This window comes from Pan paniscus, chromosome 12, assembly GCF_029289425.2.
Source record: "Pan paniscus chromosome 12, NHGRI_mPanPan1-v2.0_pri, whole genome shotgun sequence".
Taxonomy (NCBI): domain Eukaryota; kingdom Metazoa; phylum Chordata; class Mammalia; order Primates; family Hominidae; genus Pan; species Pan paniscus.
The window spans coordinates 85,648,625-85,720,713 of NC_073261.2; positions in this window are offsets into that span (position 1 = coordinate 85,648,625).

Sequence of the window (72,089 nt, forward strand, 5' to 3'; positions counted from 1 at the left end):
ATTACATTGTTTCTCTTCTTCTTTGTTTGTTTTTCCAAAATAATAGACTGAATACTTTCCATGGTTTTCCCTAAAGGTATTCCCCAATCTTGTTTCAAATTCTGCTCCTTAGTACTTTGATTCTAGCTGGGACATGAGACATTTAACATTATTGAGTGTATCAGACAAGATAAGGCATTTGAAAGTAATTTGAGAACTAATTGCCACTGTAAGTCATTTCAATTTGTAAAGATATTGGTAATAGTCTAGTCTGGAAAAGCATTTTATCCATTCTCAATATAAACACACACACAGACACAGACACATGCACGAGAAAACAAGAGGGCAAGAAAGGGAGCAAGAAAAGGCGATAGAATAAAAAGCACCCTTTATAATTAGTTCTATTTTATTTTATTTTATTTTATTATACTTTAAGTTTTAGGGTACATGTGCACAATGTGCAGGTTAGTTACATATGTATACATGTGCCATGCTGGTGTGCTGCACTCATTAACTCGTCATTTAGCATTAGGTATATCTCCTAAAGCTATCCCTCCCCCCTCCCCCCACCCCACAACAGTCCCCAGAGTGTGATGTTCCCCTTCCTGTGTCCATGTGATCTCATTGTTCAATTCCCACCTATGAGTGAGAATATGCGGTGTTTGCTTTTTTGTTCTTGTGATAGTTTACTGAGAATGATGATTTCCAATTTCATCCATGTCCCTACAAAGGACATGAACTCATCATTTTTTATGGCTGCATAGTATTCCATGGTGTATATGTGCCACATTTTCTTAATCCAGTCTATCATTGTTAGACATTTGGATTGGTTCCAGGTCTTTGCTATTGTGAATAATGCCGCAATAAACATACGTGTGCATGTGTCTTTATAGCAGCATGATTTATAGTCCTTTGGGTATGTACCCAGTAATGGGATGGCTGGGTCAAATGGCATTTCTAGTTCTAGATCCCTGAGGAATCACCACACTGACTTCCACAATGGTTGAACTAGTTTACAGTCCCACCAACAGTATAAAAGTGTTCCTATTTCTCCACATCCTCTCCAGCACCTGTTGTTTCCTGACTTTTTAATGATTGCCATTCTAACTGGTGTGAGATAGTATCTCACTGTGGTTTTGATTTGCATTTCTCTGATAGCCAGTGATGGTGAGCATTTTTTCATGTGTTTTTTGGCTGCATAAATGTCTTCTTTTGAGAAGTGTCTCTTCATATCCTTCGCCCACTTTTTGATGGGGTTGTTTGTTTTTTTCTTGTAAATGTGTTTGAGTTCATTGTAGATTTTGGATATTAGCCCTTTGTCAGATGGGTAGATTGCAAAAATTTTCTCCCATTTTGCAGGTTGCCTGTTCACTCTGATGGCAGTTTCTTTTGCTGTGCAGAAGCTCTTTAGTTTAGTTAGATCCCATTTGTCAATTTTGGATTTTGTTGCCATTGCTTTTGGTGTTTTAGACATGAAGTCCTTGCCCATGCCTATGTCCTGAATGGTAATGCCTAGGTTTTCTTCTAGGGTTTTTATGGTTTTAGGTCTAACATTTAAGTCTTTAATCCATCTTGAATTAATTTTTGTATAAGGTGTAAGGAAGGGATCCAGTTTCAGCTTTCTACATATGGCTAGCCAGTTTTCCCAGCACCATTTATGAAATAGGGAATCCTTTCCCCATTGCTTGTTTTTGTCAGGTTTGTCAAAGATCAGATAGTTGTAGATATGCGGTATTATTTCTGAGGCTGTGTTCTGTTCCATTGATCTATATCTCTGTTTTGGTACCATTACCGTGCTGTTTTGGTTACTGTAGGCTTGTAGCATAGTTTGAAGTCAGGTAGCGTGATGCCTCCAGCTTTGTTCTTTTGGCTTAGGATTGACTTCGTGATGCGGGCTCTTTTTTATTTCCATATGAACTGTAAAATAGTTTTTTCCAATTCTGTGAAGAAAGTCATTGGTAGCTTGATGGGGATGGCATTGAATCTATAAATAACCTTGGGCAGCATGGCCATTTTCACGATATTGATTCTTCCTACCCATGAGCATGGAATGTTCTTCCATTTGTTTTTATCCTCTTTTATTTCCTTGAGCAGTGGTTTGTAGTTCTCCTTGAAGAGGTCCTTCACGTCCCTTGTAAGTTGGATTCCTAGGTATTTTATTCTCTTTGAAGCAATTGTGAATGGGAGTTCACTCATGATTTGGCTCTCTGTTTGTCTGTTATTGGTGTATAAGAAAGCTTGTGATTTTTGTACATTGATTTTGTATCCTGAGACTTTGCTGAAGTTGCTTATCAGCTTAAGGAGATTTTGGGCTGAGACAATGGGGCTTTCTAGATATACAATCATGTCATCTGCAAACAGGGACAATTTGATTTCCTCTTTTCCTAATTGAATACCCTTTATTTCCTTCTCCTGCCTGATTGCCCTGGCCAGAACTTCCAACACTTTGTTGAATAGGAGTGGTGAGAGAGGGCATCCCTGTCTTGTGCCAGTTTTCAAAGGGAGTGCTTCCAGTTTTTGCCCATTCAGTATGATATAATTAGTTCTTAGAAGTGCTTTGTTTATGTTGAAGTTTAAAAATCAAAAAGCAAAAGATTCAAGTTCTGTGTCTTAGCTACGTCATCCATAAATTAAGGTGTAAAAGTTTTAAGAAACTGTCAAAATAATCAAGATAAAAATAATGAGATGTTGCCTTAAGGTAAAATACTGCTATCTGTAATATACATCATTATCATTTGTTATTATTAAATATGTATTTTTGGTGAAAATATTCTTAATTAGAAGCCAACTTGACACAACAGATTAGTCACTGTGCATTCCATAAAGCATGATAACATAAAATTATTTGTCTAGTAGGTTCTATTTGTGATATTTTAGAATTTCTTCCCCTAAAGGATAGTATAACAGGTGGAAATCTAGAAAATAATTTATCATTCCTCTCTGAAAATGTCTATTCCAGTAAGTAACCCAAAAGGCTTTCCTTAATGTCCTAACATTTTTTAAATTTTAAAAAAATTAGTACAATTTTTATATATTTAATGTTAACAACATGAGACTATGGCCAAGCAAATTAACATATTTATCTCCTCACATGTTACGTGTGTGTGTGTGTTTATGTGTGTGTGAGGTGAGAAAACATGAAATCTATTCACTTAGCAAATATCCAGTATATTATACAGTATTATTAACATTAATTATACTAATTATGCTGCACATGAGTTCCCTAGATTTATTCATCCTACTTAACTGTAATTTTGTCCCTTTGACCAACATCTCTTTTCTTCCATTTTCCCAACCATGGTAACCACTGTTCTATTCTCTGCTTCTATGTATATGACTTTTTAATATTTCACACATAAGTGAGGTCATGCAGTATTTTCCCTTCTATGTATGACTTATTTCACTTAGCGTATGTCATTCAGCCTCATCTGTGTTGTTTCAAGTCACAGGATCTCCCCTCTTTTCTATGGCTGAATAATACTCCATTGTATGTGTCTACCTCACGTATAGTTTGTCCATTCTAGCATCAAAAGTTACTTAGGTTGTTTCCATATCTTGACTATTGTAAATAATGCTGCAACAAACATGGGGGTGCAGATATCACTTTGAGGTATTGATCTCATCTTCTTTTTACATATACTCAAAAGAGGAAATGTTGGATCATATGGTCGACCTTTTTTACATTTTTTGAGGAACGTTCATACTGTTTTCCATACTGGCTGTACCAACTTACATTCCAATCACCTGTGTACAGGGGTTTCCTTTTCTCCATATATCCACAAACACTTGTCATCTTTTTGTTAATAGCCAATCGTAGGTGTGAGGTGCTATCACTCACATTGTTGTTTCGATTTGTATTTCCCTGATGATTAGTGATGCTGAGCACGTTATCACATTCATGTTGGTTGCTTGTGTACCTTCTTTGAATGCCTTCAATTATTTTCTTGTCTGATTGCTCTTACTAATGAATTATTAGCAAGAATTATGTTGAATATAAGTGGTAACAGTGGGCATCTTTGCTTTGAACCAGAGAAAATCTTTCAGGTTTTCTCCCACTGATTACAGTGTTAGCCTCATAGAATGACTTTGGAAGTGTTCTAACTACTTATACATTTTGGAAGAGTTGAAGAAGAATTGGTATTAGTGCTTTGAATATTTGATATAATTCAGCTGTGAAGCCATCTGTTTCTGGGCTTCTGTTGTTGGGAGGTTTTTTATTTCTACTTCAATTTCCTTATTTGTTATTGGTCTGTTCAGGCTTTCTACTTCTTGATTAACTCTTAGCAAGTTGTATATTTCTAAGAATTTATTCAGTTTTTCTAGGTTACCCAATTTGTTGGCATATAATTGTTTCTATTAATCCCTCAATTTTCTTTTTTATTTTTGAGGCATCTCTTTCACATCTCCTCTTTAATTTCTGTTTTTATTTTAGTGTTCTCTCTTATTTTCTTAGTTGGTCTACTAAGGGGTTGTTGATTTTGCATATTTTTTTCAAAAAACCAACTCAGTTTTATTGAATTCTTCTACAGTTTATTTGATTTATTTCTGCTGAGATCTTTATTATTTCCCTTCCTTCTGCTAGCTATATTTGTCTTCTTCTTCTAGTTCTTTGAGTTATAAAGTTCAGTAAGATCTTAATTCTTTTTTTAAAGTAGAAATGTTTAAATTTATTAATATAAACTTCCGCCTTAGTATTACTTTTGTTGCATCTGTAAGTTCTGATAAGTTGTGTTTTTGTTTTTGTTTTTGTTTTATCTTCAGGTTTTGTAAAATTCCCTTTTGATTTTCTCTTTAACTCAGTTTGTGCAAGTGTGTTAGTTTTCATGTCTTTGTGAATTTTTCTCATTTTCTTGTAATTAATTTCTAATTTCATGTCATTGTAGCTGGAAAAGACACTTGGTATAATTGTTTAAAAAATTCAATTGATCCGTTGTAATTTTACATATTAATGGATCATAATTTGATGTTTTGATACTTATGTTGTAAAGTGAGCAAATCAGAATATTTAGTATATATATCACCTCATGCATTTATCATTTCTTTGTAGTAAGAACATTGAAAAACCTTTCTTCTAGCTATCTTGTGATATATACTATCTTACTGTTAAACACTATCACTGCATTAGGCAATAGAACACCAGAATTTATTTATTCTTTCTAATGTAATTTTTTACCCACTGACCAACCTCACCCCATTTTCTGCTCCCCCTGCCCATCTATCTACACTCTCTGCTATACGCTGTTCTCCTCTCTTCTATCATATCTATTCTATTTTAGAAAAGATGTTCCATGTTAGTGAGATCATGTGGCATTGTCTTTCTGTTTCTGGTTAATTTCACTTAACATGATGTCCTCCAGGTTCATCCATCTTGTCACACATGACAGGCTGTGTGTGTGTGTGTGTGTGTGTGTGTGTGTGTACTACCATAAAGTGAAGCACAATGAAATAAGGTATGCCTGTGTAGTATACTTCTCTTTATGGTACTTCACACATATGCATTTTTTACAAATTGAATGTTTGTTGAGTAACTCTATTAACAATATTTTTCCAGTAGCATGTGCTAACCTCATGTCTCTGTGTCAGCTTTTGGTTGTTCTTGCAATATTTCAAACTTTTTCATGATTATTATTACATCTGCTGTGATCTTTCATAAGTGATCTTTGACATTACTGTTAAAATTGTTTACTGGCACCATGGATTGTGCCCATATAAAGCAACAAACTTAACCAATAAATGTTGTGTCTGTTATAACTGGTTGGTTATAACCAATCAGTTGTTGTCCTCTTTCTCCCTCTCTTTTGGCCTCCCTATTTCCTGAGATACACCAACATTTAAATCAGGGTAGGTAACAAACCTACAATTGCCTCTAAGTGTTCAAATGAAAGGAAGGGTCACATGACTCACTTTAAATCAAAAGCCAGAAATGATTAAGCTTTGTGAAGAAGGGATGTCAAAAGCCAAGACAAGCTTAAATCATTGCCTCTTGTATCAGTTAGACATGTTGTGAATGCAAAGAAAACATTATTGAAGGAAATTAAAAGTGCTATTCCATTGAACACATGGATAATAAAACAAAACAGCGTATTGCTGCTGTGAAGAAAGTTTTAATGATCCAGATAATAATAGAAAATCATACCAGTCACAACATTCCCTTAAGCCAAAGCTTAATTTAGAGCAAGGTCCTAAGTCTCTTCAATTCTATGAAGGCTGAAAGAGGTGAGAAAGCTGCAGAAGAAAAGTTTGAAGCTAGCAGAAGTTGGTTCATAAAGTTTAAGGAACTACATCATCTCCATAATATAAACGTGCATGGTGAAGTAGCAAATGCTGATGTAGAAGCTGCAAGTTATCCAGATGATCTAGCTAACATCATTGAAGAAGGTGGCTACACTAAACAGAATTTTAATGTAGACAAAGCAAGATTACATTGAAAGAAGATGCTATCTAGGACTTTCATAACTAAAGAGGAGAAGTCAATGCCTGGCTTCAAAGGACAGGCTCACCGTCTTGTTGGGGTTAATGCAGCTGGTGACTTTAAGCTGAAGTCAATGTTTATTTACTATTCAGAAAATCTTTAAGAATTTTGCTGAATCTGCTCTCCCTGAATCTACTTGCCCTATTAATGGAATAACAAAGCCTGAATAACATCACATCTGTTTGCAGCATGGTTTACTGACTATTTCAAACCTACTATTGGGACCTACTGCTCAGTAAAATATATATATTTTTTTCTAAAATATTACTAAGTACGAATGTACCTAGTCACCCAAGACCTTTTCACCAGAGTTCTGACAAACTTGCACCACTTCATCAGAGTTCTGATGAAGATGTACAAGGAGATTAATGTGTTCATGCCTGCTAAGCCAACATTCATTCTGTAGCTTACGGATGAAGGAGTAATTTTAAATTTCAAGTCTTTTTTTAAGAAATATTTTTTTAAGGCCATAGCTCCCATAGATAGTGATTCCCCTGCTGAATCTAAGCAAAGTAAACTGAAAATTTTCTAGAAATAATTAACCATCTTAGACACCATAAAGATTCACGTGAGGAGGTCACAGTACCTAAACTGTGTTTTTGTCATTTGTGTAGTATATATTTTTCCATTTCTTCATTTTCAGCTTATATGTGTCCTTGAATCCACGGTGAGTTTCTTACAGATAGTATGCAGTTGGATCTTGATTTTTTTGTTTTTTTGTTTTTTTTTCAGTCTCTCTGTATATTTTTTTATTGGAGAGTTCAGTTCATTTAAAGTAATTATTTGTAGGAAAAAATTTGCTATTGTCATTTTGTTAACAGTTTTCTGTTTGTCTTGTTCTTTAGTCTTTTTTTTTCCTCTCTTGCCTTCTCTTAATGTATTTTGATGGTTTTATGTATTGATAAATTTTGATTCCTTTCTCTTATTTTTTGTGTAACTTCTATACCTATTTTCATTCTGACTACCAAGGGACTTACCTAATTTTTTTTTCATGATTACAACAGTCAATCTTAATATAATAACGACTTAATTTCCCTCGCATACAAGAACTCTCTACTTTTACCTTTTCTCCTACCCACATTGTATGCTATTGATGTCACAGTTTATATCTATTTTATTATTTATCAATTAACATAATTTAGGTATAGTTGTTTGTAATACTTTTGCAATTTAACTTTTGTAGTAGCATTAAAATTGATTTTCCCACTATCAATATAGTCATAAAATATTATCTTTATTAAGAAAATAATAAAATATTATCTTAAAATAATGATAATATTTACCTTACCAGGCAAGTTTCATACTTTCTTATATTCTGGTGTAGCTATTTAGCATCCTTTAATTTCATTAGAAATACTCCTTTTGGCCTTTCTTGTAAGGTAGGTCTAGTGGTGATAAACTCCCTCAGCTATTTTTTGTCTCAGAAAGTCATTATCTCCTCTTGATTTTTGAATCAAGATTTTTGAACAAGGTTGTCTGTGTATAGTATTCCTAACTGACATTTGCTTCCTTTTCTTATTTTTAATATATCACTGTACTCCGTTCACGCCTGCAAGGTTTCTTCTGAAAAATTCTCTGGTACTCCTGTCTAGGATTCCCTTATATATAACAAGTTGCTTTTTCTTGCTGCTTTCAAAATTCTGTTCTTATTTTTGATAATTTGATTATAATGTATATCAGCATGGGTCTCTTTGGATTTATTTTATTTGGTATTCCAGAGACTTCTGAGATCTGTATGTCTGTTTTTTCCCTAGAAATGGAAAAATTTCAGCTAGCATTTCTTTGAATTATCTTTTAGGTAATTTCTCTTTTTATGCTCCTTACAGTAACCCCATACTTGCATATATTAGTTTGTTTGGCAGTATTTTATAAGTTCCTTAAACTACCTTCACTGTTTTTACTGATTTTTTTTTTTTTTGTTCCTCTGATTGGTTTCCAGTGACATATCTTCAGTTTCACTCAGCCTTTGTTTTACTTGACCTAGTCTGCTGTTGAACCCACCTGTTGAACTTTTCTGTTCAGTTATTTTCTTCTTCTGTTGTTAAAATTAAAACATCTGGAACCAGTCTGAGAACTTTTTTTTTTTTTTTGTCTTATGTCCTACCCTTAATTATTTACAAATACTAAGTTATTGAGTGGGACTTATATTGTGAGTTGGGTCTAAATTATATTATGAGAAAATTATTATTTGGAATTATAATGTATGTATATGGCACTTTATTTTTAGCACCTTGTACAGTGCCTGTACAATGTATGTTCTCAGCAAATAGTTGCTGAATAAATATATGTATTTTTTCCTTATAATATCTCATTAGATCCTCAAAATAATTGAAAAAGGAAGAGAAAGAGATCTCATTTTATACATAAAAAACTGAAAAAATATTTCTAAGTTGCCTAAGAGTTGCATAACTAGTGCAGTGAAGACAGCTTTACGTGAACTCAAGCCTAGAGTCCGACTCCAAGCTGTAGATTTTGTTTTCTTTTCTTTGTTTCAGCTGGGACCTGGTAGTATGGGGATGTTTCCTTTGTAGCAGAGCTTGGAATTTAAAATTAAATATAATAAGTTAATACTTGCGTTAAATATAATTTATATAAATTCAATTCATACAAAAAGTAGTATTCAGTTACATAATCAATTTCAGTTTTCTCTAATGAGGCACATATAAATAATATCCGCTAATCACAATGTCAGTTGTTTTTTGTTTAGTTTGTTTTGTTTTTTAAACATATTCTTCCAATCTTTTATTTTCAGTACTAATCAGTAAGTGATTATATGGTTTAAAATAATACGTAAGATTAATACTCTCAGTGGATTTTTGAACCTTATACCTAAGTTCCGTATTTTCCAAAAAGTCAAACCAATGAACAGAGATGCCTTAACTTATTCACCTAAACAAAAGCAACATAAATGTCAGAGGAGAGTAATTACTTAAGGACTGAAATCTGAGAAAAGGTGATAATTTTTATGAAATTTTATTGTCTGCTTACTAGATGCAAGCCTTTATACTTTGTCTCATTTAAACCTGACAAAACTTTTATGAAGTAGGTATTTCATTTTCATCTTGCATCTGGGAAAAAGTGAAGCTTGGGGTGATATAGTGACTTGCTCAAGATGAATCAGCTATTAAATTGTAGGGCAATATTTCTCTGACATCAGAGTCTGAACTTTTAACAATATCTGTTATTGACTCTCGCTAGGCCTCTGTAAGTGTGAAATGTCAAAAAAAACTTCTTAAACAATTGCTAGAATTTTATGTAATCTCATTATAAACTGTATTTGTTTATTATATAAAACAAATTGCATATTGATCCTTGAAGCTTAGAGATTGTTGACCCTGGGAGTTGTGCCATGGTAGAGAGTCTCTGTCTTCTCCCCAGTACACACCCAATATCCAGTTTGAAATTTACCTGTTTTCAACATTTCCTGTGAATATGACTTAGCTCAGCAGAAGTTTAGACAAGAGTCACACACAAAGAACACAGAATGCAAGAGAGAAGGAAAACAAAGGGTCGGGTACTCTTGTGGCCTCCACGGTATGCACACCATTCACAAAATTCCTCCCATCTATTCTGTACTTGGTGGAGAGGACAAAGGGAAGAAAAGCAAAAAGAAAAAGAATGAGTGGGAAAAGAAACAGGGTGTGCCTATCATCTGTCCCCAAATCAAAGACCACAAATAAAGCTTTCCTTTCCTCCCTGTATCCATATCCCTATAATATACCCTGCAACCCAAACTACATGAAAATAATGTAGTTTTGCTTGCAGGGTATATTGTAGAGATATGAACTACATGAAAATAATGTAGCTTGGGCTGCAGGGTATATTGGCTTACTGCATTCATTTGATTTATGATTCAGAATATAGACGAATCAAGAAACTATTCTTTTGTCTGACGTTTCTGTTGCTGCTTGAAAATTCACTTGGGACAAGCATGACTTTTGTCCATCTTTCATGGTAGTGAATTTAGTGACATGTACAATGTAGTAAAAAGAGGATAAAAATAAGAGGAAAAACAGTTTGGTGTCTGGAGATCAAGTCCATCAGGCTCACAGTAAGAGAAGAAATCAAAAAGATTTTTGTTTTGTTTTGTTTAAAGGATTTGGCTTTGAAGATAGGAGCATTTTGCTGTCACCACAGGATAAACTTCTTTGGGAAAAAAGTCTCTGTTGGTGAGCAGTTCTCAAGGTGACCTGGTAGGCTTAGAATTTAAACAAGAAATGTCAACAACACAAATGAGTGCTAAGGAGAATAATGTTGATGCTTTTTGAGAAGAGAGCACAGGGATTTAAAAATAAATAAAGTTGGAGCTTTTGATATTTGGCACAATTTTCTCAAAAAAAATTATGTGCAATTACACTTTAGACCCAAGCACTTTTCCGTGGTGTGTAGGTGGATATTCAGCTCTCAAATCAGCAGCAGCAACCAAGTCAAATGGGTTTTTCCAATTCTTAGCCTGAGTAGGTGTCAGGGCTTGTTAAAGTTTCATGATGAGGGAAGGAAATTTTGTCTTTTGGCAAGAGTGTTGGGGAAAGGTTAGAAATATTAATAATCTATTGTTAAAATTAAAACAACTGAAACCAGTCTGTGAACATTTTTATAGTAATTTGCATGAGACATAAGATTCCTAAGTAACTGAGTTGTGTTTTCATCCAGCTATCTTTCAAGTAAGGTGCTGTCTCGGTTCTCATTTTACAAATAAGAAAACTGAGTCTTTAGAAGTTTGTTTTTTGTGTTTTTTTTTTTTTTTTTCCATGTCCAGGAATCGAACCTATATTGTTCAACACCAGATCCTAAGTTCATACCACTATAAGGCATTGTCCAAAATCTGTGTTCTAAATATTTTTAATATATTAACATTGAACTATGTTTAGGAAACTCTGGATTAAATAAAGTGCAAAATGGTTTCTTTTTTGTAAAACTTTTGCATTGTGAGTTTCCAAGAGTGTAGTATATGTTGTAGCATTACTCACATTGGTATAACTAGGGAAATATTAATTTGCTGTATGTATTATTCTGTTTTCACGCTGCTAATAAAGACATACCCAAGACAGGGTAATTTCTAAAAGAAAGAGGTTTAATTGGGTCACAGTTCCACAGGGCTGGGGAGGCCTCACAATCATGATGGAAGAGCAGGGAACATCTTACATGGCCGCAAGCAAGAGAGAACTTGTGCAGGGGAACGACACCTTATAAAACCATCAGATCTGGTGAGACTTATTCACTATCAGGAGAACAGCATGGGAAAGACCCACCCAGACCCATGATTCACTTACCTCCCATCGGATCCCTCCCATGACAGGTGGGGATTATTACAATTCAAGGTGAGATTTGAGTGGGTACACAGAGCCAAACCATATCATTGTATATTTTCAGGGACTGCAGTTTCTCAGAACAAATTTGGGAAATGACACAAGTGGTATTTAAGTGTCAACATTAGTTGCTTTTAGTGTCTGAAACCAAACATAAGGCAAAAGAATAGTTTCACATACAAGAGAAAGCTATAGGTTGATGCCAAAGTAATTGCAGTTTTTGCCATTACCTTTAATAGAAAAAAATCACAATTACTTTTTCACCAATATATTAAGGAATATATATTTGGTGACCCTTCATAATCACCTTAAAATTTGCCAGATGAATTCATGAGATGGAATAGTGAATGATAAATAGCATTGACCTCAACAAGATTGCCTAGGTTCAACACTCAACTCTGCCATTTACAAGCTGTGTAATCGTAGATAAGTTACCAAACTTCTCTGTGCTTCCGTCAAATAGAGATGATGATAATAATATCTATGTCATAAAAGTGTTATGGAGATTATATGAGTGAATATTTCTAAAGTACAGAGAGCACTTAATAATACCTAGTAATCCCCATGTAGGAGTTTATTAATAAACTATATAAATCTAGCCTTAGTGTTCTACCATGGATTTAGAGTTTTTTAAAAAGGACCAAAAATTAATCCACTGGAAGCTTTATTTGAATAAATTAATGAATTATAACACCATGAGAAACTGATTTTCCATAGTTTTGATAATAACTTCTCTGGACCTTTGCATAAATCTCTGGATTTGCATGCAACCAAATGTCTAATACTGAAAGACAGAAAGACCTGATTCTGTATCCTGTCTTTTAACAAAGCTTGAGAAAATTACCATAACCTTTCCAAGTGATGGTTTTCTCACCTGTTAATCAGAAGAAAGAATTCCTATCTGGTCTTTAGCCATGCTTTTCAGGTAATGTATATAATGTGCTCGACCCATAGCAGCAGTTTGCTGGCCTCTTGCAATACTGATAACTCAGTAATATATGTTTTCCCCTAAGAAACTATGTGAACAACATAGATGTTGGTAAAAGTATACTCTAAAAACTGTAAGAATTAGGATACCAATACTAGGTGAGGTACTGAGGAAAATTAGTAAAGCTAATACTTTAATAAGTTCCTATGGAAATTTATCTTTAATTATTATCTAGCTGACTATAACATTTGTGTATTGGTTTCAATTCTTCTTTTCTCTTTTGGTTAAATCTTCTGAATCTTGACCGAAGAACAAAGCTGAGACATCACACAAATGGACTGCAAAATATATTATGAAGCTATAGTAATCAAAACATTATGGTACTGGCATAAAAACAGACAGACACATTGACCAGTGGAATAGGATGGATAGCCTGGAAATAAACCCAGACATCAGAGTCAAATGATTTTTGACAAAGGTGCCAATAATATACAATGCACAGTGTCTTTAAAAATGGTGTTGGGAAAACCAGATATACATGTACAGAAGGAAAATGGATTAAATATTTAAATGCAATTCCTGAATCTATACTACAGATACTAGAAGAAAGCACAGGGGGAAATCTCCATGGTATTGGTCTGGACAATAATTTCTTCTGTGTAATCCCAAAAGCAGCGGAAACAAAAGCATAAATAGACAAACATGATTCCATCAAACTAAAAAGCTTCTGCACAAAAGGACACAATTGTGTCAAGAGAAAATGCACAGATTAAGAAAAGTATAAAAATTATACATCAGATAATGGGCTCTTTTACAAAATATACAAGAAACTCAAACTAATCCAAAACAATCCTATTAAAAACGGGCAAAGAACTCAAATAGACATTTCTTAAAAGAAGACATACAAATTGCCAATAGTTATATGAAAATGTTCAACATCTCTAATCATCAGAGAAAAGCAAATTAAAGTCACAAAGATATATCACCTCACACCTGTTAGTTTGGCAATTATCAAAAAGATGAAAGATGGCTAGTGTTGGTGAGGATGCTGAGAAATGGGCACAGTTATGCCCTCTTGGTGGTATTGTAATTTAGTGCAGCCATTTTGGGAAACAGCATGAATCTTTATTAAATAACAAAAAATAGAATTACCATGTGATCCAACAATTCCGCTACAAAATATATACCCAAAAGAATTCAAATCAGTATGTTGAAGTGATGTCGATACTCCCAAGTTCATTGCAGCACTATTCACAATAGCCAATTCATGGCAACAACCTGTGTCTATCAATAGATAAAAATCAATGGATTTTTTAAAAGTGGCAAGATATACATAATGGAATACTATTCAGCCTTAAAAGAAACAGGAAAATATGTCATTTGCACTTAACATTTATGTTAAGTGAAATAAGTCAAGCACAGAGAAACAAATACTGTATGATCTCACTTATAAGTGGAGTCTAAAAAAGTCAAACTCTTGGAAATAGAAAATAGAATTGTGGTTACCAGAGATTGTGGGGTAGGTAAGTGGATGGGGAAGGGGGAAATGGTCAATTGGTATAAAGTTTCAGTTAGAAGGAATAAATTCTGGTGTTTCATTGCACAGCATATTGACAATGTATACACAACAATACATCAAAACATCACATATTGTCTCATAAAATTATTCAATTATTATTTGCCAATTAGAAATGAAACATAACTTAAAAATTCTCCTAAGGACAGTAATGATTATGTGCTATGAACCAAGGAAGAGAATTAACTCCATTTTCTGCACTTGGCATCCAGTATAAAAGGGAAAATAAATCCACTTGAATGTCTCCCTGGCATCTCAAAGAGAAATTTCATTTTAATTAGACTCCTTATCTTTCCACCCTTCATTTCTACTTAAGTTAATGTCTATACATGTTTTTCAAACTTTGCTGATGGTTTCTCACTGTAAGAAACACATATAAACATTACATGTACGTATGTACAACTGAACCAAACGTTTGTCAAAACACCTTGTCCCTTAGTATTTGTGATTTATTTTTCCTATTTTCTAGTCTTTTTCATTTTAAAATACTGGTTGTGACCCATTGAATTGGTTTCCTATCCCATGGATGGGTAGCAACCTGAAATCTGAAACTCTCTGGGCTGCACTCTAAATAGCAGTCAACTTAGACAGGCTGCCTCAGGGGATCTTCAGGTGCTGCATGCAGCTGCCCTGAAATCCTCATTTCTGCCTCTGTAATATTTCCTAAATGCAGCCTACTATCCAGCCCTCATCTCTCCTCTGGAAGATTTCAATAATGGATAATAATTATAAAAGCAGACAGTGTTTTTTTAAAGCTCCCTTAGTTTTTGTCTGCTAACAGCTAGTAAAACTTTTAGCTGGATTATTGATATTTTGAAATAGCTGAACTAACAAAATTACTTAACTTTAAGAGTTGTTTAAGATAAGCAAATGCTAATTTTGAATGCTTTTGCACTGTCTCTAATTTTCTACTTAATTCAAATTAAATTTTAACTCTCTCTGAAGAAGATAACGTATTCTTAGCTTACTTCAAATCCCATTATTGTGTGTTGCCCAATGTGATGAATTTTGTATGTGATGAAGTGGGGGTTCTTTGCACCATAGTGCCATGTCTTACTTGTCCACTGATTGCTCTCAACTCTAGAGGTCAGGATTCAGAATTACTCTAGAGTATCTCTATCATTAGGTAGCGTGGTATATGCAAAAGAAATTGGCCTGCACGTTCAAAGACTGGGCTCTGTTTTTGCCAGGTTAGTGCTTTTCTCTAGGTGGTAATTCTTCCTCGGCCAGGGAGGAAGCTGGGCTAAATGTCTGCAAGGTACCTTAGGTCAATTTAATACCTACTTTAATTTAAAAACTGAACTCTCCCTTTCTTTAAAGCCTGCCATGTTTTTAAGAAAGTGTTATGAAAATATTTTATCTTATTGAGAGACACTTTATTATTTCATAGCTAATTCCAAACACCTAAATGTGGGGAATTTTATTTTAGATAGTTACAGGAGTTTGCTTGTGTACCTCATTCGGCTGATCTAATGAGTATGCTGGGAGACTCCGCAATAAAGGTTAATGTGCAAACTCAGATAATTTATAAGCATTCCACATGTTAAACAAAATTCTGGCCAGATCACATTTGCATCAGATGGCCTCTAATTAACAACGTTTCTTTCTCCTGTTCACAAGTAGTTAGATCAATCAATTTCTCACAAGGTAACTGTATTTATTCTAATACCAAAAAAGCCATTACTTTGTTGAAACACACAAATGTGCTGTGGCTAGATTTTTGAAATTATATCCTAAGTTACATATGTAGTCTATTAAGTTTATAAAATCAAAGTCTTATAAATACCAATCAATAATTTTATCTCGACAAATGTATATAACAGCTTCTTATTTTAAGATTTCTAACCCAGAGAGGATTTCTTGTGTGGCACATAATCACTAGTTAATGATTTGACTCTGATTCCTGATGATCTCTGAACTATGACTTCCAGCTCCATCGTGTTCTGTTTCAATCTCGAGACACTGTCTTGGTCCAACCACTCACTTGGTAAGAGAGTGCCTTTTCAGTTGGTCATGAGAGAAATGGATAAAGGGATAAAGATAAATGAAAACAAACTTATTATCTAGAAACAAATCTCTGCATATATTAAGCTCTAAGGTTCTGACATAAAATAGTAATTAAAATTATAGTCGAATAGTTGCCAGTTAAACATACATGTATCTAAATTATATGTATATATAACATTAAAAGTGATTATTTTCCTATCAACATTTAACTTTTATTACTAATATAAATTTATCGACTACGAATATTACTGATATACTTTCTGACACAATAATTATTTGTTCTCATCAATAAGTTGGTAGCCTAATCTCATACATAGGAATTAACGTTCTGTGTCACCAGTGTTTACCATATCACATGGAGGTTCTTCAGACATTTACTAAATGTATAGACATACATTAAGATGTTTTCAAACAGTGCTATGGGAACTCAGTGTTCCATTGAGGTGTTAGTCCTAATTGTTAACATAATAATCAAAATGTTTAAAACCCACTATCCTACATGTTTTGTATCTTTGTTTCCATCAACTAGTAAGCTGCACGCTTCTCTTTTTCCTGTATTTTCATTTCCATATTCTCATTCACTAGTTAACCTACCCATGGAATCCTGATTTTTCTCAATTTTCCTCTTTCTCCAACAGTCACACTGGTTGCTCTCAGGTACCTTTGGCCATCTTTGGTAACTCATATTCTTACACTTACACACATACTCCTACACATATTTGTGAGTCTCCATTCTCTTGCATAATGCTGCCAGGTAGCATTCTCCTTTTTTGATATTTGTGTTGCAGGTTGCAACTGAGGCCAGTATTGTATGAGCAGTAAAATGAATTTACAAAGACAGTTGTAGGTAAAGAAAGGCAGATTCATTAGAGACAGTATGAAAATACATTGCAAGGAAGCAATGGGCAAGTCAGCAAGAGAGGAGCTGACTGCAAGGACACAAAGGCTTGCTGGAGATTTTATAGGATGGTGCTTCTGCTTTGTGCTAAAGAGGGCTCTGTGCAGTACTGATAACACCAAGGTTGCAGTGAGCTAACTTGCATTTTTCCATCAGCTGAGGGTCTGGTGATAACTGGGCACAAGAGGACTATGTGTTCTGGACTATGTAGAAAGGCAGACTTAAAACTTATCTGCTTTCTCATTTTGCTTTCCCTTTGTCCCACCAGCCCAACTACTTCTCCCTAATTTAGGACTTCACAATTTGTATTAGTCACTGAGACCTGCACTACATATATTAAAGCAGCTAATAATAATCAGTGGTGTCAGCAAGATCAATGAAGGGCAATTATGAATAAGACAAGAGAAAAGTAGCAGTGAGAAAAAATTACAACTAGAATGTTGATTGACTAGTCCCTTTCATCCCTTGTACTTTGACATGAAGATGCTTTCTCTGCTGAAATCTGCTCTATATCCATCTATGCACAGTGCCCCTATTTACATTAGCTCTTACATATTCCCTAAAAGACTTAAAGATTAAGAGAGTTTGGCTGCCTTTACAATTCTTACTTTGTTGCAATATCACTTAATTTTGTAGCATTTAAACTACATTGAGTTACAGCAATAATAAAGTCTCCAACCATCCTATTCAGTCTGTGCTTTAAATGAGGTTAAATTTCTACTAGACCATCTTTGATATATTACACCCATGTATAAAATGAGGAGTTTGTATTTTAAAATGTAATTCTGTTGGGAAATATTAAGACCCAATTTTTTCAAAAACATTGTCAACTGCACGTAAGTTTTATACTTTAAAGAGTGGAGAAATTAAAAGGTCATAATTATTGATAATATAAGTAAGGACAAATCACATATTGCATATAGTAGATACTCCTAATCATTGGTGAAACATTATCACACATATTTAAATCACATTACACTTGAAAACCCAAATTATTTTGTAAACATATCAGGGAACCCAAAAGGTCAAGGGTTATTTTTGCCTTATAACTATTATAATTAAAGGACTGAGAGGAATGATATATGTCATGTGATCTGGATGACACACAATCTCATCTTGACATCTTCAAAAGGACCACTAACCAAAAGAATATCCCTGTTACAGAACATTCATTAATACAAGTATATCATCTTTACACAAAACCTATGAGAACATTCATACTTACTCACTTATAAAATATCACTCTTTCACTACTAGGCCCCCACAGGCCCTTGGAAATTCAGTGGAAATCTGAGTTTCTTACATTTTTTTTCTCTTCTACAGCAAATTTTTATTTTATAAAAGCCTTTTCATTTTAAAGCCTGTTTTTATTTTACATTCTAAATACAATCAGATATGTGGGTGAAAAGAGATAAACGTGTTGATGGGAAGCTTTAGTGATAAAGATAGAAATGGCATTTTACATTTTTTGTTTGAAAACAGAATAACAAAGATTGTAAAACCTGTCAAGAAAGAAATGTAGAATGAAGCATGTTGGGTAAATAAGTTTGTATACATGATGACAAAATTAATAACTGGAAATTTGAAAACAGTTATTTTGTTGATTCTTCCACATTGTGGCAGTAACAGGCTTGATATCCCCTTCTCTTTAAATAGATAATCCTTTTCTTGATTCCCCTAGAGAAATCAATATTAGGATAATACATTGAAATACAGGTGTATATTTCAGTGATGAGATATGCTTGCAAAAATAATTGGTATTTATTATTAGTTATATATAAAATCTTAGTTCACTAGTATCCATTTCCTTGATTTAATGAAAAATATTTTGCTGTGGGCATTGTCTTCACAAAGGGACATGGTCTTGTCCATGGCCTAAGATTTTATCTGCCAAAGTTGGCATGTTGAGACTTCCTCATATGTTAGCCACATAGTAGGATACAGACTGTTTCTGGTATTTTCATCACCTTTTCCTTGTAGATTACCCCCCAAAATCAGCAACTTCAACCATCCAGATCACGCACCTTCTGAAAAGAACCAAAGTTGCCCTAAAGTACAATTAATAAAGACATCTGGATTAGTATTTCCTTCTAGAGAGCTAAAATATTCCCATAGTACTTTTCCTGAATATTCCATGTGATATATATTTAGAATTTGCTCTTTGTGATGAAGAGATTTTTATGTTCCAAAATCAACTTTTCTCCAAGGTAGTTTGCTATTGTCCAATATAAACTTTTAAACACACACACACACACACACACACGCACACACACAGACACCAATATCCATACTTAAAATATTGTTTAAAGTTTCTGTTACCTTTGCAAAGCAGATTTGGGATTATTTTTACCAGCTATTTCCAACCACCTATTAGAGTACCTAATATGGTTTGGCTGTGTCCCCAACCAAATCTCACCTTGAAGTGTAATAATCCCCACATGTCAAGAGCCGGGCCAGGTAGAGATAAGTGAGTTATGGGGGCAGTTTCCCCATACTGTTCTCGTGGTAGTGAATAAGTCTTACGTGATCTGATGCGTTATAAATTAAAGTTCCCCTGCACAAGCTCTCTTGTAAGACATCCCTTGCTCTTCCACCATAATTGTGAGGCCATCCCTGCCATGTGGGACTGTGAATCAATTAGACCTCTTTCCTTTATAAATTACCTACCCTTGGGTATGTCTTTATTAGCAGCGAGAGAACAGACCGATGCAGTGCCCATGTTAAATTTTCAGGTAAGAAATTTGCAACTGTGGGAAGGTTTCCCAGAATGGTAAATTAGACACCTAACCAGATCACTATTTCCTAACATGGTTACCTTTGGCTATATTTCCCTCAGAAAGGAATCTGTTGAGACCATTTGAGGACATTAAAAGAAGAGATTAAATTTTAGCCAGACACAAGTTTTCTCCAGGAGACATCAAGTTTTATATAGTCCCTTACTGATCATTTATGACAGTTTCCTCCATGATTTAATATCTCCATTCCATGAGACATGGCCTGGTTGCTGAAACCAAAACTACCTTCAATTATCAATTTGTTAGGCCTAGAAACTCCATATGTATATAAACACATGCCCACACACATATGTATACATGTGCATATGTATGCATCTATTTCTGGAGTTGTAACATGCTTTCTATATATGTAGTTAGTATATCAGTGATGATGAGATTTAATTTCTGGTTTATCTGAGACTTCGTAATAACCAGTAATATTTTCCTGACATTCAATTATGCCTTAAAGTGAACTCAGTAGAACTAGTATTTCGGTGAGTAAGTCATAGAATCGGGCCCACTTTGAATCTTTACCGCTTACTAGCAGTATTGTAGAGTTAAGAATTTACCACTTCAATATGGAGAGAAAATATATCTGCTTCACTTCTGTACCTCATTGACATATAGTAATGAATTAAATTTTAACTTTTTCTCTAATTATATCTTATCCTTTCATTTTTAAGTTTCTTTTGATTTCCAACAATTCCTATTCTGAAAGTATATTGACAGTTTAAATTTCCAGGTCCTATTAAGGCTGTTTTACCCACGCTTTTCCTTTTTAAGACGACATCTTGCAATAAGATGGCATGGATGTCACCATGAGATTGGGGTTGGTGGTTATCTTTGTCTCATGCTGGTCCTCGGGTGGCTCTCCACTGGCTGTGGAGGCTGGTATACCCTAAGATGAGGATAGTCTGTTCATATCCACAAGCATCCTACTAGTATGCATTAATGAGTTCTGTCCTCCTGGCCTAGCCACAATCCTATAGCTTCCCCTCGATGACTTATTCTCACTGAGGCCCAAGGAACTTTTCCTGAATCATGACTGCAGGATAAATGAACCTTCTCAGTAGCCCTTAATATTCAAGATCCTTTGCTCCCACAGTGATAGCTACTAGATGTTCAGCTACTTTTTTATACTCTCTTCTAGAAAATGTAGGAATCTGTGGGTTCCTGTAAGGGTATATGGCTACAGTACAGCTTAGGAATGCCTTCCCGTGTTCATTTATTCTTTCTCTGCTCTTCTCTGTCATCTCCGTATTGGCACATGACAGTGTGCACGACAATTTCTTCCCAGGTGGCCAAAAGGTGGACAAGGATAAACTATCCTTGATTTCAGCTTTCTCTCTAAACCTATTCAATAAGCTTTCCTACTCTAAGAACACAGTTTGGAAAGAGGCATTTCAGATACAGAGTCCCATATCTCTGATTTCTTTCATCTTATGTGCTTTGATGGACAGAAAGTGCAAGCTTCACATTTTCTCTTCCTGTCTAGTGTAATATTTACTTCTTTCTAAAGTTTCTTAAAGTATATAATGTCTTATGGGGCAATGAAAGAAACTAGATCTCTTGGGTTAAATTTCCAAGGAACCAGGATCTGATGTGGAAATATGTATGGAAGAGAGTTACTCGGGAGTCCTCTCAGGGAGAAAATTCAACATCTACTACTAACAACAAAAAAAGGAAAGAAGGACATCAAAATAGTAAGAGAAGGAAACTTCCTCAAACTCAAAAAATGCCATCCATAAAACTCAAAAATAAGAAGAGAAGGAAATCAAAATGAGAAGCAAACTTCCTTAAACTATAAAAGGGCATCCATAAAAACATATATCTGGCATCATGCTTAATTTGGAAATAGTATGTTCCTCTGAGGTGATGAACAAGTCAGGATATCAACTATCACCAGTTCTAGTGCACAGTGTGCTGCAGATTTAAATTTGTAGGGTAAAACTAAATAAGTAAAATAAAATAAAATGCATCCAGATTAAAAAACAGAAGAAATAAAATGCAGATCCATGTTCCATGTACAGGAAGCACAAGATTTCAATATTGACCCTTACCTCACACCACATTCTATAATTAATTTGCAATGGATCATATAGTACCTGTAAAACATTAAAAATTTTCTAGAAGGAAATATTTGCAGCCTTGTATAGGCAAAGATTTCTAAGGGCACCTAAGAACAAAACATAAAAGAAACTTCGATAAAATGATTATTATCAAAATTAAAATTTTTTCTCCTATAAAGGTCATATTAACAAGTCTGCAATAGAATGGGAAAACTATTATATATATAAAAATATATAAAGAGTTATATCCAGAACATATAAAGAACTCTTACAACTCAATAATAAAAAGTCTAGTAACTCAAGAACGTTACTATGTCTCACTAGGTCAAGCTCCTCATGACCACAGATTTAAGGAAACGTATAGTTGCTTAAATGTTTATAAGTAAATGTGTTATAGTAATCATTCCACTAATTCCATCTCTTTGCATAAAATTCACAGTTTACAAACCAAATAAAGTAAATTAAAGTTAGTTTTGCAATAACTGAATTATAGAGGATTAAGAATTGTCATTTTTCATTTGGAAGGGAAACTTCAGAATTTAATTTTTTTTTTACATGTCATATATGTGTGCTAGAACAAAAGGAGATCTGGGAGGTGGGAGGTTCTTACTATTTCCATGACTGTGCGTAGGTTAAAATTTAAACCTTTTAATTAAGGCCATGTCTCCTAATGGGCCAGAATTCTACAAGTGTAACAGTTTAAGGGATTTTGAGACAATTTTGCTGAATCCCAAGTAAGTACTGGCTCCATGAGTTTTCCTTCCTGCTCCTGCCATCCTCGACACTACAGGTTTACCCACTCCCCCTTTTTAGGGGAAATATTAATGTACTAAGCCATTGGTAATTTCAGTGAAATAATACCTTTTTCACAACATATAATTTGGTTAGGCTGATTGAAGTCTTGAAACGCACTGAGTGGCATATGTGCTAAAAGACCAGGGGATGATATGTAGATTGTGATCTCTAGGCAGCTTGCCTTGAATAGCAATGAAAGGAACAGTAATGAGATTCCACGGGTACATTGATCTGGATCTTGTCTTTTAATGATAGGCCACATTGGTTCTTCTTACCGCTTAGCTTAGCCAATGCTAATCCAGTTTGTGGAGACAGTGGGGACAGAACATTTCAGATCTTCATATGGGCTCTATTCTCTTATTTGTAACATTCTGGGTGGGGGAATATAACATGTAACCACTGGAGGACAGCAGAGAGCCAGGAGCAGATGCAGTGGTGCCTTGCATGGACACATTTGGAGTAGCAGTTGATGCAGTAGTCTGTAGCCAGTTATCACACCCCTGAACCAGGCTCCAACTTAATTGGAGAAAAGAAAAATACTTAAGTGCTATCCATAAAAGAGATTTAGAATGTAGTCCTCTAGCGTATCACGATATTGGTATAAAATTTTGGATACTAAATGGAACAAGTAATACATAGAAATGGAAATAGTAAATGCTTCAGAATCAAAGAAGTATTAATCTATTTAACACGTGTGTGTGTGTGTGTGTGTGTGTGTGTGTGTCTGTGAGATTTTAAACACCACTGCATTCAGACTAGCCAACAAACATTTCTTGAGTGGCTGCTATAAACCATGTACTCAGCTGGAATTTGTAAATAAGAAGATATAATGAAGTTCAGAAAAAGTTTTGAACGGAGAACTGCCATTATAAAAGGAATGTTTAAGGCAAATTCTCAAGGATGTAGAGACATGGCCTATAAATAACTTTAGCCCTAATTTAGACAAGAGTAGTAGAATGTGAAGATGTTATCACAATGCCAGTATTTAACAGAAAATAGGAGAGGTAAAGATAGACAATGAGAACTAATTGGAAAGGATTAAATGAATTGGAAGGTAAAGTATCAGAAGCATATCAAAATCAATACTATAAAATGCATCTAAGACATAAGGAGAGTGAGGCTAGAAAAACAAACAAACTAAAATTTTAAAATTCTGGACTTATTTCTAATGTTATTGGAATAATTAAATATTATTCCAGAAAAATTGAATCAGTAAATTCGAGAGGGCAAAACAAGGGTATATCACTTTTTAAACTAAGAGTGGGAGGAAAGGGAATAAAAGTAAAAGCTGACAACTACTGTTTCACAAGTTTGAAATTGAAAGAAGAGAAATAAGATTGCAAAGGGGGTAACATTTTTAGAAGAGAAAGAGAAAATGTATGAAACTTAGATCCAATCATTGATATGTGTTAAATACTTCAAAAAGTAAATTTTAATTTGTTTTAGAAATAGCAATAGCTAAAACTAAAACCAAAACAGAAACACAAATCATTTTCTGTTTGAAGCCATAAATAACACATTGGAAACTTGTGATAAAAATCATCCATATAGATTCATATTATAATGAAGGTCTTCTAGTACTTTCAATATCTCACTGGACAGAATCCAAAATGAGCCTACATTAAACGGAGTTTTGGGCTGTTACGGTTTACAGTAACAAGAAGAATTTCACTTCCTAATTGTGTTTGGTGAGTTGGATGTAGCCCAAGTAAGAAATGTGTTGGTGGAGTGCCTGTGTTCATTTCATTAGGCTGCTAGGAGATGTTATAAAAATGACATATTACATTTATATACAAGTGTTTTTTCCACAGAGCTCTAAGCACTGTATCTTTCTCTGAAAGTTCTGCATGCTTATTAACAACTACAATACTCTTGAGGGGAGAAGGTTATAGATATTATTTCTCTTTTTTGCTGGCAAGGGTACAAAGAAGCAATGTAATGTGTTCACAGAGACAGAGACAAAGACACAGCAAGACAGTACTTGATTAGCTTAACCTGTATTTATGAGACATAATTAGCGTGCCTAGTATCTGCAGGAAATGTGGCAACTAGATTGAAGAACTACCACATCCACCAATGTGAGCAAGCTATGGGAAGAAAAGATTATATGCTCACAACTTCTGTAATACAAAACTTTATCAAAGGAAAAATCTTATGAGATCTATGCTGACCAAATAGAGTAAAAAACTGGAGTATTTAAGCAAGCATCATGATATACCAATTTCTATACACACACACGCATACATTATATATATATATAAAGTTCTGGGACACATGTGCGGAACGTGCAGGTTTGTTACATTGGTATACATGTGCCATGGTGGTTTGCTGCACCTATCAACTAGTCATCTACATTAGGTATTTCTCCTAATGCTATCCCTCCTCTAGACCTCCATCCCCCAACAGGCATCAGTGTGTGATGTTCCCCTCCCTGTGTCTGTGTGTTCTCATTGGTTCAACTCCCACCTATGAGAACATGCAGTGTTTGGTTTTCTGTTCCTGGATACACCAATCTCTATGCATATCTTTTCCGGACTTTGTAACTAGACAACATATAATGAAAGTCTAAGGAAGGGTTTGAAAAGGAAACTGGCATGAAAAGAAATAATTGAAGCAAATTCTCATGGATGTAAAGAAATAAACTGTTAATAATTTTAGTTTTAATTTGGACATGGTAGAAGGGTAGGCCTTCTTTGGGTTTAGGTTAACTAGTTTCAGTTATCAAATATGTTTTTAAAATGTATGTGTTGATTTTTTCCCCAGGAGCACAAAGAAGGTAGAAAAAGGTCATAAAATGATTGAATGGATTTGGAAACTCTTATATTCCCATTGTCTACACGTTTAGTTATCAGGAAAAAAAAATGTGTACAAATTCTGGATTATATTATAGATTTGGGAAAGAAAATCAAATATGAAAAGTAACATTTTATGCTCTTGGCAAACCAACTAGGTATTTAGTGTTTATTGTTTCAAGGTAGCTTCAATAGCGAGAAAGTCTCAATGTCTTCATTCGCTGAAGTCCAGACATTCAGTAACTCCTTTGCCTAATCAAAATAAGTCAGGATTTATTTCAAGTAATATTTTTCATCAAGCTTTGATGTTCAAGAAAGGGATAGTCAACTTTAGAATAAAATCTACTTTATACTCAGTACTTAAATTTTGTATTACAATACTCAGTCTTTTCTTGGAAATTTCATTAACTTTTCTCGTAAAATCTACTTTCTATACTTTGATCATTCTGTGAGTATTATTCTAGATAAATCTATACCTATTTATTACAGTAACAGAGGCAATGATGATAAGATATGGAACCATCAAATTTTAAACAAAAGCAATGCTTGTGATGTAATGAAGAGTCTTAAAAATCAAACAGTTAAATGAAACATGGTAACGTGCATGATAGGATATTACACAGCTATTTGGAAAATATGTCTCGCTACATTCTTTATGTAATGGAAGTGAATCTGATATAGTATTTAACAAAAAAGTAATATACATAATAGTGCCTACAATATGATCTAAATATTTATAGAAAAATGCACTAACAAGTTAACTTTTTAAACTGATTGGTGAACTTATTGGTGATTTTTATATCTTTGTTATAACGTGTGATGCATTTTCAAAAATTTCCTAATGAGCTTGTATTACTTTGTCAGGAAAATATGAAATAAAAGTTTCATATTTACATTAACAAAATAATCAAAGTGAGATATGCAAAAGAAAAATAATGCTGGCCTGGCATGCTGGCTCATGCCCAAAATGCCAGCACTCTGGGAGGCCAAGGCGGGTTGATCACTTTAGGTCAGGAGTTTGAGACAAGCCTGGCCAACATGCCAAAGCCCCATGTCTACTACAAGCACAAAAAATTAGCTGGGCATGGTGGTGCATACCTGTAATCCCAGTTACTCGGGAGGCTGAAGAATGGGGATCACTTGAGCCGAGATTGCACCACTGCAGTCCAGCATGGGTGACAGACTGAGAGAGGCAGGGAAGGAAGGAAGGAAGGAATGAAGGGAGGGAGGGAGTGGGGGAGGGAGGGAAGTAAGTAAGGAAAGAAAGGGAGGGAGGGGGAAGAAAGAGAGAGAAAGAAAGCGAGAGAAAGAAAGAAAGGAAAGAAAGAAAGAAAAAGAAAGAAAGAAAGAAAGAAAAGGAGAAAAGAAAAAAGAAAAGGAAAGGAAAGAAAGAGGGAGGAAGGGAGGAAGGAAGGAAGAAGAAAGAACAAGAAAGAAAAAAGAGACAGAGAGAGGGAGGGAGGGAGGAAGGAAGGAAGGAAATAAATCTGTGTTTGAGAACTATGATCTTTTTATCACTAATACCTTGGGATAAAACAAAGAATCATTTTGTGTGTTTCAGTGTTTGATAGTGTTGTGCTTCCAGCTTTAATATAATTCAGTTATGGCTTCCTTAAGAGTATCAAACTGTTTTCTAAGTCACTAAAAAAAAAAAAAAAAAAACAAGTATTTAGTATAAAACGTTATTCAGGATCCAGACCTCCAATAAAACATTTTGAAGCATATATGGCAAATTATATCAATTGTGGCTATTGAAAGAGTGAAGTTGACTGTCATAGTGGCCAAAATCATTGACTCAATAGGCTAATAGTACTATCAAGGTCTTCCAAAAAATTCTGCTGTTATAAGTCTCACTCTATTAATGTAGTTTATTTGCTTACTAAATGAATGTACAAATGGGTAAGCAAGATTTAATGCTGATTCTTTAGACCAAAAAAAAAAAAGAGTTCAATTATTTTTCTGGAAGCAAAGCACACACAACCAAACAAATACCAAAAGTAGTCATTCAATTCTATCTTTGCATTAAAAAGGAGCTTTTGAATTTTATGTAATTTGGAAAAAAAAAGTCATATGTTCAGAAGAGAAATCCTCTGTATTCTCTGTTAATGAGAGACATTTTAATCGAAATGTTTTTCATAAAGTTCATCTAAATTAATAATCACAATATATTAAAGTGTCCTTAAAGGTGGGAATTACATAGTTTTTAATATTTGATATTAAGTAGTGATAACAGGCACTCTTACCTATGAAATCATTACTGTGAATAAGAAACTACCAAGGGCTACGTGGCTTAATTGATATTTAGATACTCATCTACTTTTAAACGTTTTATAAAATTTCAAAATTTAAAATGTTTCAAAGTTCATCTTTTTGACCAAAAAGTTAAATTATAGAATTTCATTTTGTGTAGAGATTAGGAAATATGCTATTTAGTCATCAGAAGGACACCATCGGTATGAAATACTTTCTAGTGTTAAGTACTATTTGTTATTAAATATACATTTTCAAAGACACATGTTGATTTATTCTCAGGTGCTCAGACAAGAAGGTAGAAAAAGATAATTTTTAAAATTTGAATGGATTTGGCAACTCCTATTTTTCCCATCAGTCTAAATGCTTACTTATCTTATTCATCCATAAACTGTCTTCATTCAGAAATCCCATGTTAAATATTGTGTTAAGTTCTCAAAATAGCTTCTCCCTGATTCTTCAGGATAAAAGGTATATTGCAGATGTCATCTCCATGGCAGATTTCCTGTCTATTAAACCCATCAAATGAAATCCAAGCAGTGATCACAGCCCTTTGCTCTGGCATAATCTTAAACTCTCCTTTGCAGGTGAAATGGTGGCCTGGAATGCAGTGAAACTGGGTAATAAGCATTGCATGGTCTTTTAGAGGGATATTGAAAGCTGCTCCTTCTATTTTGTATATTGAACTAGTGTTTAGAATTACTCAAATCAGTCTAACTCCTTGTACTTCAGTGTAATGCATACATTTATATAAGCAGCAACACTGGAATTGTCAGAATAATGTTGTCTATTGATCGTCGTATTCAAAATGTTCTTCTCTAGGCTGAGAAGTCATTTCATTTTAATTACTATCAATTCAAATTACATCTTTCTTTTCTCCAAGCAACTTTGCTACTTTTATGTTCAGCCTACTTTGGAAAATAATCACTGCCTTTCTTTCTGTAACCTAAGTAAAGTAAACTTACGATTTTTAAATGTGGAAAGAAATGGAGTAGTCAAGTCCAATGATATAATTGGAAGTTCATATCCCTGCAAATAGAAGCATAAAGTAAAATAAAACACTACCCTTTCTAGGCATATGATGAAATCTATTTATTGGAGATATATACACATACCATCTTTTCTTAAAATGTAAACTTATTTTATTCTTTCTTGCTCTTCAATATTTAATATTGGCCAGACTCTTCATTAATTCTTTGTTCATTCAACAGGTATTTACTAAATACCTACAAGGTGCCTGCAAGTGGTGTTACATGAATGAAAAAAAAAATACATTTCCCTGCTCTGATAGAGGTTTAATCTTAGCATAGGGAAAAAGAAAAAATATATTAAACAATTACATTATATCATATGTTTGGAGGTGCTAAGTGCTTAGGGAACAAAACGGAATGGGGAAAACCTGGCTGGGGTGGGAATCACAGTTTTACATATGATGGTCAGGTACATGTTACAAAGGTGATAACTGAGTAAAGATTTGAAGGATGTGAGGGAATGACCCATGCAAACTTTTTTTTTTTCTTTTCAGGGGAAACAGTCACCAAGTACAGGAAACAGCCAGTGCAAATATTCTGAGGTAGGCGCATTCCAGCATGATGAATAATTTTCAGCCTATGAACACTTTCTAAGGAGTTTTTCATTCAGGCCATTGGTCCAAATATTACTATTTGACAAAACTGAGAATAAAAGTAAGTCTCTCTCAAGTTCTCAAATCTCTCCAAGTTCCCAGGTATGAGGCTTAACGTGCCCTGCTTCAGAAATTTAGTTTTCACATTAGGAGGCCAAATTTATGAGCTAAGACCCTTCCTCAAAATTATGCTAAAATGTGAGTGTTGTATAATACTGCATTTGTCTTTTCTTAAATTGAGATATGCATAGAAGTAATCATGTTTAAAGTATCTGAGTCTTGCAATGTTTTTCTCAGTTTTTCAGGCTGTAGAATCCTCTGCATCTCAGATTAGCTTTTAGCAGTAAGATAGAAGCCTCAATCCTGTGTCTCTTCCTATGCAGTTTAATCCTAAACTAAAGATAAAGTCTTACAGACTTTAATGAATCTTACTGCAAGTCTAAATCATGTACAGAACCCTGGTTTTAGAGAGTATTAGAAATTTAGTTTATAGTTTTATTTTTCTGACTTCTGCTAACAATAAAAACTTCCTAAAAGTCAATAGGAATAAGTATTAGGCAAATTAGCCTCATTCATAGATCTGTCTAAAACAACAAAAAAAGAAAGCAGTTTGGTTCTGTGTCTTTTTTTTGTTTGTTTTGCAACAGTGCATTTCAGCAGGGTAAAATACATGAATAAAAGACATCAATTTTTTAGACTGTCTTTAAAGCTGCATGTGGCTAATGACTGAGATGTTGCCAATTCCTGGCCAATGGAATTTGTGAGAAAATGTTGGATATACTTTCAGAACAATTCGTTAAAAGGAATTGACCCAGATAGAAGGGCCACCTTGACCTTTTCTAAGTTTCTTCCTTTTACTGGTCCAAGTGTAAGTGGGATGACTGAGGCTCTAGACACCATCATGGGCCAGCAGGCGATCTTGCTGATGTATATGTGGCAGAGCAAAAATAACTGAGCCTAATCCTTGCCGACACCACCGACTCCTCATGCCAAGCCATGAACTTCTTACTACTGGACTTCCTTATTTTAAAGAAATAGTTTCATTTTGTTTAGTCTATTTTAATTTGGTAATTTTTTTTTCTTTATGAGTTCTTTTTCACTCCTTACTAGTACAATCATCTCATCCAATCTTTTAAAACATTCTTGAAATGATGGACATAGGTAAAATTATCTATTTTCACCACTCCAGATTAGAAGGCAATCGTGTGATTTTGAGTGAATTTTGTCAACTTTCTGAAAGGCTATCTTTCATTAGCTTGTGTCAGCTAGCCTTAGATACCTTAATTGGCTGAAACTACCCTCAACAGATTTCCCTATATTTCTGATTCGTTACCAGTGCTGATGTAAAATTTTCCCTTTAAAATGTCAATTATTTCAGTGAACTTCTAGTAGAACTGCTACCTTACACTGAATTTTCCAATGTGCTCATTCATATATGTATTCCCATGTATGCACATGGATGTATGTTCATGTGTGTATACATATACACACAAAAATAATGCATACTTATGATGTTTGTAATTGCATAAAAAATTTGTTGAGCATCTATTATATGCTAGATATAGGAAATTTAAAATGTCTTCAGAGATCATAAATAGGTTTTACTTGGATCAATGTGGCTAAAATGTAGAGTGAAGAGAAGGTTTTGAAAATACAATGACTGGGAAACTTATGCTAAATAGAGAAATTCAAATTAGGTCTAATAGAATTTGATTCTAGAAAGATGACTACTCTTCTAAAATAAAACAAAAACAACAGACTGTTCTCTTTAAACTCAGAGCAATGAGAAAATCCTTTACATAATACAAAGTTCTTGTTCCAGTTCTTTGAGTAATCTCTCTGAGTCACATAAGTCAAAACAAACTAAATATTGGAATAGAGTGAATTCAAATAAATTAAAAATGGAACTTGAAACCAGTGGCTTCACTTTTTAATTTTTGTTACTTTCCTTTAACATCAAATAAGCAGTGAATTTTTATTCATACCATGAACAACATTACTTCCTAATGTGAATGGAATATAACACAAAACACAAATAATCTGACCTTAATTCTGTTACTGGTTAGCCTCAAGGAATGTTACGGTAATGTATTGTGTTCTGTCTGTACAAATCAATGAATTCCAAAGAATCAAAAAAGCAGATATTTGAAAACTATCTTTAACTGCATATTTTATGCTGATTTTAAGCAGCAGCATGCATCTCGTATATTCATATGCTGATTCATTACATAATGGAAAGGATACTGTATTTGGAATCAAAATCCTGGGTGAGAATTTTTGCTTTACCACTAATAATAAAACCTAAGGGAGTGATTGAACCAATTCAGCCTGTATTTCCTATCTGTAAGAGGGAAAAATAATGCCTTCCCTATGTTACTTTCACAGTTGTTGGGTAGATGTAACTTAGGGCCATGGAAGAGCCCTAACTCTAAATCAGAATATCTAAGTTCCATTCCTGACTCTATCACTGATGCCCTTCATAACCTTAATTACAACACTTTTCTGATCTTTTCCTCATTTGGCTTACTTCTAAATGAAAGGCTAAGTCACATGTGTCTTATTGATAGTACTTTCTAGTTAGATTCTAAAGTAATTTCAAACTTACAGAAATAATGTGAATAGCAAAAATAACTCTCATACTTCATGCAGATTCACCATTTTTTAACATTTTGTCACAATTGTTTTATCATTCTTCCTTGCATATATATATACACACACATTGTGATATGTATATATGATTTACATAGAAATATATATTTGAGAACATTACATATATCATTTCCATTTATACTTCATTATGTATTTCCTAAGGTATAAAACTTACACTAACTTCACTGAAGTATTCAGGTTTTTAATATTTTAACTATAAGCAACACATGTGAATTATACTGTGAAACCTAAAGCACTACTAAAATTATAAATTGTTTTTCTTAAGAAACTAGCCCAAAAATATTTTATAAAAGAGCTAGCTATTTTTCAAATAAAAGTTTGAACCTACATTTTTATAGATTTGGAAACATTGTACCTGGAATATACCTAGAAGAAAATGTAATGATTTCCAATTCTAATTTGTACAGGTAATAGAAATATATGTACAATTTCTGGCAGTCTAAAAATAATTTATATTACTCATAGGGAAAATATTTCACGTATCACATCATTTGAGTCAGGTTTAATTAATCAAATATAATAGTACTTTAATCACATAGGTAGACTATTAAAATAAACAATGGTCAGTCCTGAGAATGTATTTTTTTCTACTCTAAAGGTTTAATGTTTTATGCATAGTCACTTTAGTACATCAAATGTGTAGAGTATATTTAATACAGCATTCTTTTCAATAGAATATTGTCAATTGCAAATCATGTTTAAATCAGCTAATGGAGAGATTCGTGCATGCTACTCCTTCCCACACACCAGCCAGAAAACATGTAGCCATGTTTGAGATGACAGGAGAATGCTTATTTGAATTTAAATCATGTTTAAGGCAGAGCTACATTAAGCAATGGCTCCATAACTAATGAATTTCTTTGGAGAAATTGCTAAATATTATACCATCATACTCCAATTTTTTAAAAACATATCTAGCAAATTCATTTGAAAGAAAACAACAACTGAATTATCTCTTAGGACAGACCCACTCCAATGGAGAAAGAAAATACACCTACCACCTCTTCACTGCTTCCAGGATGCCAAATTTTGATGTCAACTATTGTTTTCTTTCTGTTACCATAGTGAATGATAGAATGGATTGCTAAAGTCCCTTGGAGAAAGGTTTCTTTCTTTTTAAAACAAATGTTATTTTTTTTTTCTGAAGAACAATGCTATGCGCACAATGTAGTACTTTGAAGTCTTTAGGATTTTGATCATTATAATTTCCTGAAGCATACATACAAAGCTCTTTATCAAATACTTTTTCAAAGCTCTCTGGTAATTATATACTAGCTGATTTTATATTTTATTTAAAAATGCATTTCACAAGTTTTATTCCAAACTACACAACCATGTCCGTTTTTGTTCATCCCTCAAGCTCCATCCCAATGCCCCGTCTTCCACAGAGTCACCTCTGTTTTGAAAAATAATGCTTGAACATTTATTTCAGCAACGACAAATCTTTATCTGCACCTCTAATACGGCTCCAAATGCTTTCTATATGATGGTATGTTAATTTGTGTGCAATCTTCATCTCTTCTTTCACAAAGGATTCTTGTCTTATTAATATTTGAATTATCCACAAGTTTTTAAAAAGTCTGAATTAATACCAAATTAAAAGTAACCCCTCTGAAATTTCAAAATATAAAAATCTTTTCATGCATTTTTAACTTATAAATATATCATGTTTTCTTCCACATTTTTCTGTCTCCTAAACAAAATTGTACAAGTTTAAATAACATATTAAGACACTCTTTAATGAAGTTTAAATAATATATTAAGACACTGTTTAACACAACTTTCCATTTCTGAGATTTTCCCCATTACAGTTTATGGTAAAATCATAAAGGATGTACAAAATGGGAATTTAATGAATGAATATTATTTTCAATCTTCCCAACTCAGATACCAATATATTTTATTAACAGTATATTAATACTTGCTATATCTCATTAAATTATACTTTTTATTTACGTAAACAGGGCCCAAAATAATTTACTTCTCAACTGCATAAATAAAGCCAAACTATTAGCGTAAATAAAATAAAGCATGGTGTATCTGGCATTATAAATGACAATGACCTGTTGAGTGATTTGATGCTGTGCTAAACTCTGGAGTCATGGAAATATTAAAGCTCATAGAAACAATGCAGTCAGAGTTCTGAAAGACCTTACAGTTGACTGGCGCTCAGATGTCTGATAAAATGCAGTAGAAATAGTACAAATTTATAAGCAAGAACACATATATTAGAAACAAAGGGTGTATTTTTTTTTTTTTTTTTTTTTTTGAGACAGAGCCCTGCCCTGTCACCCAAGCTGGAGTGCTGTGGCGAGATTTTGGCTCGCTGCAACCTCCACCTTCCAGGTTCAAGCGATTCTCCTGCCTCAGCCTCCCGAGTAGCTGGGGTTACAGGTGCCCGCCACGGCGCCCAGCTAATTTTTGTGTTTTTAGTAGAGGCGGGGTTTCTTTCTTTCTTTCTTTCTTTTTTTTTTTTTTTGTTGAGACGGAGTCTCGCTCTGTCGCCCAGGCTGGAGTGCAGGGGCGCGCGATCTCGGCTCACTGCAAGCTCAAGGCGGGATTTCACCATGTTGGCTAGGCTGGTCATGAACTTTTGACCTCAGGTGATCCACCTGCCTCAGCCTCCCTAAGTGCTGGGATTACAGATGTGAGCCACCGCGCCCGGTCTAAAGTGTTTTTTGTTGTTGTTGTTGTTGTTTTTGTTTTTTTTTTTTAAGGGAGCCAGGTTTGTTTTCTGGAACACATATTCTGTATGCCTTCTATATTCTTTAGAAATATTCTTTACCCAGAAATTTTCTAGTTCAGCCTGAGTTTCTCAAGAATTGGAGAACATTTTTGAGTTTATAATTATTACCATTCCTGGTCAGAAAAAGAGAAATATATTTACTGTAATAACAGTCAAGATAATATATAACAACTTTCCTATAAGGTTTTCCAAGTTCCTTAATATGACATTGCCTGAAAAAAGTATAGTGCTAGCTAGGTGTGTGTTTAACATTTAGAATGCTGTGCACTCCAAATAGATATTAATCCACAGCAACTGCGGTGAAAATTTAATATGTTACCTTAATAGAAATTTGTCTCAAAGAAAAAAAAAATCTTATTTCAATTTATTAAATACCTCAACAGACCATTGTTTGGTAAACAGAATTGTGTATAAATAATCATCCATCAAATAGGAAAGCATAGTGTTGACAGAGAAAATGTACTTCATTTTAACCTGTCTGTAAGTTCTCCTTTCTTGAGAAATGAGAATTTCATTATAAGAATTATAGGAAAATATGGATTTCACTACCAGAATTTCACTGTAAGGTTGAATGACGAGCAAGTATTAATTATGTGTGTGTGTGTGTATACAAGAGAAAGAGTGAAAGACTGAGAAATGAATGAAGAGTAAGTGTCTTTTCTAATAAAACAGCAACATAAGCAATGTTAATATATTGGGCAATATGTGGGGCAGGAAGAGAGAGAGAGTGGAAGACTGTCGTGATAGGGTACAATGACATTAGTGACACTATCAGCTGTTGTAAGCTTGAATACGGTTCTGATAATGGAGATGCAAATTGTGCCAGTCCAGAAAAAGACCAAGATGGATATGTAACTTTTTACCAGCAAAGTGGAGAATTTGTCAGCTTCTGCACATCTGTGAAAAGTTTTTCTGAGTCATCAACTATACTTTGTCATAAACTTGTTCATGTCAAGCAGAGAGATGAAAAGTTCGGGGGAGCTCTCATCTCTACCATGAAGTTCACCTCTTCCTTAATTTCACTGGCAAGCATTGTAACTCTAAAATCTTGTCCTTATAAATTATTTATAATTATATATGTAATTTAGAAAAATCCATAGATGGCAGTTTAATGCCTCTGAATAGCTTACCAAATGCAGAACTTCGTTTTGTAGATATTCTTTCAGAATCTTTATGTAATGGAACTTTAAGTTTTATTTTAAAACAAACATGTATTTATGGCCTGATAGAATTCCCTATTTTCTGTATAATAAAGAAGATACTAACAGAGGATTTGGTATTAGATAACAAGTAGACAACGTAACCTGAAAATGCTCATGGCAGAAACTTAGAGGAACTCCAATAGTCTCCCTTCCTCCATAGAACTAGAACTCTAATTTTAGAATGCTGGCTGCTTAAATGCTACAATTCTCAGGAAGCTTCCAGGAAGTGTAGCCATATACCTAACATCTGACATATAAAGCGAGAAAGAATAATATATGCAACTTTGAGGATGTATCTTTGAAAAGAAGGAAATGCCTTCTTTCTTCTCTACCTCCAATCTGCTCTGGAAAAATGAAAATGTTAAGTCCAATTTGGAAATTGTGTTACCGGTGGAGGGTCTTGACTGCAAATTGTCCAGATTCTTGGCATTTTGAACAAAGAATTGGATAGAATGCACAGCAAAGCAATGAAAGAATGAAGCAATGAAAGCAAAGATTTATTGAAGATCAAAGTACACTCCACAGGGTGGGAGCTTGCAGAGCAGCTGTTCAACGACCCTGGTGACAGAATTTTCTGGGGTTTATATACCCTCAAGAGGTTTCCCATTGGTTCACTCGCGTGACCTGTGACTAGTCTGATTGGTTGAAGAGGAGGCCCACGACCAATCTGATTGGTTGCAGGAGGGGACCAATCAGAGGTACTTTCATTTTCCAACTGCCATGCAACAACTGTGAGGCTGCAAAAGGAGGGGTTACAACTGCCAGCAGCAACTGCCAGCAGCAACTGCCATGCAGAATAAAGGAGGGGTTGAAAAGGGAGTAGCCGCTGATATCGAGTCAGGCAGAATCAGCCTTAGGTTCCCTGCCTCCAAACCCTATTCTCCTTGCCTCGCTTGAGACCATGGCATATAGTATAGAAATTATGTAGAAGAAAGCTGAAATAAAGCTTACATTCTAGATAGATATGTAAACCTAAGCCACCTTCATCAGGACCTAGCTTTTCTCTTACATGAGAAAGAAAGAAACTCTTGTGGTTTAGCAAATTTTATTTTTATTTACTTTTTTAATGCTTTATTTTTAAGTAACTGAAGATTCACACACAGATGGGGAAATTAATATACAGAAATTCCATAAACTCTGCGGCCATTTTTCATCAGTTGTGACACCTTGCATAGCCATAGTATAAAATCACAACGAGGAAACTGGAATTTTGAGTCTTTCTTACAAACTTATTTAATAAAATAGTATTTATTTAGAATGTGCAACATTTGGATCTCTGTTTTAAACTTAAACCTAGCTGTTCCACTTTATGGTACAATTTACTTAGAAATACTGGATTTACTATTTTTAAGTCCTTTAAAAATTATAAGTGCTCTCACATAAAAGACTACCAGAGATTAAAAGCAAAGAGGAGACAAAAAAATTATAGCCACAACTAGAGTGCTTAGCTCTCAAACTGAAGCAAACCGGACAGATCTGGGGTGAAGGTGGAAAGGTTCCAGTCTTCTCATTGATAAAAGTGGGTTTTAGAGCAATATGGGAGCTGAAGATGTAGCCTACGGTCCTCGAAAAACTGGAGAGCAGCTCTACCAAAGTGAAAGAGTGGATTAAAACAAAATTAACTAATGCAGGATGGGTGGCCAGGACAGAAAAGAAATGCTCCCAAGCAAATTCACAATCAACTGCCTGGCCTACCCACAGTCTGGGGTTCACATTTGTATTATTTGGATCCATCAGGGTGCCTTGGGCCGTAAAAAATTAACATAAAAAGATTGGTCCAGGCTAGTGATAGTCCTCAGGCTTCTGGAATATTTACATATATGCTCTTTGAAAATGAACATATCTTCAAGTCAGGATCCACAATTCTCAAGGAAGACCTTGCAATCCAAGAGTGCAAAGTGCCCACGAGCAAGAGTAGACAGAAACAAACAAACTAACAGAGCAAGATTACATTCTGTATTTAATTTCCAAGGGCTGCTGTAACAAATTACCATTAAAGTTGTGGTTTAAAACAACAGAAATGTATTCTCTTACAGCTCTGGAGACCAGAGTTTGAAGGTGTAGCCAGGACTGGGCTCCCTCCAGAGGCTCCATGGAGATTCTGTTCCTTGCGTTTTTCAGTTTTGAAAACTGTCAGTGTTCCTTGTCTTTTGGCTGCAACACTCCAATCTCTGCCTCCCTCATCTACTGCTCTTTTAGTGTGTCTTCTGTGTGTCTTTTGTAAGGACACTAGTCATTGAGTTTAGGGCCTACCCAGATAATCTAGAATGATCCCTTCATCCCAAGATTTTTAATTCAATTACATCTGCACAGACCTTTTCTCCAATAAAATAATATTTGCAGGCTCTGGAGATTAGAATGCTGCATGCCAAAAAAGTTACATCCACATTCTAATCGCCACTCTCTAAAGAATTTCAGATAATAGAGCCAGCAAGGAGTCATTATATGTTTATTTAAAATAATTGCCTTCTTTATTAAAAAAGGCAATAATATGATGCTGTAGAAAAATGCTGGCCAGTTTTGCAAAAGCCCAGAACAGAACTTCAAACTATAAATAATGTAGGCATCAATATCAAATGAATAAATAGATGAATTTCACAGCAAATTAGGGCATTGCTAAGATTGTTAGTTATCTGAATTATATATATATATATATATATATACACAGAGATTGAAATGTTGTGATATAAAGGACTTAAATAAGTTTTATACATATATTTAATAGAAGTTTCAGAAAAAGATAACTGAGTTACTGACAGGTAACACATGCAAATATAAACTAAAAAATATAATTCAGTGTAAATTTTCAAGAATTATTGAAGTATATAAATCCTTACATTCAGGAATTATAATGAGTATTAAGTAGAATGAATAAATAGTAATCTACACTTAAGTAATATACAATGAAACTGCAGCACACCAAACACAAAAGGAGATACTAAGTGCAACCAGAGACCAATTTTATCTATAAATGAAGAACACTAAGTTGAAAGCAAACTTCTCAATAGAAATTACAAAAAAGAAAATCCAATAGAATAATTTTATACGTGCTGAGGATTGACTTTTTGCAACACTTATTCTTAACCTCCTTCATTCATTGGGACTCAAATTATAAGAGATCTCAGACTGTCTTGCAGAGTTATAGTTGTATTTTAGATTTCACCAGTTTAAATGGACACACAGCAGTTTTGTATTTAGAATCTCATTCAATGAAGTAAAAGGTGTCAGAAAGAGAAGCACCCCTCTCCTTCTTCCAACAGCATAGCTTGAGTCAACAATTCCAGTGGCAGTTTCCTGATCCTTGCATGTAGCTAAGGTACCCTAGTCCTGGAAGCAAAAGTTGAGAAAGCAATCTCCTGCTTCCAGCAAAGGTAAAATTTTTCTTGATAGATTAGTTCTGAAGTGCTATTCTATGAATCGGTTTGAAGGCCCAGGCTGGAGCTTGCGCCTCTAGGATATCTAATACTTTTATAAATGCATATTTCCCTATGTCAAATATTCTTCTGCTTAAAGTTGCTGGTGGGTTTAGTTATCTGAAATCAAGTCTTTATTGATAAAGTACTTGGTACCACCAGTGATTGTAGGCAATGGGAAAGTGATTGGTTCTCTGATATGGTTGGTTTAAAAGCGAGAAATATCTTATTTTCCCCACTATATAATGGCAGATTAATAGTTCATGGTGTTCAGTGTTAAGAGATTTACCAAATTTTCATCTGTAAGTGTAAAACTTTGGAAAATGGTAGCTTGAGAGACTATGAAACAGGCTTTTTCTAATAATACTGAAAAACAAAGAATAAAGCAATAGAACCAGGGCTTTAAACTCTTGGCTTAAGACACAATCAGAAAATCAGGAAATGTCTATGATCCGTCTAAATTATTTTCTTATATTATCTGGAGGGCTATTATAGTCAAAGATCAGACAAAATCGTACCTTTTGAGATGCTAAATTACAAAACAGGTTATATCCACAGACTCACTATGTTGCTTATGTGAAAGTTATTTATGAAAAAATAATATCCCCAAAGGTGGAATTTTTTATTTGAATAATTTTATAAGTGCAAGCATTCTACATGCTGAAACCTCAAAAAGACTATTATAGCAATCTGCTTTATTGGAGAACTGAAATGACCTCACAGGTCAACTTGGAATAAAATACCAATTACCTTCTTGCTTTATTACTACTATCTAGTTTCTTCCACAACCATATTTAGTAACAGATCCCAGGTTGCCACAGAGGCCAGTTACAATGGCAAACCAAGGAAAAGAAGATTTCCATGCCAAAATATCTACAAGGTGATTGCATTTTTGTTTAAATACTTTTTGTGTCTGCCCCCATGGAAAATTAGCACATCTGTACCCCCACTGATGTAAGGTTTGGCCATGTGGCTTGATTTGGCAAATGGAATGTGAACAGAATTGATGTTTGCAACTTCCAAGAAGAAGCTCAAGAGCCAGTGTGTCGTCTGCCACCATGTTTCTCTTTCCCTGCCACAAAATCAACAATTTCCAGAAAGGTCCTACTCCTTTAGCTGGGCCCTGGGATAAAGACAACATAGAGCAAAACAAACTGCAGCTGTCTCAGAAATGAGACATAACATGGAAAACTATATATATTAATATATATATATGTATGTGTATGTATATACATATCAAACATATATATTTTATAGCCACAGAATAATTTAGCTTAAGTTTAAGCTAATTAAAATATATATTTATATCAGCAAAACTTGATCACAGGAAGAATATGATTTTAAATTGGGTTTCATTAATTGATATAGTTAATCTTATCAGAAATTCCGACTCCATCTCCTAACTCAAACGTATGGGAGTCTAACTAATTGTTTATTCACTGAACTCATTGGTGATTTATGCTGAATAAGGTTATGGTAGAAATTCCATCATATATATATATATATATATACACATATGTCTTTATATATATGTAAAGTCTTTATATATGTATATAAAGACTCAGAGACATATGGATATTAAAGCAGATTTTTCTTGTACCATCTGCTAGCTCAGTTTATAACCACGACTCACAAGGTGACCCAGAAGACCTCTTTTCAGAAGACAGCACAAGCATCCTTGAAAAAAAAATTGTGGTGACTGCAGATGAAAGTGAGAAATGCTGTAACTGAAATAACTTCTCTTATTTCGTTATGGATGCCGATATCTGAGGATGGCAGGATCCTTGTAGCTATAGTTAACTGCCAGAGGAAGCATAGGCATGATTACAGTATTAGGTAACATAGCTGGAGTAGAAGTTGAGTAATTTGACCCACTGAGATCTTTGATAGTGGCCCATTACTTATGGAATTCTTAAAGTAAAATCAATAGGAAGGTTATTAACCTACCTCACCTGTTTAACAAACACATCCTGATGAACAGAGAACTACCTTGATTCACCATGATATTTATTAATAGGATGACCATATTGTTTATTATCCAAATTAAAATATATTTGAAATTGAAAGCTGGAATACCAGGCATGAAACAGAAAAAGCATTTTAATTCCATGATCCTGTGAAATGTCTAGACAAGATTACAGGCACTCTACAGTCTTATATGGCTGTAACTCTATAGTCTTATATGGTATGTCAAAAGCCAGTTGGGTATTGATGTTTCTTGTCCTTTTTTGTCCATAAAATACAGATTTTGGTCAAATTTTATAGTTAACCCTGCATAATAGAACATGGTAATTTAAAACATTAACCAAAAATAGAAAACACTGTATCTCCATTTAAAGTGTTTCGGTATGTAAAAAACAACTAACTTTAGGGTTGAAAACATCTAAAGTACATAACCATTTTTAATTGCAAGGATCACATGGGTTATTTGTTCATTTATATTTGAAAATCTTAATTCAGGAAGGAAGATAACATAAATGAGTTCCAAAATTATCTCAGGAAGTATCCTAATATGTGTAATAATATCCTACAATAAAATTTTTTTTGATAATTTACATTTTAAGAAACTATGTTCTCCTTACAGGAAAGGGGTCAAATAGAATAGCTGATGTGTTATTCCTGAAATATGAAGAATTTGATCTTAAACCTTAAGAATTCTATACATCTGTGTGTTACTGAACACAAACTCAGAAGTACAAACTTTTGAAGTTCTACTTTTGAATGTTCTACTGTGTCCTTCAAATGTATATACAACTATTTCGGAGAGATGTTGGGGATGAATTACCAAAAAATATAGAGGGAATTACAAGTAGTCCCCTGGAGTCCCCCTTGTTTTGCTCTTCTTTTCTTTTGATCTCTAATAACCATTTCTTATGGAAAATAAGCTTGCTCCCAATGAGCTTTTCTAAGTCTTTTGAACACTTTATTTCGTAACTCCCACCCCTTTTCTGTCACATTTCCAAGTTCTGGCCTTGACATGTTCATTTTCCAGGATATAGCACTGACTGATAACATTATCATTATGATCAGGGCTAGCTTTGCAGAAAGTAGCGTGACTGAAAAACTAGAAGACTCTCCAATCCCCCACATCATTATTCTTCATGCTTAAAGTTCAACATGTCATTTCATTTAATAATTGCCTTTTCTCTCCAGATTATCTTTTGAAATGCAAATTGTTTTAGAAAAAAATGAATATGCAAAAACCACGGTGTAAATAAATTTATCAGTCATTTTCTGTAGGTGAATAGAGAGAACTATTTAGTGTTAAGAAAGAAATTAAAAGAGACAAGAACCTAAAGTAGAGGCTGGAACACCAAAGATAATTATATTATTCCTTAGAGCCAGATGGGCTGATTATTAATTTTGATCGAGAACACACTGATCTTAGCCATTCCAATTCTGCTAAAAACTACCCTTTGATGACTGCTAATAATGAAAGTAATTTTTTTTGCTTTCTCACATATATTCTCCTTCAGTATTGTATTGTTATACAATAATACAATTATTATAATTGTGTTATTCCTTAGAGCCAAATGGATTATTGTTTTTGATTGAGAACACCCTGATCATAGACATCCCAATTTTACTAAAACTACCCTTTGATGACTCTTAATAATGAAAGTAAATTTTTTTGCTTTCTCACATATATTCTCCTTCAGTGCAGTATTGCTAATAATCAGTGGCTAAATGTTAAAAAGACACCCTAATAAATCTGCATCCACTCATGAAAGAGAGAAATGAGCACTCAAATACTATGACACTGTGATGTGTGCACACATGGTCTTGCCACTACTGTAGTCTTAAATGGCTAACTGGGTATTGATGTCAGGTACTCCACATGCTGTAGAAAATAGCCTGGCAGTGAGTGTTTTCGAAGGTCAAAGATTTGGGGAAGAGGACAGATATTTCTTTCTTGAGAACCTTTAAATGGAATAGCAGTAGGAATTCCAAAGCAGAATGGTAAAAACGCTTATTACCCTCACCTTCTTTTTTGAAATTTACTCAAAACAACGTGAACCAAAATCAGAAATTCAGCACAAACTCTACCCGTAATTAAGCCAGAAGAGAGCTGTTGACTCTAATCAAAATGTATCAAGATAGAAAATTGATGCAATACATGTAAATGACATATCAAAGAGAAGATTTAAATTAAGAGTAATGAGTCATGGTAGAGAAAAGTATCTTCAAAAGCAAATGTATTGATTAGTTCTATAGACACTCAAAAGGCTCAAGAATTCACATAACTGGTCAACATAAGAGTGAGAAGAAGGAAGAGGACTGAAAATAGGGAAATTTTCAAAAGTATTTATAAAGAGAGGTGAGACCCCAAGACTCTACATTAATCCATCTTTTCTCACTGCCCAGGGAAGGAAAGGTTTATCCTCTGTGGTGTCCTTTTTAACTCAGATTATGTCATCTTCTGGTGAAAGCACTCCAATAATTTCCTTTCACTTTTTCATGTTCTATTTCTGTTTCAGAAAAAAAGTAACTAAAATGTTATACTTTCTCTAAGGGTCTTTGATATATTTAATTTTTAAATAGGAGTAATTAAATTTAAAATTAATTTTTCCCACTTGAGTGGGAAGATTGCAGACTACTGACCAGTAGCTTTAATGACTGTCTGCATTCAAATCTACACTCAATAGTTATATGTCATTGACAAGTAAGTTACTTAACCTCTTTGTTCATCAGTTTCCTCATCTGTAAAATGCTGGTGATAATAGCACAATTGACCTTTGAACAGGGCAGGGGCTATGGACCCCCTTTGCAGTCAAAAATCTGTGTGTTACTTGTCATTCACCCAAAACTTAACAACAAATGGCTTACTGTTGACTTAAGACCTTACTGATAACATAAACCATCAACTGGCACGTATTTTGCCTGTTTTATGTATTGTATACTGCATTCGTACAAAAAGTATGCTAGAGAAAAGAAAATGTTATAGGGAAAATTATTAAAGGAAGAGAAAATATATTTATTATTTGTTAAGTGGAAGTGGATCATCATAAAGACCTTTATCCTCATAATCTTCACACTGAGTAGCTGAGGAAGAAGGGGAAGAGGGGCTGGTTTTGCTGTCTCAGGGGTGGCAGAGATAGAAGAAAAACTGCATATAAGTGGACCCACACAGTTGAAAACCATATTGTTCAAGGGACAACCATTTGTTGACTACATATCATGAAATTGTTTTGAAGATTAAATATGTAAAAATTTACAAAATTAGCCTGGAATATAGAGTGCTATATTGGAGTTTCCTGTTCTGTTATCTACATTCTGCTATGATGACCACCTCCTAAAATCTGACAGCGAGAACTAGAAACATATAAAGATGTTTTAAATAATTATTATCATGAGAGTAAATTGACACAAAGTTAGAGATGGCTGGTTACTCATCTACTATCAATTATCTGCATCTTGTCACTGATATATTCTAATTTAATCTAGCGCAACAAAATAACTGAATGAAAGATTACATTTCCCAGTCTTTGCTTGCAGTGAGATACAAGCAGAAGCCATCAGGTAAGAGTATCTAGGAAACCTATTGAAAGTGAGAGATTTGCTCTTTTAGTTTTTCTTACTTCCTCATTCTTCCTTCCTGGAATACAGATGTATTATCTGGAGCTACAGTTGTCTTCTTGTACGATAAGGTGACCACAAGGATAGAAAACGTCCTAAGGAAGGCAGAAAAGAAAGATTTTTCTTTCTTTTCATTAAGACAGGATTCCTTAATGTCAGTAAAACAGCCGTACCAATTCTGGAATTCTTTTATGCACAATTTCTGTGAGACGAAATTAAGATTCAGTCATTTTAAAGCCTCTTTAATTTGAGTTTTGCATTATGTGCTGCTGAAGCCAATTCTAACTTATATAGATGCCTGTAGTGATTCCATTTGACCCAAATAAGAATATTTGTACTATTTTTACTCAATTAAAAATACAAAATTAAGCCTTTAAAATAATATAAATTCAGAATTAACCACAGAGCCTGCAATGAGAAACATTTTTCAGTTAGTTTATTCTTTCCATAAGAAGTTTCTCCCTGTTTGTTTTATGATTATATCTCCTCTGTGTCATGAAACAGAGTGTCTTTTGTTTATTTCTTGTAAAGCAGATACAAAATTTGAGTGTTCATTTTACTGTTGGTTTTTCCAGCATTACGAACCCCAAGCTTTTGATCAAATTTTTGTTAGCCTTTTATGTCTGAGGACACTTTGCAGTAATGAATAGTGAACCATTACGATGCTCATAATGTTCACAGTCAATAAAAGGACCATTTTATGTGCGTTTGTTGGCAAGGCATACATATGTGAGTTTTAGGAGTGGGGAGAGTAAGCGAAAGTGGCTTTTTTTGTTGTTTAACTTAATTTCAAAGACTTCTTTTCCAAGTCTCATTGAAGTCTTGGGTGTTGAAAAAAACTATAAAGACCCTCCTGGCTTCCAGTGACTTGATTTTATCATCCATGTACCACATAGAGAACCACAATATAGTTCCTCGAATACTTGACATTTTTTACATAGACTTACATAGGTTAGAAGACACTTTTTACTCTGTCTGCTTGCATAGCCCAATGCTGTTCTAGACAACATGATATGGCAGAGGCACAGGGATGATGAGGAGTGGTTGGAGGGGCCATTACAAAGAGGAACAGAATACAGTAAATTGCTACTGTAAATTTACTATCTATACCTCTAATATGTACCTTTACTAAGTATACCTCTAATCATCACCTTATGAGACATTAGCAACTTTTATATTTCCAAACCAGCCATCAACACCAAGGGATCTGAACTTAACTGAACTTGTTTGGGTTCCTTCATCATGTCTACAAGAATAACAAAACCACATAGCCCCGACACATTCATCAGGATAAAGGAGAATGGCGGTGAATGTGATTATCACCAGGTATCTCTCTTAAAGAAAGAGGGAAATCCAAAATCACTTGCTTCTGAAATACAGAAAATACTCCCAATTTTTAGATGTCTATTTATCATTTTCACTGAAAAAACATTTTCCCAAGATGAAATAATAAAGAAGAAGGAAAGCAGGCCACAGCATCTTTAAATGTAAGTTATCTCAAGCCACTTTTATTTTTCAGTCTGTCTCAGCTTCATTTTGGCAGTTTTATTCTCCTTTGGAGAATGGAAAAAAAGAAATCAGGTCACCATCAAGCTTTTATTCTTTGGATTAGAAAAGGCAATGAAGGCTGCATGAGCAGCAGTATCAGTAGCAAGGACATTCCAAGGGCACAGCTGTCCCAGATGCACGTAAGGAAATTCCTAGGCTTCAGATTGTGATATTCAGGGTGTAAAATTTCACAATACCCCAAATTGCTATTTTGTAACAACAACCTTAAATTATGGTTATTGTCTTAGTTCATTTGGGCAGTTGTAACAAAGTACTATAGACTGGGTGGCTTATAAATAACAGAAATTTATTTCTTACAGTTCAGGAGACTGGGAAGTCCAAGATCAAAGTGCCAGCAGATTCTGTGTCTGGTGAGCACCTGATTTCTGATAGAGAGCTATCTTATGACTCTAACGTCACATGGCAGAAGGAGTAAGGGGTTTCTCTGGGTCCTCTTTTATAAATGCACAAATTCTATTCATGTGGGCAGAGTCCTGATGCCCTAATCACTTCCCAGAGGCCCTATATCCTAATACTATCATCTTGGCAGTGAGAGTATCAACATATGAATTTGAGGAGGAAATCGACATTAAAATCATAGCAATCATATCTTTATTATTAAGTAAGTTATCAAACATTTCTATATGTTCACTTAGATATAAACCCTTTGAAGAGAATGATAAAAACATTCTCAATGATCCTGGCCCAGTGGCTCCGTGGTTATACGTGGTAAATAAGTACCTTACTATCTCTTCCCCTAAGAGGGCTATTGAAATGCACAAAGCATGTAGAATGGGTAAAATGGTTGGTTTGTGAATCATAAATCTTTTGAACTCCTGTGCCTAGATTGCCATATTAAGCAATTTTTTCGAAAAAGGATTTCCATTTAAATTTGAATTTTAGATGAACAACTTTTTTTTTAGTCTAACTATGCCCCATGCAATATTTGAAACATACTAAAAAAAGTACTTGTTGTTATTTAAAATTCAAATTTACCTAGGTGGGCATCCTGTATTTTATCTGGCAAGCCTACCCCCACCTCATAATAGTACATTTAAAACATTCTTTTAAATATTGAATAAGGTGGATTCAGTCACTGAAGAGTAGACATGTATCTTGTTTCATGTGACACAGTTTAAACAAGTATGTTTTAAACAGTGTGATATAAAATATATTGTGAAGTTCAATTGTCGTTCCATCTAGTTTACATGATTTTTTCTTTCTCTTTAGCTGTCCATATTAAGTCCATAACACATCAGCTTATGGAATCTCAGAAACTCATGTAGAAGTGGGTTTTTTTTGTGTGTCTTATCACAGAAAGATACTCCTTTGCTTTGGAGATGGACTTCCAATCATGTTCTAAAACTAGATTATGAGACCTTTAACTGAAGCATGCCATGAGGTTCTGCAATTATTTTGCCTACCCTCAAGACTTAAAGAAAGTCAAATTCGACATTCCTGAGGTGGCACAACAAATATTTTCTGTATATTGTCATCTTTCTTGTTAGTTAAAATGGAAAATATATACATTCTTCATTTATTCATAATATAGTGGTTAACATTATAAACCCTATAATTAGGCAGCCTGTTTTTTGTTTCTTATTCTAGCTTCATTGTGCCACAATCTTTATATTCTCTTGCTCCATTATATCATAAAACTTCATGATGTTTAGGGTTTTAAGAATTTGTAAAAAACATACAATATTACTTAATATTTTAGTATCAGCAGAGAAAATTATCCAGGTAGATGAAAACTAACCTCTTTAAATTCCTAAACATTTAATGATTAAATACTTAAATAATTGGGATAAATTATTTAAATATGTTATATGTTTCCACAAGTTATAATAAGAAGTAGAACATAGCATATGCTTTTTGAAACTCTGGAGCATTTATTGGAATGCTAATTGTTCTCAAGCACAAATGAAGCAAAGCTCTGGAGAAACATTGCCCAGAAGAATCTTTTTTCAGGGACAGAAATGTTCTGTGTCTGTGCTATCCAATATGTGGACACAAGCCACATGTGGCTACTAAGCACTTGAAATGCAGCAAGTAAAACTGACCTCCTACATTTTAGATTTAATTCTAATTAATTTAATTTAAATATTTGCATGATGCTTGTGGCTACTCTGTTGGACAGTGCAGATCTAGAGAGTTGAGTTGTGAGGGTTTTAAGATCTTATGACTAATTTCTTTAGGTTTTTTTTTTTCTAATTCTGTCTCTTCAAGAAAATTCCATATAGTTAATTGGTAGTACTTGTCTTTAGTGAACTTCGTAACTGCTTTCTATTTTTTGTTTCTAATAAGCTCAGAATAATTGTAGAAATACACTTTTTAGAAATACACTCATATTAAAAGCAGTCAATTTGAATGAAAACACAATTCTTTCTTAAGAGGAAGGAGTATGTGCTATTGTGTAAAGGTGCCTCCGTAAAAAGACATTAAAAATAAAGGTCTATGTTAGTTGTGAAAGTTTTTTTTTTGTTGGTCCCCAGCAAGTACCATAAAGTTGACTTATTGGCTAAAAGCTCTCTAAATTAAGGAGTATGCTGTATTTATAAGAATCCTTCACATTTTATTATAATTTTATATTTATAGTTGATATTAAAAATGCAGAAAATTAGATAGTTGTTTGTTATCAATGCTATTAAATATATTGGAGAAGATCCAAGAAAATAAGGAAGGTCTGAGACAGACCAGTTCTTGTCATCAGGAATCTAATTAACGGATGCTAATCCTGTGGTCTTGAGAAACTAGGCTAAGAGAAAGATTGTAATTGTATGTGATTATGTAAACCACCAGCAAACCATAAAAAGGTATAGTTAATCAATAGTACTAAATAACCATCACAACTTGTAAAAATGTTGTTTTTTGGCCATTAGACAAATGATGCACAGCCTGGTATTTACTAATCCTGACGACTGAATGACATAAGTGATCCATTTGAAAATTACTGTTGATTCATTTATATTCATTTGGAAATAAGACATTCACCAAAATAGAGATAATGAGAATCTTTTACCATATTATAAAAAAGAAAATGAAAACCTAAACACCCAGGATGCAAAGGATTAACTTTTTTGTTTTTTGGCACTTGTGTCAAAACCTCTAACTCACACCTTCTCCAAATAGCAATTACCATGTCAAAGAAAATGCATAAAACAGGCAGCAAAACAACAACATATCAATCAAAGGTGTTGATACAGACAGAGCACATACACAACAAAAAAGAAAAGAAATAGAAAGTCATGGTTTCCAGGCATTGTACCTCAGACAATGCAGGACTGTAACTCTTGAAAGAAGCAAATCCATAGCACAGGGATAGAAGTATATGGCCGAACCTGGCAATCTCTCTGAGTTGAAGGGACCAACTGGGTGTCTAGGGAGATCAATGTGTGTAGAGTTTGCAAGACAGAATAACAGAGTCTGGAAATCTACCAGGAGTCTCCCTCTGATCTTCAACTGAGTACTGGTGAGCACATGCATATGATAAAAATACCTGAGGGCAAGGAAAGAAACAGGGGAAACAAAATAAACAAAGGAAACATTCCAGGGGTTGTATACGGGGCCAGCAATTGTTTATGTTCCTCCATCCACAGTAAAAATCCATGTAATTCAATTTAAGAATTACTCAGAATGAAACTTTCATAAAATCAACTGTTTTCCAAAACTTTCACTATGTTGCAGAACAAGGTCAAGAATATTTATAGGAAATATCAAACATGCCACAAGTTCACAATGTCTAATATCCAAGTGAGAATTGTCAGGTATGAGACAGCAAGAAAGTGCAACCATGATGAGTAGATGGTCAAAAAGATCCAAACCAAAGTTCCGAGTATGAAAAATAAAATGAGGTGACAACTATGCTAGTTTTTCAGCACTTTGGAAAACATTGACAATGCAATGCCCTCCAGATGATCCAATCATTCCATTTGTACTTACTCAACAGAAAACTTGCACTTAAATTGTCATAGAATATTGATTTTTAATACCCCCAAATTATAAATAACTCAAATGCCCATCAACAGATGAGTGAAAAAACAAATTATAGAATATCCATATGTGTCAGTCAGTTCAGGCTGCTATAACAAAATAGTTGGCTGGGAGGCTTAAACAACATACATTTAATTCTCACAGTTCTGGAGAATAGGAAGTCCAGAATCAAGGTTCCAGTAGATTTGGAGTCTGGTGACCGTCCTCTTCTTTTTTTGCTGATGGCCTTCTTTTCATTATGTCCTCACGTGGCCTCTCTTTGGTGTAAAAGAAAGAGCTCTTGTTTCTCCCTGTTTTAATGAGGGCATCATGAAAACCTCACCATCATTACCTAATTACCTCCCAAAAGCTTTAACATATAAGTTTGGTGATGGGGGACACAAACATTCAATCCATAGCAGCATACATATGGAAACATAGTATTCAACAATAAAAATAAATGTACTATTGATTATGCTGAATAAAAAAAAAGCCTTACCTGCCTCTGAAAAATTAAAAGAATATATTCTCTATAATCCCAATTATATAAAATTATTTCAAAAGCAGGGAAAACTGTAGCTGAAGAAAGCCTATCTGTGATTGCCTGAGGATGGCTAGGTGGGGGAGAGGCAAGAGGGAAAAATTATAAAGGAACATAGGAGAATGTTGGAATTTCTAGATATGTTTATTATCTTGATAGTGGTGATGGTTTTACATGTATTTATAGACACATACACATACATCAAATCTTACAGCTTATTTTTATTAAGGTTATGTTTTAAATTGAGATCAATATAGCTATAAAAACAATAAAAGACTTAAAGGACATGATATAAATATTTGAAAATAGACACATATAGTGCATATTTGGTGCTGGAAATTGTTCATAGAACATATAAGCATTGAGTATTGTGTTTGTAGTAGACAGTCAATACATATTACTCTACCATATGGTCTATGTAATATTTTTATTTGAAAATATGTGGCATAGAGCTCAAAGTTTATATCTAAATTACATCTCTAATCACAGTATCCCTCTGGACCTTTTTGGCTTAAACTCAAAAAAGTGAAACAAAAAAGGTTTTACTAAGCCCTGAACCCCAACAACAATAACATTTAAACACACACACACACACAGAAACACAGACACACACAGAAATACACACACACATTATCTTTTTCAGTAAAATTAATAGCATTCCTATTTAAAGTTATGCATATGAGTTTCTAGAACTCTTTTTAGTGATACCTAGAAGTTTTTTAAATATAACTTATTAACTTATTAAACAGACTGGCACTTACTGGTGCTCAATAAATATATTTTTAATGAAACAATGAGCAGTTTTTTTATCATTTGCATGTTTTCTAAGGGCCTATGAAGATAGCTTCCAATAATGTTTAAGTGATTTATTATGAATTGGAAGCATTAAAATCACTGCTTTTTATAAAAAAAACTATTTCTTTGTATTCATATGTCCTAATTGATAATGTTAAATAACACTAATGAAATAATATTAGTAGTGTCTAATATTTAAATTTAAAAATAAAATAATTTTTGAAATATTTTTATAATGAAAATACTACATATTGTATCTTGTAAGATACAGAGAAAGCAGTATTTAGCGGGAAATATATAGCCTTAAAGCTAATATTAAAAAGTAGAAAATACTGAAGGGTTATTTAGCATATATTTGCTTAAACACTTTGAAGAACAATACAAAAAAATTAAAATAGAAATAAAAACATAAGGAATTTAAGAAAAAAACCTTAGAAATATATTAGAGTACACTTACAAGGCCAAAATTTATTATTTGAAAAATTAATAAAATAGACAACTTCTAATGACAGCAATCAAAGAGAATGAGAAGCAGCACAGTAAATATTAAGATATGAAAAGACTACATAACTACTAGTATACTAGTACCACTCCCTCTAAAAATAATAGAATACTTTGATGCTTTTTTTTTTTTTTTTTTTTGAGACAGAGTCTTGCTTTGTTTCCCAGGCTGGAGTGCAGTGACGCGATCTTGGCTCACTGCAAGCTCTGCCTCCCAGGTTCACACCATTCTCCTGCCTCAGCCTCCCTAGTAGCTGGGACTACAGGTGTCCGCCACCACGCCCAGCTCATTTTTGTATTTTTAGTAGAGACAGGGTTTCACTCTGTCAGCCGGGATGGTCTCGATCTCCTGACCTCATGATCTACCCACCTCGGCCTCCCAAAGTGCTGGGATTGATGCTTAGTTTTAAGTGTCAACTTGGCTGGGCTATGGTGTCCACTTGTTTGGCCAAACACTAGTCTAGATGTTGCAGTGTAGATATTTTGTTGATGTGATTAACATCTACAGTCAAATGACTTCTAAGTAAAGAATGATGATGATGTGGGTGGGCCACATTCAATCAGTTGAAGGGCTTCAGAGCAAAAACCAAGGTTTCTCAGAAAAGAAAGTTTCCTTCATCAAGATTATATTCTAATAATATAATAATCTGTTATTTGAATAATAGAAATCCTGCCTGAATGTCTATCTGTTGGCTTGACCTATGGGTTTGGATTCAAGACTGTGACTCCAACTCCTGCCTGAGTTTCCAGCCACGTGGCCTTCCCTACAGATTTTGGACTTAACACTGTGATTGCGTGAGGCTATTTCTTTAAATCTCTCTCTCTGAGGAACCCTAACTAATACTAATATTACAATAATGTAATACCAATACATTTGAAATATGACAGCAAAATTGACTGAAAATGAAAATTTAAGCCTGCATACTTTTATGTTCATTAAAAAATTAATTTGATTGAAACCTTTACACAAAGAAATTACCAAGTTTATATAGTTCTACAGATGAATTCTAATTTATCTCAAGAAGTTGATCATTAATTCTATGTTGTCCCTTCCAGACAATATTAAAACAGGAAGCATTACTTGTCAGATTTTATGCTTTATTTAAAAACCAGACTATTATGCTCCAAGAAAAAAAAAATTACACCCTAAAACATCACTCCCCCAAAAATATATACAAAAGCTCCCAAAGAGTATCTTAGCAAACTGAATTCAGCAATGGAAAAAAAGATGCATCGAGTTGTTTCTTTCCTAATAGATTCAAGAATGGCTAAACATTGTAAAATCTTACATTGTTATTCATTGAATTATCAGGTTAAGTAAGAAAAAATATAAATATTTCAATAGATTAGTAAAAAACTTTTAATAAAATTCAATGCCAACTTATGGTTTTAAATTAAAAAGGAAGGGAAGAAACATACTTTTCCTGAGAATGAGTAAATACCAACAATTGATAACACATATATAGGCCTACACTGTAGAGAATTCTCTTGCCCATGTATGCCAATACAAATCAAGAATAGCAAATGTCAATCAATTCTTTGTAATACATTCATATAGTGGAATACCTACATAGCAATGGAAATAGATAAATGAGGGTTGTATGAATCAATAGAGGTGCATGTTAGAACATAGCATTGAATGAAGAAAAGAAATAACAGAAGGTATTAAATTCTATTTTCATAAAACTCATCAAAGAGAAAAACTGGCATATGTATCTAAGAGAAAGACTTTCACAAACACACACACAAAGCAAGTTCCTAATAAATACAAATCAAATTAGTGTTTAATTCTTCAGTAAGGACAGAGGGATATGGGTTAGGGAAGGAGCACGTAGATATATGGCAAGAAATTGATAATGTTCTAGTCATTAAAGTCGATCATGTGTTGATTGTTCTATTATCAGGCTTCTTTATTACATACCTATCATATATGTAATGTGCATAATATATAATGTGTGTTTATATATCTGTATGTGTATATATGTGTGTATGTGTATTCTGTGAATCATGCTTGCATCAAGTAGGCTAAATGGGGGCAAAGGAGCTATATCATCCCTGGAGTCAGTCCTGTTTTATTGACTCTTTCACACACTCTTCCCAACTATTTCCCTATTTTCTTGCCTCATCCCCTTTACTTGACATTGTTGCTCAAATGTGTTTTAGTAACTATTTCCTGATTGGAAGAGCAATACAACACATTTCTAAACAGCTGGCATAGTGGAAAAATTAAAGTGAAAATAACCCATAATTCTACCACATAGAGAAAATATCACTAATCTCATGTGTGCATGCACTGTACATACACACAAACCCCAAAACAGGAATTTCTATATGTTCACCTTTGTCTACTGCCATAATGTATTATATAATAGGAAAATAAGTAGTATATGTAACATTATGTATGATATAAGCACTATAATATGCAACATTAAATATTAATGTGTAATATGTATGATATACTATTATACACTATTCTATATTTTAATAATATAAAATATATCTTATATATTCTATTAATATTACATGTTATAATATTACATGTTATTACATGTTATAATATTACATGTTATTACATGTTATAATATTACATGTTATTACATGTTATATTACATGTTTAATATTAATTTTAAACATGTTATAATATTAATGTTTACATGTTATAATATAGAAAATATATTCTATAATGTCATCACGTAATTATATAATGTATACAGTTAAATAGTGCATATTTCTTATTTTACTATGTATTTTTTCAAGTCATTGTTTTTCATGACTGGAGCCTATAGGCAGAATTTTTGTTTTACTCTTCTACCAGGTCATCCTTTCTTTATCCAATGTCCAGTAGTTTTCTCTTGACTTGTATTTCCCAATTATTCCTTTCAATTTACAGGTACTTCTCAGGGCTTTTGAAATCTTTATGCAATAGCTAAAGTTTCTCATATACCTTATAATAATAATTAATATTATTTGTATTAAGGTAAGTTTAAAAATACAATGCGTCCCTTTGATATTGGGGTATTTGAGATTCCTGTAAGGTCAGAGACTCAATTCTTATAAACATTTATTTTGTTAAATACAACCTTGGGAACAAATCAACATCCAGTCAGCAAAATTATTGTTAGCCCTAGGTGTAATCAGAATAAAAATAAAATGTTTAAAAAGAAGCACAATGCATAAAGAAAGATGCTCTTTACTTTTCTGGCTCTTTGAGAGAGAAGTGCTGTCATATTTCCTTCCTGGTCCTAAGTTATGGTTGATACTCCTCTCTGCTCTACTCAGAGCACTCTGTCTGGAGGAAACACATGGGACAATAGCACCAATGGCTTCTGACCCCTACCTACAGCACCACTGCCTTTGTTATATTTGACCAGTCATTTTCTTTCTTTGCCTAGGATGGGAAGGTATGAGACTCAATAAAAAAATACAATAAATTGATGAGTTTTAATAGAAAAGTGAAAAAATATATAATTTTAATTTATTGGAGCCTAGTCATTTTTCCAATATGGTGTCCCTTAGTCAATGTTTTTTTTTACATCTATTTTAGCTCAACAGAATTGAAAAACTATGACTAACCTCACAATAACAACAATAACAAAAATCTATTGATGCTCCCCATATTTTGAGAACTTTGAACAGGATATATTATAAAGAAAGGTAAAGATCAAGAAATGTTTCACTGAAAAAAATACGCTTATTTGGAATTTAAGTGTAACTTAGCCTCTATGGGCTATTGCAGTGACCTAGAATTTAAAAAAGACATCCAGTTGTAAGATAGTGTTCAAATCATTGTCAAGAATTGTTACTCAACATTAAGTTCATTTTCTCTGTGTTTGACTCTGCATCTGTAGCTTGCAGTAACATGAAAAGGTCATTTTATCTGCTTTCTATGGAAAATTGCTAAGGAAACCAAAAATCTTTTGACTCTGTCTGTGCCTTTATCTTTGATTTGATGAGAGTTTATATGGAAAATTAATAACAATTTTAAATAAAAATAATAACAAAGAGCAACAGTAGAAAAATACTTTTTAAACAATTCATACCAAAATTTGTTTGTATTTGAAGCATTATGGACAAAATGCAGAAAGAGTTCCACCGTTGTCCTTTCTTGCTCCACGAAATTCTGAAAGTTTTGTTTGTAATTTATTTGGCCTAGGGATTAATGAAAGCAGCGGAGCTTTCTATTAATGCGGAAGCTTTTGAGTGCTTCGTGTGTATAAGCATCACCAGGGAAGCTTGATAAGCACACTCAGACCTACTTTCAAGATATGGGGTAAGACTCTGAGACATGCATTTTAACCAATGATATAGATGGCCTGTGACTACCCTTTTAAAACACGGTCGTCAGTTGGTCACTCTTAGATTCTCCCTCTGAAACGGTTGTACTATAAATTCTTTTAGGAAGTTGTATGTTGATTTTCAAACACTAAGACCCCAGCTACCTTAATACAGGTCTTTTTATACCTAGATATTGTGATTAGCTGAAGATTTCAGTTTCCTGTAGGAGCACCATGAAGGTGTAAATTGTGGGAAACCTGCCAACTGGTGAAACTAACAGAGTCTCTTGGGGTGATGGATTAAGTGCACCTGAATTCCAGCAAATTTTAAAGGGCAAACTAATTCCATTTCCGTATTTGTGTGGGTGTTTACAACAGCATGTTGAAAAACCAGTTCTATGTGATGTAATCATAAAAACAAATTAGTAATTATCTCCTACTGTTTCTTTAACACTGCTAATAGGAAAGAAGTACAGATTACAGGTTTTCCACAACCCAGGAAGTCTCATGCCGTTTTTTGGCTACTCACAGGTAATAGGAAATTCTATATTCAATTAGAATTACTAAACATAATATAAATTCAGTAAATAGAATGTCCAGTACCATAAAATAATAAAAACTTTGAAGGTGAAGAGGTCAATCTTTCCTCATCTGCATCTGGGTCCTGCTGAGAGCTGGCTATTTGCAGTGAGAGGAGGCAATGCAGTAGTATTCACTTCTCTCAAATTCTACTTCTTCCCCCTCCTGAAGCTGGCTAAAAGGAATTTCCACTCTGCTAGAATGGAAGAGAGAGAAGAAGGAGAGGCAGACAGGCATCTAAAAAATATTTTATATTACTGGTAAGATTGGAAAATGTCCATTATTCCTGGAGATAGGCAAATTTTTAAATTTTTAAAGCAGACTCTTTCTTAGGCAGCTTTGTTAGCTCTATCCTGCTAGACTATCCTGCTATCCCTTCCAACTGCACCTATATTGATAGGGAAAGCAATTTCTGTTTTCTTTTTCTTCTTTGAGCTCCAGGTTTTCCAAAGCCCATGCTTTCTCACTTTCTTTCACACCTTCTCTCTGTTGGTAGCTCTTCTCTCCCCTAGGTAATTGTTTGAGCAAGATTTTAAATGACCCCAGGTAGACATCGTTACCACTAGACTGATCCCTGGATTTCATGCAGCTTTGCCCTACTGTCAGGGATTCAGGGAGTGTGGGTACTGCCAAGACACAGCTCTCAGATCTGTTGCCACAAGCTACACTAGCCAACACTCTAGTATTTGACAGCCAGTAGAACTCTGCTTCTCAGTAAAAATGTTCAGTGGATCACCTAGTTACACAAACACCCACACACGTACAACTGCACTATTTACAGAAATAACTTAAGGACACATAAATGTTTGGCATATGATTTATTTCCTATTTAAATATAAATAGACTCAACATGCTAATTTTGTGACAAAAGTGACTGCCCCAAAAAAATAAATAAAAGGCAGTCCCTTTTCATCTTTTCTATGTATTCTATGTATTACTCCTCTCAGAATTTAATGGAAAAATTTGCAATATGTCTTAACACAACCTTTAAGAGAAATGTAACCTGGTTTCTCATTGCTACTTTGGCTTGCCTTCTTTCGAGAATTATTTATCTAATATGAATTATTTTTGAAATCATTTAGTACCTATTAAGTACAACGTGTCATCTGTGACATTAACATTTCCTTTATCTTTCATGGTTTTCATCCAGGATAGTATTATTTTTCTGTCTTTTTCTTTATAAGCTTTTGGAAAAATAAATATGAATTTAATATCTAAGAAAGTTTCAGTGTGACTTCCTTAACTTATAAAGGAAGGAGATGTAAAATATCATGAAATACTATAGTTAAAAATTCGACTTTGTAAAACTCCTGAGAAAATGTAATTTTGATGACAACAAAGATAATCGTGATAATAACCATGATGACAATTATTGGAATAATAATGATGGTTAGACTAGACTAATAGAACCGTCTAATTCAGTGGTCCCCAACCTTTTTGGCACCAGGGACTGGTTTTGTGGAAGACAATTTTTCCACAGACCAGGAGTGGGGATGGTTTCAGGATGAAACTGTTTTACCTCAGATCATCAGGCTTTAGATTCTTATAAGGAACGTGCAATGTAGATCCCTCACATGTGCAGTTCACAACAGTGTTGGAACTCCTGTGAGAATCCAGTGCTGCCACTGATCTGACAGGAGGTGAAGCTCTCAGGCAGTAATTCTCACTCACCTGCTGCTCACTTTCTGCTGTGGCGCTGGGTTCCTAAGCGGCCACGGACTCATACCAGGGGTTGGACACCCCTGCTCTAATTGATATTTTCATTAACATGACAGAAAAAATACCAGACAAAAAAGCAAGTGTGCGCATTTTAAAGTGTAGAAAATTGTTACAGAAACTTTGAAAGTGACCTTTATTTGTAATAGCAAATGGACTACCATTTTACTGTTTTTGCAAAATATCATTATACAAATGTAAATAAGTACCTTTGGTAGATAGAAAAGTAGTTGATGTGACAGATTCTGGTTGTCTAAAACCAAAGCACAGAAGGTAATATAATGGAAATAAACCTTGGTAATTGACTTCAAGCTTGTTAGAGACCATTATTAAATCATTCCATAAAAAGCCAAGCACATTCACATTTCTAATCGTTCTTTTAAACTTGAATATGGAAAGAATGAATACAATGATTATGGACAGCACAATTGCTAATTATCTTTCAAAATACTATATATAGTTGTAGTTAATTTATATTACAGCATTCATCCAGAATCCAATTCCTCAACTTTGACTCAAGGAAAACATTGGGAGGGGGAAGATATACAAAGAGAAAATACAAATTTTTTCCCAATTGTAGCATATTTTTCTGCTTAAAGTTTGCATAATATTCATTGTTTAAAAAAAAAAAAAGAAACCCTGGATGTTATTCAGAAAAATATGGGAGCCAAAATATCTTTTTTCAGTAATTTCTTTTGACAAAATTTTAAAAATAAACTTCATAAATGTAAAATAATATGAACAATTCAACTTGTACCAAAACATATAAAACGAGAATAAAGATTTCCTCTTCACATCTGACGTCATTACTCTCCCTAAAGTCATCTCAAGAAGCAAACACTAATAACATCTCTCTAGACATCTTTCTATGAATAATTACAAATTAAAGTATAATTAATAAATACATGAGTAGATGGGTAAATGGATAAATGAGTGTATAGGTAGGTAGATAAGTAGATATAAATATTGTTTCTAAAACTAAAAATATAATACATATAATTTCTTAAGATTTAGGACAAATCCAATTTTTTATTTCCTTGTATCTTCTCAGTCACCCAACTTTAACCACTTGCTTAATTAAGAACTTCAGCTGAAGCTATTATTGCCTCATGTCCTGTTACACTAGCTGCCACAGCCTCCAGAATGGTGTTGAGAACCAGGGTTTATCTGGCCCTCCGTTATGCCTGAACAATCATTTATGTCCTGACTAGGCACATAGAAGTTCTATCTTCCCATTTAGCCAAGAAGAAAGAATGTGGGGATGCCGCTGTCTCGTGACATTAGCGTGAAGGGCCCCAGTACACAAGGTCAGGTAAATGCCGCACCAATTCATTATAATGAAAGTGTTTCTTGAGGATCAGGCTCAAGCAAATGAAGAAGACAGAAGTAAATTACATAAACAGGTTGTCCAGACTCCCATGTCACCTACTTCTGTTATATCAGCTCTTCTCCAGCTTACATCCAAGTGAGCCTCACTACAACCAATAGTCAAGGAAGGAAAGGACTGGAGCCCTACTTTGCAAATTGGTTGTCATGATATTGCAACATCTGCCACAACTCTGCTGCTGATTCATAACAGCCCAATTCAAAGATGGCCCCAAATGAAAGTATAAAGAGGAATCCTCCTCAGGGATGGAGGGGGATGCAAAGTTGTAAGCAGTATACTTGGTTGCCCACCTTGTATGGCAGAAGTGGCCCAAGGCGAAGGCATATTCTAAGTTCTGAAACTAGTAAGTGACTTGTGTCTTTAGGCAGAACCTGGTGCATGACTGAAAAATCAGAGACAAGGCAGTGTGAAGAAGAGGTATAATACAGATGGATCTATGTGAGTGATCACTAAAAGTGTAGATGTTTTGGTCTCACACTAATGCACATTGGAGAAAATCCTCCACAGCCAAGTCTCTCAACAGTCAGTTGAACAAGATAACCCACCTTGTGGAATGTCTGCCAGACTTTCCCTTTGTTAATCTTGGTGGTTCTGAAGAGCCAGTGAGGAGAATAATTATGGTGGCAGGGATGGAGACAATGTATGGGTTCAATAACCTGGACTTTTTCTCAAGTCTGTTACAGTTACTGCCACTTCTGAATACCCAGCTCTGTCAGCAGCAAGCACAGATGCTAAATCCTCCTTATGGCACAATTCGGGGAAACACAGTGGCTGAACTGGGTCAGTTACAGTAATGAGCCCCTTATACCTTGGAAGAGATGGTGGTTTACCCTTTCCAACAGGAACGTATACTCCCTATATTGGTGTGTCTTCTCTGTCTACCAGCTCATAGACCTATGTTGTTTGCTCAATGGAGAGTCTCTGCTGCCTCTTGCATTACTGTGGTTTCATCTTCTAACTTCACTGGTGGTGTCTGCCTTCCCCAGTGATTACGCCTGGCTTCAGCATAGCGTATGTCACACCCCTGAAGCATGAGTCACAACTGTGCCAGTGTCCAGGTCTGAACCAGCTGAAACTTGGAGTCTTCAGATTCTAACAGAAAGAGGTTCATATAACCTGGATGTACAGGGAGATAAATGTCCCATGGGACAAACTTGACTAATGAGGGACAAGAGACAGGAAGGATCCAGCATATAATTTTCATACTTTTTCTTCCCTTGAACTATTTCAAGGCACAGTGTTCCAGTGACTTCTCAAGGATGTTCTGCACACTTATACAGTCAGTTTTATTTTCTTGAAGATTTGGGCTCAATATATTATATTTGTTTACTGTCTTTCCTTGCCTCACAGTTTTTCTTTCTTTCTTTCTTTCTTTCTTTCTTTCTTTCTTTCTTTCTTTCTCTTTCTGTCTGTCTGTCTTTCTTTCTTTCTTTCTTTCTTTTTCTTTCTTTCCTTCTCTCTCTTTCTTTCCTTCCTTCCTTCCTCCCTCCCTCCCTCCTTTCTTTGTTTCTTCCTTTCTTTCTTTCTTTCCTTCTTTTTCTTCTCCTCTCTCTCTCTCTTTCTTTCTTTCTTTTTTTTTACTTTTGGTGCCCTGAGTTTGCACTCCAAATACATTACTAATATGTAAACTTGGCCCCAGTATGTTTTCTAGGCACCTAGGCTAAGGCAATCTAATTATTTTATTTAATCTTATTTGTATTTGAGAAAAGAAACTAGACTGAAACTTAATTACCGAACTACTAATTGTCCATGACATACCTATTATTGGCTAACTGATCTATAGAAAAAAGAAAAATATATGCGTGTGTGTGTGTCTACTTATATATGAACAAAATATCCAGAACTTATGTTTTTATAACAGAATGTTTCAATTTTAAACATTATTGATCATGCCACCACAATAAAATTTACATTAGTGAAAATTTACATTATGTCATGACTTTCCATATCCCTTCCTTCACCTCATAATTATTAATAATTATTTTATCATTTTTAAATCATTGAAGATTATATCATCTACTTTATAATTCCCCCAGATGTTACACTTACATATTTAAATGCTTTTAATGCTTCCCACTAAGACTTGCCAGTATTCCTTTTCCCTGAGACCCTAACTAAGCTCCCTTGACCTAATTAAGTTCCCTTAATTATTCTCCTTAATTGCATCAACAGTTTTATGAAGGCTTTGTTTTCTTCTTTACTGGTGTATTGCCTCATTTTGCAGAAGTATATCCTGAAATAGCTTTTTAGAAAAGGGTCTTGGAAAGATAAACTTTTTGGGTCTTTGTCTGAAAATGCCTTCTATCTAAAGTTATACTATGTAGTTTTCTACGCAGTTTAAGGATATAATTGTAGGTTGAGAATTAATCCCCTCAGAATGTTGAAAACACTGCTGTGCACCTTCTGAAACTTTGAGTATTGATTAAAAAATCTGTTACCAGTCTGATTTGCAGTCCTTTGTATGTGACCTGCTTTACTTTTCTTGAAAAATTCCCTTTAATTTTTGTTTTCTGAAATGCCATGAGGGTACATCTAGATACATGTTTTTGGTTCATTTATTCATGACTTCTCTCCATTTAAAAAGGATTATTACTTTGTTCCTCAGTTCTGGAAAATGTTACTGTATTTTTGTGAAATTATTGTTTTCTGTTTTTTTAATTCTCTCTGAAATCTTTATTAGTTAGATTTTGATCTCCACATTTTCTCCATATTTTCTTTTTTTTCTACTTTCTGGATCTTTCTTTAACTTTATCTCATGACATTCCTATTAAAAAACATATTCAGTTTATTTTGCCAGAATCAAATTTTATTTCACGTGGGGTCCTTTTTTGTTTTGTTTTTATTTGTTTGACATGCTTTTCATCACATGCTGGTCTTGAAATAATGAATGTCATCTGAAATCTCTATCAGAATGCTTAAAATGTCTTTCATATTATGTTCTATTCACAATCATAGTTTTTGTCAAAGAATAATTTTATGTTTAATTATGTGGTCTCTCATTTTTATGTTGCAATTTTTTCTTAAACATATGGTGCAATTGGTTATGCAATTTTATTTAAGAAAGAAGCAATGAAAAGCTATTGAAAGTTCTCTGTGTGTGAATAGGGATTATTTATTTGTGAAAGTTTAATAGAAGATAATTAGGCAGAAGACCAGCAGTTCTGTTAAGATGATCTCAGTATCTCAACAATGACCACCAATTATTGTGATCCTCCGTCATAAGTTAAGAGATGGAACATTTAATCCTTCTTCCCCCTCCTTCCAGCTCATCTCATGCGTTCCATTAATCATGTAGGATGTTTTTAGATCCTCTCTGAGTCTTTCCAGAGTTCTGAAAAGCAGAGCTGCAGTTCCTTTGTCAAGAGAATCTTACTATAAGAGTATTTTATACTGAAGCTTCTTCCTTTTTTGCTAAACCCATTATCACTCCTTCTTATGTTCCAATGATTTGTAGTAATCATCTTCTGATGTCCTCTCTGATGTGTTTATCTCGTTTGTATTTGTTCTCTAGTATTCTAATAGAGTATCAGAAGTGAAAATGATAAGTAAGTATGGAAGCCCCACTTAATAGTTAAAAGTAAATTGCACATGATGAAATCAACTAGAGATACATGATTATTTAATGTTAACTTGTAGTTCAGATATTTCAATAACAAAATCTCTTTAAAGAGAAAAAGTATATTTCCATTTCTTGCCACCATTTTTTTCAAAAAAGACAGTCCCCAATTTGTTCTAATCCCACATTATTATTAATTTTTACCATCAAAATTGATATATTACCACAATTAATTGATTAGCTGGGAAGTACTCACAGTGAGACCATTATTTATAATGTTTCCTGTCATGAGGATTCAAAGATACATGGAAAAATAAATGTTAAAGCAAAAATTGCACCAATACCAAGTTAAACAAGTAAAAAAGACCTTTAAGGCTATTGAAATAAGGGAGAGAGGTCAGAACTTAGTCTGAGCCCAACTCCCTGAAACAAAGGATGGGAGTTTTAAAGAGCTGGGCTGGGAGAAATCAAAGGCCATCTGGGTTTGCTGGCTGGCCTTGACCAAAGGAAAAGTGAAGTTTCTCCTATCTTTATGCCAGAAGGTAGTGTTACAATTTGGAGAAAGGCGCCTAGAAGTTAGGCTGCTACCCTCACACAGAAAGACAGGGATACTATCTTTCTTGATGAATACATTTCAAAGCGATGGCTTGCAAGTCTTTGAGAAAGACATTCCTGAGTTGAAAATGTGTCAAAAAGCTTTAAAAGAGATATCTCAAAGGGGGCAGAGAAACAATCTACAATTAAAAGCTTTCTAAAGTAAATGGTCTAAAAAAAGATGGTCAAGGCCTAGAGTTAGAAGAAAGCCTGTCTAAAGTTTAGTCCAGCTGAGAGGTAAGTTAAGATCTTCTTCGTCATAAAGCTGTAAGAAATTGTAGAGAATATTCTATACCCCTTTATTTGCAGGTAAGGGGACTGAGGCCTGGAGAAGTTAAATAGTTTTCACAGGAAAGCATGTGTAGTTGTTGGTAGGACCAAGGCCAAGTTACTTCCTCAAACTGTAGAATGCATTGTAATACTAGTCACAACACCCAGACTGTGGGATGCAGTAAATGGGATAGGTCTGTTCCACTAAATAAACTAACAACTTCTCATTTCCTTTATATTTATTAGCTATTCAGACCATGTGTGTATAACTTGCCCACCTTTTCTTATAGAATGCTTTTACCTTTCTCTAATTTAATCACATCATGTCCTGATATTTGTACAACGCTGTCATGAAGAAACAAACTTCAACTATAATGTACTGTGTGTGTGTGCTGTGTTCCAGTACTGTTTGAGACTCCATTAATACAAACTACTAAGACCTAAGTACTGAGTTTTGCTCTTAATCCCAGAGTGTGAAAGTTTAAGAGAGAAAACTATTTGGTCTGTTCATTGCAGTATAGTTTAAAAGCACTGGCTTGAAAGATCAGAAGGAGAACACCTAACTCTTAGCTTAGCTAGATATCAGCCCCAATAACTTGATAAAATCACTTACCTTCTCAGTTTTCTTATTCGTAGCCTGAAAGACCATTAATATTTCTTTGAACTCTGAAATTCTGATTCCATAAGATGTAATTATTTCATATCCATTGAAGTGTAAAAAGTGTAGACAGTTTTGTGCCCCTCCTAGGCACTGGTTAGTATTGTTCCACTTTTTCAGGCATGCAATTTTTTTCAAATGCTATTTCTTCCTGTCATCTACATTATTCTGAGGGAACAGGAGAGAGAACAGTTTATACTTTGATTCAGACAGCACTGGCCCTCCATAAGAGAGTACACGTTGCCTGAGAAGAAGACAAGCACCATCGGATTTTTTAATTTAATAGCCATTGTATTAGTCAGGGTTCTCCAGAGGGACAGAACTAATAGGATCTATGTATATATGAAAGGGAGCTTATAAGGAGAATTGACTTACACCATCACAAGGTAAAGTTCCATGATAGGCTGTCTGCTAGTTGAGGACCAAGGAAGCCAGTGGCAGATCAGTCCGAGTCCCAAAACCTCACAAGTAGGGAAACTGACAGTGCAGCCTTCAGTCTGTGGCCAAAGGCCCGAGGGTCCCTGGCAAACCACTGGTGTAAGTCCAAGAGTCCAAAAGCTAAAGAGCTTGGAGTCTGATGTTCAAGGCAAAAAGCATTCAATACAGGAGAAAGGCTGGAAGACTCAGAAAGTCTGCTTAGTCATCTTCTGTCTGCCTTTTCTAGCTCAGCTGGCGGCCCAGGGGATGGTGCTCATCCAGATTGAGGGTGGGTCTACCTCTCCCAGTTCACTGACTCAAATGTTAACCTCCTTTGGCAACACCCTCACAGACACACCCAGGATGAATACTTTGCATCCTTCAATCCGGTCAAGTAGACACTCAATATTAACTATCACAGCCATGACTTACATAGACTAGAGTAGTGATTGCTATGTAGAAAAAAATGAAGAAACACTGGTGGCCAAAGTGAAATCCAGAATAACTGGAGTGTTTTATAACAGGACATTATTTTTTCAGAAAGTATTAAAACAATCCAGCAGATGCCAAATACTATTGCTCAGTCCCTACTTATGAATATTTATGAATGTACATAAGTTTAATAAAAGAACTAAATGTGTATATACATGTGTACACAATTTTAAAAAAAACCTTTAATTTTTTTTTAAATCTAAAATACTGGTGTAATTTTAGGAATGATATTGGAAATAGCAATTATATACTCTCAATTTAACAGGAGTATAATTTATATCTCAAGCCTGTATGTCTCTCTAAACCTCAGACTTTGTAACCAAGTGCTTTCTTGATATTTCTAATCAAGGTGATAAATGCTAATAATATCTCAAATTTAATATGTCCAAAACTAAACCCCTACTATTCCATTCCAAATGTGCTCCTCTCTCAGTCTTCTTTATCTCAGTCATGAAAAGCTTTTTCTTCCAATTTCTCAAGCTAAAAACCTGCACTTATCTTGACTTATCTCTGCTTTTCACACCGTGTCTAACTCATCAGCAATTCCTGTAAGCTTTTCTTCAAAATACACCTACATCCTGACTACCTCTTACTGCTTCCATGATGATCAACTCTTTTCAAGACACCATCACCTCTTGCTTGGATTATTGCAGCAGCCTCAGAAATGGCCTCTGGCTTCTGCCATTACCTCCCCGCCCTTATAGTCTACTCTTCACACAGATGCAGAATAATCCTGCTGAAAGATAATCCAGATGATCTTCTTCTTCCACTCTGAAAGCTCCAGTGGTCCCCAGTTGCACTTGGGCAAAAGCCATTGTTTTCTTGATGACCCAAATCTCTAAACAATCTAACCCTCTCCCCCACTTTCCTCTCTGAATTCATTTCCTACTACTTTTCCTTTGGATCATTCCCTTTCAACCACACTGGTCTTCCTTCTTCCTTAATGAAAGTCAAAAGTGCTTCCACTTCCACTGCAGGGCAGTTGCCCTATCTGACCACTTTTCCTGGAATTCCTCTTCACGTGAGTGACTGCATGGCTTACTTTATCTTCTGCAGGTCCTTGTTCAAACATTAGCTTCTCATGAGCTATTCTCTGCTCCCTCTATCTAAAATTACACCACCATTATTGACTATACCCATTATTAAATTTTTCTCACTAACATTTTCTTTTCTTAGCACTTATTATCATCTAACATACATTACTTGTTCATCTTGTTATTTCTCTATTCAAATTAGAACACAGCTCTATGATGAAACATATTGTTTTTTGTTCTATTTTCAAAGTTGAATCCCAGCTACTAAAACAGTGCCTTATATAGCAGACATGCAGTAAATATTAGCTGGAATAAAGAATAAAGCCCACAATATGCTTTTGTTTCTGATTGTTTAAATAAACTTATTTAATCTTATTTTTGTTCAAACTGTAAAACATTATATACCTCACTCCAAAGTAGAATCCTCTTTCACCCATGTTAAGAGTATAAAAGGGTGAGGAGGTTAATGGTGAACAAAGAATTCTTAGACAGAGAGAGATGTTGGGTGCTGTGAGTTTTAATCCAAAGTGGAAGGAGGAGTGTCTGCTCCTCACCTGAAGATTAGGGAAGAATCATTTCATGAAACACACAGATAGTTTGTTGTACACAGTACAGTGGTGTAATTTATGGCTTGGAAACTTAAAGGTTAAGAGGCTGGTTAAGGCATACTTTCACCCCAGAGGGAAGTCCAAGTCTGATACCAGTAGTCCTAATATTGAGCTGAAGGTGAATATTCCAGAGGTGGACTCTATGCACAAAAGAAAAATCCAACTGGAAACTTCTTTTTTTTAATTTATTTTATTTTATTTTATTATTATTATACTTTAAGTTTTAGGGTGTGGGGGGAGGGGGGAGAGATAGCTTTAGGAGATATACCTAATGCTAAATGATGAGTTAATGGGTGCAGCACACCAGCATGGCACATGTATACATATGCAACTGGAAACTTCTTAAAAGAAATTTATCCAAAGGAGTCAAGTGGAACTCAACAGAAAGATAGGAAAGTGCACCCCTAAGCAGATAACCAATGGAGAATGCACCGTCTGCATCGAGGGAACTGCAGTGGTGAACTCTTCTAAGAACACAGGAAATTGTTGTAGAAGATAATGTCAGTTTTACATATTTTCAAAACTCAGAGCAGTATAATTATTCACAAATGATTGTAATAAGTAATTACATCATTCACACTTAAGTGAGAACTTTTCCTGCCCATTTTCTTCTCTCATTTCCTCTCTCTTATTGACTCTGGAAGGGCCAGAAATCACTGTTGGGAAGATGCAGGAGAAGAGCTAAATTATAAACTAGGAAAGAGAAAATCTGCCACCTGCATTTCTTTCTAATCAGTGGTGGGATCAGGTTGTAACATAAAAGAAACAGGAATTAAGCAGGTTAAAGTTTGATTATTATACTCATGGATATACTAATTACATAAATTCCTGTTAATTCTTGAAAATAACACAAAAATCATGAAACTATTGAATTTTATCGGGGGTGGAGGGTATTAACCCTATAGGATAAACTTAAGCAAGAATGGGAATTGAAAATTAAGTTGTTTATAATTACATCCCATGAAACATATTTGTTCAATGTTATTGTTACATTACGTGGTGAGAATCAAAACATTATGTACTTAGTAGAATTATTTGTATGTGAAATGCTTAGCTTTTTGGCATATGAAACATTGTCTTGTTAAAATTTTTCATGTTGAGACTCAATTATCTTCCTATTAACATTTGCTCAAATTCTGTGTGTCAAAAAATTGTCACTGCTACTTGACTCTTCCTTTGACCAAGGAGAATAAATACCCATGCTTCAAATATATTTCTCCACTAAAGGAGAAAAGCAATTGTACTCAATGTGTAGGTAGGTTATAACAACCACTAATTGACTTTGGTGAGCTGGAGAAATCAACCCACCTGTTCAGATTACTCTATAAGAATGCTACCAAGCTCAACAGAACACTGGCTTTCAATGTTCTGGGATAAATTATAACATGCTAGCAACGCAGCTAAGATTACTAATGCCAATCTAAGTTTAATAATAGAAATATACTCTTCATATTAAGGGAACTAGAACTACAGTTTATTCTGCATTGTTCAGATTACATAAAGAATATTGAATTTTATTGTCAGTCCTGTATTATTATAAAGAAGGTGCCAGTGTAAAATACATATACATGAAGTAATCTTAAAAAATTATATAATTTAATGAACATTAAAGAATTGAAGAGTAGATTATATATAAAAATGAAAGTTGCCCTCATTTAAAAATATTTTATATAGAATAAAAAAAGAATATAACAAAAAAATTAAAATAACAAATCAAAGCAAAAAATACTAAATTTCAATATTTACCACAGACATACAAATTAAAATTATTCTCATCATATTGGGTAGAAATTTTACATCTAGAGCTCCCAGGCAACATGGCTGAATAGGAACAGCTCCAGTCTGCAGCTCCCAGCTAGACCAATGCAGACGGCAGGTGATTTCTGCATTTCCAACTGAGGTACCTGGTTTATCTCAATGGGACTGGTGAGACAGTGGGTGCAGCCCACGGAGGGTGAGCAGAAGCAGGATGGGGTGTTACCTCATCTGGGAAGTGCAAGGGGTTGGGGAACTCCCTCCCCTAGCCAAGGGAAGCCGTGAGGGACTATGCTTTGAGGGACGGTACTATCCGGATCCAGATACTATGCTTTTTCCATGGTCCTCGCAACCCAGAGACCGGGAGATTTCCTCTGGTACCTACACCATAAGGGCCCTAGGTTTCTAGCACAAAACTGGGTGGCCGTTTGGGCAGACACTGAGCTAGCTGCAGGAGTTTATTTGTTTTTTGTTTTTTTGTTTTTTCTACCCCAGCAGTCCCTGGAACACCAGAGAGACAAAACAATTCACTCCCCTGGAAAGGGTGGTGAAGCCAGGGAGCCAAGTGGTCTCCCTCAGCAGATCCCACCCCCACAGAGCCCAGCAAGCTAAGATCCACTGACTTGAAATTCTTGCTGCCAGCACAGCAGTCTGAAGTCGACCTGGGACACTCAAGCTTGGTGAGAGGAGGGGCATCCGCCATTACTGAAGCTTCAGTAGGCAGTTTTCCCCTCACAGTGTAAACAAAGCCTCCAGGAATTTTGGACTGGGCAGAGCCCGACACAGCGTCACAAAGCCACTGTAACCAGACTGCCTCTTTAGATTCCTCCTCTCGGGGTAGGGCATCTCTGAAAGAAAGGCAGCAGCCCCGGTAAGGGGCTTATAGATAAAAGTCCCATCTCCCTGGGACAGAGCATCTGGAGGAAGGGGCAGCTGTGCTCAGCTTCAGCAGACTTAAACGTTCCTGCCTGCTGGCGGATCTCCCAGTGGATCTGCCTGCTGGGGGATCTCCTAGCTCGAGCTCTGCTAAGGGACAGACTGCCTCCTCAAGTGGGTCCCTGACCCCCATGCCTCCTGATGGGGAGTCACCTCCCAACAGGGTTGACAGACACCTCATACAGGAGAGCTTCAGCTGGCATCTGGCAGATGCCCCTCTGGTACAAAGTTTCCAGAGGAGGGAGCAAGCAGCAGTCTTTGCTGTTCTGCAGCCTCCACTGGTGATGCCCAGGAAAACAGAGTCTGGAGTGGACCCCCAGCAAACTCCAGTAGACTTGCAGCAGAGGGGCCTGACTGTTAGAAGGAAAACTAACAAACAGAAAGCAATAGCATCTACATCAACAAAAAGGGTGACCACAGAAAAACTCCATCCAAAGGTCACCAACCACAAAGAACAAAGGTAGATAAATCCATGAAGATGAGGAAAAACCAGCGCAAAAAGGCTGAAAATTCCAAAAACCGAATGTATCTTCTCCTCCCAAGGATCATAACTCCTCACCAGCAAGGGAAAAAAACTGGATGGAGAATGAGTTTGATGAATTGACAGAAGTAGGCTTCAGAAGGGGGTTAATTCAAACTCCTCCAAGCTAAAGGAGCATGTTCTAACCCAATGCAAGGAAGCTAAGAACTTTGATAAAGGGTTAGAGGAATTGCTTACTAGAATAACCAGTTTAGAGAAGAACATAAATGACCCAATGGAGCTGAAAAACACAGCACGAGAACTTCATGAAGCATACCAAGTATCAATAGCTGAATTGATCAAGCAGAAGAAAGGTTATCAGAGATTGAAGATCAACTTAATGAAAGAAAGCGTGAAGATTAGAGAAAAAAGAATGAAAAGGAATGAACAAAGCCTCCAAGAAATATGGGACTATGTGAAAAGACCAAACCTACGTTTGATTGGTGTACCTGACACTGACAGGGAGAATGGAATCAAGTTGGAAAACACACTTCAGGATATTATCCAGAACTTCCCCAACCTAGCAAGACAGGGCAGCATTCAAATTCAGGAAATACAGAGAACACCACAAAGATACTCCTCGAGAAGAGCAACCCAAGACACATAATCATCAGATTCACCAAGGTCAAAATACAGGAAAAAATGGTAAGGACAGCCAGAGAGAAAGGTTGAGTTACCACAAAGGGATGTCCATCAGACTAACAGTGGATCTCTCTGCAGAAACCCTACAAGCCAGAAGACAGTGTGGGCCAATATTCACATTCTTAAATAAAATAATTTTCAATCCAGAATTTCATATCCAGCCAAACTAAGCTTCAACAGTGAAAGAGAAATAAGCAAATGCTGAGGGATTTT